The sequence below is a fragment of the Telmatherina bonti genome (assembly GCF_933228915.1).
Source record: "Telmatherina bonti genome assembly, chromosome: 24".
NCBI lineage: Eukaryota > Metazoa > Chordata > Actinopteri > Atheriniformes > Telmatherinidae > Telmatherina > Telmatherina bonti.
In genome coordinates this window covers 18,438,966-18,511,054 of record NC_136633.1, presented here as the reverse complement: position 1 = coordinate 18,511,054, position 72,089 = coordinate 18,438,966, and the positions used below count along the sequence as shown (strand labels likewise).

The window sequence follows — 72,089 nt, the reverse complement described above, 5'->3', positions numbered from 1 at the left end:
GGTTTTAGTGAGGACTCGAGCAGCTCATCAGACCAGTATTTGTGATGACACACTCCCTGATGTTACTGTAGGCACTTCACAGAGATGGCTTCCACCTCTCTGTTGCAGTCGGGCCACTGCGCAGGACTGTGAGCCTCAACAAAACACCTTTAGTTGGAAAAGATATACGTACAAACGTGACTGATGAGTGATTTATAATAACATATTTGAGGTAAATGACTATATTGCATGATGAGGGCAGGTGGGTCTGTTGCAGCTGCTGTTAAAAAAAAAAAGAGAGTAAAACTTGTCTTGACACATTTCCCAACAAACAGCAAAAAGTGAACATTTAGAAAATGTTCAGAGCAACTTACCAGACTGTTTGTCTGGAGAAACTGTAGGTCTGGTGGTCACAGCAGGTGATGGAGCTGCAGACACTGAAGGTGTCTGTCACACAGGAGGTAATGGATGCAGGGGAAACAGGCACAGAGACAGTTTGTGGAGTAACACAAACCAAGCTGGCGAAAGCACACAAAGTTACAGGAGTGATATGACTGTGTTCATTAAAAAAATAAATAAATACGCACATCCGTTTGTAATATTACATTCATTGATGAAGTCAGACACAACATACCAGCAGGTACATTTTACTACAGTAGTCATAGTGACCGTGTTCATAATAGCCACGTCCGTTTGTAACATGCTGTTCATTGATGAATTAAGCTGGCACAGTGTCCACCTGGGAAGTTTATTTTTTTCCACTCCGCCATGACTTTAACTACAGCTGATGGCGAGTTGAAAAGTTTGATAAATCCCCGAAAAAACCCTCGGTGGGCGGTTGAAGCAGGCAACAGCTTTTGTTCCTATGAGCGTAGATAAAATGAAGAAATAGCCATCGCTTGACACCGTCCCAAACAATATATTTAAACAGTGTCTAGAGAAACATAATTTAGCGACTTTAGCGAGATGCGATTGGTTGAGTGACTCAAATCTTGGCAAATTCTTTGGTTAGAGACTGAGAGCTGATTGGCTATCAGGGGACAGGAGTGTGAGGGGAGAAAGAGCCCAGCAGACGGCGTTGGAGGCGGCAGACCGGCGGTGGTGTGGCGATCAGCGCAGAGATCTGAACAATCACCGCTTGCTACGTCTCCCTGAAGGACGCATGTTGGTCTGACAGCTGCGTGTGAAGGTTGGTCGTAGCTGTCCTGATGAAAGAGGACTCCCATTATTTTATTTTGGTTTATTTTTACTCCCATTTATTACCCGCAGCGCGACCAGCCGAGGGACGGCGGAGGACCAGAGACAGCCGATACGGGAGGCGGCGGGGATGGAGGTTGAGACCCCCCAATGCTGTGATGGCGTGAGTTAAAGGAATGACGTCTCTTCTGTGGACTCGCAAGTTCTATAAGCTTCGCACGACTGGGAATAATCCCACTTTCACTTCCTCCTCGGCGGTTCGGAGGAGGGAAGCACGGACACCGCGAGGACCCCCTTCATGCCGTGACGTCATGCAGGGGTCCCCGCGGCAGCCGCGTGGAGTGTGGCCGCCACAGACCACTCCTCAAGACTTCCACCAGCAGGGACATTTGCGTTCACAGTAATTATTGGAGTTAATGCTGTTACATTAACAGTGTGGTGTTTGGCAAAGGTGGGAAGTTAGACAAGGATGTTCTGTTTATAATTCTTTTTATATGTTTATAATTGAATTTCCCTTTGGGGATTAATAAAGTATTTTTGAATTAATTTCATTTCATTTCATTTATTTAGCAGCTGTTGTGTAAATTGCCCTCGGTTTCATCATTTCTTCAGCTGTAATGTATTATAATAAAGGAAAATTGTCCTTTGATTTAAAACCACTGTAATAAAATATACATTATGTCTATCCAGCATTGATTGTCTCATTTTTGGTTTTACCTTAAATTATTCTTACTTATTCTTATTCTTACTTTAAAAAAGTATTGTGAGTGGTGGCTTGTGATGCATTTTGTGTTAAATATTGAATATTTCTTTGAAGGTTTATAAAGTAACATTTTTATTGGGACATAAGAAATCAATCTCATCACGTTTCATTACAAATTGTATTTTTATAACAGCAAGTTAATAATGGAAGATGAGAAAACTTCACTAAATGTACAAAAATTTCAGCATTTTAGTGAATTAAAGAACAAATTCACTTGGAAATAATGTAATCTTTTATGTTTTTATAAGGTAAAAATCACCTTGGACCAAAGTAAAAAAAAAAAATTAAAAAAAAAAGCTTTGTGGTCTCTGAAATTGATTTATTTCAATATAAATGTATAATTAAGGCATAAAACTAAATAAAAAGTTTGGAATATTAGATTAAAGTCTGAGACAAATTGATACATTAGCTGTGAGAAGTTCCAATGACGGTAAACGTGTGTGTATATGTGTGTTTTCAGCGTACTGCTCTGTCCTCGTGGCCTCGTCTTTCTTCATGTGTCGGAACATGAAGCATCACCATCTGTAGATTGCTTCATCTCTTTTTCCTCGTCTCTCAGGGGGATGCATCTCTGTCCGTGCACGTGCAGGCAGTTAGCTTCTTGTGCACGATCTGACCTGCGTCAGACAGAAATAAATTTTATCATAAAAGGTTCGGTGAAAAAAGCTGAAAACCTGATTGGTTGGACATGTTCTCCTCCCTCCCTGCCTCATCCATGGAAGTGGTGAAGTGAGTTCATAAGAACATGTAGCTTGGACTAATCGCATCTCAGCCGCGTTAGAATGACAATGGAGATAATTCTTTCCCTTTTCCTCTATCAGGTAGGCTGATGGATCACACTTACTTATCTTATACGTATACGTAGACTTATGCGTATCTTTCCTTACTGTACTGGGTTTTGCAGGGTCGTTCAGGTTCACCTCTGATCTGCTTCAAGCAGAAAGCAGTGTAGGGGTGAATCGAGTCTCAGGATTATGCTCATATTTTTCTAATGAGGTCTCGCAGGTCAGGGGTCACACCATCTCCACCTTCACACACAAACACAATCTTCATGTCAGCGTTTAGGATTTTAACTTGCGTTGTGACAGTTCTGGTAAAATGTGGCTGCAGATATGTTGGTCTGAACGGCAGTTTTTCCTGACCAAGCCAACATTGTTTTGTTACTGACTCACAGTATGACAAACATCATGGTGGTTGGTAAAAAGCAGCTCACCTATCTTCCTCCCACAAGGCCAGCAGAGACGTTGGGATGAATGCCGGTAGGCCTCTGCATGTAACAAATCTCTCTTTTGTAAATGGAGCACTCCATGTGAAGCCCTGATTCAGAAGGTGCAGGTCTGGATGGACTGAGGCTTTACTTTATGCCTGCTGCGTGCTGATTTCTGTTCACACTAAAAGTGTCACGCTGGGAGCATTTGTGTACAAGGCTGAAACTCTTTCCCACCTCAATACCAGCAAAAGACTCCACACTCCATGAGACTTTTAGGTTTTTACAGCAAAAGCCTGGAAGTTTCTTTATTAAAATATCTTACAGGTTACTTGGAAAGTGGTATAAATAGTTGAATGTTTTCCTGGTGAAAGAAAGGTAAGATAAATAGGTTTTTTAAGTTCTAAATGAACAAAACGCATTAAAACAAAATTGTAATCTGTGAGAAAAAGCTACAAGTCATTGTGTGCTGTTGCTACGGTGCTTTAGAAAAGCTGAAAGTTCATTTTTGATACAATTAAAGCATAAATTCCTCCCAGTATATACTGAAATACATGGCCCAGTAATCCCACTTCATGTCCCTATTTTCAGCCTATAATTTGTGGAAGCAGAAAATTACACATGCAGGCTTTCACAAGCTATGAAAACAGCCTTTTTCAAACATCATCATGTCTTATCACGTATCATTATGTCTCAGACTGAGGCTTTACTTGGATGGACAGAAAATTGCAGAAATAACAGCTTCCAAACAGCAGGGGTTGTTGCAAACATAGTGGTCTGGTCCAGACCATGGTCCGGACCACTGTAATGAGTGGGTCCTGCACTGTAATGCTGTACAACCGGCACGCAGCTCGGTGCAGACGGGAGAGAGTTCAGGTAGTTCATGCATTGACATGCATTAAATCGTTTGTGTCGCTGATATAGTTGAGACAGGTCCTTGCTGTGGTCCTTAGACTCATCACCACAGAGGTAGACAGATTTTGATTCAGTCAAATATTTCTGCTGCCCCAACTATCACAAATGGATTACTCAACTTTTTTAAAAAAGAATGACCATGTTTAATATGTTTTTAGATTTGCATCCATTAATTTCTGCTAGACTATACTCGTGTTTTCTGGAACTGACTGGATTTAATTTAGGCCCATTATTTATTTTATTTTGCTTTACTCATAGCAGTATGATCACCTGTTGTTGGATGGATACACTGACTGTTCTTATTTGGGAGTGATGAAATGAAAGTGTACAGGCACAACTGTACGTTATAAAGTGTTATCAGTGTTAGCTTCATACTATTTATTTCAGATGCCAGTATAAGAAAGGCTCATTTTATTTATTTACATTTAATAAAGAACAATAAAAAACACAGTTGGTAAAAGAATCTGAAAATGAAGTAGCAGAACATTAGATTTTGAATCATTGGTAGGTATGAAATTAATTTGTTAAAATTTGTTAAATTTTCACACATTTTCACACAACTATTCTTCCCATGCTTCTACTTTATGTAATAATAATACATGGAAGTACTTTATTAACATTTTTCCACTACATTTATTTTTTATTTTCCTACAATAGGAATAGGAAAACATTTAAAGGGGTGCTATTATGGTATTTGGAGTTTTCTGCGCTTTCTACAGTATTACAGTGTTGAATCCTCATCAGACATGTGAACGGCACTGTTTTTTTTTTTTTTATCACCTAAACGCATGTTTCAGTTTGAGTTTGAGTTCCAGCACGCTCTCCGTTCGGTTTCCATGGCAACGAAAAACGTGTAGTTTTAGAGAGTTTTTTCTACTTGGAAATCCTTGTGACGTCCCGGGGGATAAGGTTCGGTGATTGGTTACTTTCTACTGGTTAACAAGGGCATGTACAAATACATCAGGCAGGTGGAAAACGTCGGATAAAGTTATTTCCAACAACCGCTGGTGAGTTTACCAAAGAGAGACATCCTGCTGCATTCGTTGCTGTGGGTTGCTGTTTTCCACTTCGTTTTCAGGGTCTGATTCAGGTTCCAACATGTAGGGCTGTATGCTATGTGTTGACGTTGTATTTTGTATTTTTATTGAGTTCATATGAGCCTAATCCTTCTGTTTATGAGATGTTACAATGACGGCGAAAGCAGTTGCGGTGCGCGCTCCCGATGTAGTGCAGTGGTGGGAGGCGAGGCTTAATGCGGAAGAGTCTCAATCCACTCGTTTGGCGCCCCAAGCCAGCTGTAAGTCGAGGTGAATCTTGGTAATTCATGGTAGTGATAGCTAATCGGCTCTCAGTCTGTAACCAAGAATTAACCAAGAATTGAGCCGGTCAAACAATCGCATCTATTGGGTCTCCCGAAGTCCCACCCAGCAACAACCAAGAATTGACCAATCAGAGGCCTTCGTTCATTGTCGGTCCAAACAGCGGATTTAGAGGAAAGTTATCAGCGATTTCACTTTTCACTACATCGCTCTTTGTTTTAAAATTAATGCTCTTCGGAGGTAAGTACAAAAAAGTTGCCAATTTGTGTTTCTCTAGACACTGTTTAAATATGTTGTTTGGGACGGTATCAAGCGATGGCTATTTCATTCATTTTATCCACGCTCGTAGTAACAATGTTGTTTTCGGAGGTGGGGGGGGGGGGTTATCGAACTTTTCCACTTGCCATCAACCATAGTTGAATTCATGGCGAAGTGGTAAAATAAATATCCCGGCTGGGTACTGTTCCAGTTTAATTAATCAATGAACAGCATGTTACAAACAGACGTGGGTATTTTTTTCAATGAACACGGTCACTATGACTACTGTAACACTGAGCGCTTACGTAGAATAGTAAAATTTCCAGCTGGTATTTTGGTGTCTTACTTCAATAACGAATGTAAAATTATACATGGATGTGCTTATTAATTTATTTTTACACTTTCATTGTCGCTTCTGTAACTGACCTTAATCAATTTCTTGCACTTATTTTATAGATAATATAAGGACAAATTAATTAATTAAATTTCTTTAGACAGGGCAAATGTATGTGGCTAGTTAGGTATTTGTTTGTATTTATTTAAAGCTTGCATCAAGCTCTTTTTTTCTCTACTTTAACAAGTTGCCCTTTTAAAATATAGCAGGAATAATGCTTTCAATGTGAGTCACTGTGTATATAATGTATGAAAATATTTTCTGCTAATAATAATGATTTGCTCATGCTCTGCAACTGACATTGAAACTTTTTTTGTTTTTTTGTTTTTTTTTTTAAATTTATGTAATCAGATGGAACCTCGCTTTTTTAGACAGGCAGATGGAAGCCTGAAATTATTGGATTCCATTTAGGCAATGGAGTTTGACAAGGCTAACAAAGGCAAGCCATGGATGAGGCCCTTGTCCCCAGAAGCTGTTCTTGATAAAGCTCGGAGCGCCCTGCTGCAGCAGAAAGGAGATCCATGCAATATAAGACACTTGCTGGGTTTCTTTGAAAGTGGGTGCTGGAAAATGCTCTTGGGTATGCTGCTTACCTTGTAGTTTCCATGAGGAGAGATTCTGCAGAAGGAAGCAAAGATTCTAGAGAACATGCACACAATAAGCAATCTTTCAGGGAGTATGTGGAGCTCTTCTCTGCTGGCAAAATGATGGGAAGCAGACAGCCACAAAGCACAGTTCTCAGAGTTCTTCATCACAGCCTTCTCCTCCCCAACACTCCTCTGCTGCCTCCCTGTCCTCCCTGTTGGTGAAGAAATTGCCAAGTGAGCAAAATCTGACCAAGATGGTGAAAAGTCTGGTATCTCCCTTAAAAGTCAGACCATGTAAGGGGACATGTATTTGCACAGATTATGATTTATTATCAGACTTTCAGCAGGTAGTTTTCTCTTCATTCATACTTTTTCTTTCTTGTTTTTGTAGCTTTGACTCAGTCCCGCCTGCAACCGTCATTCACCATCAGTCACCCCACTGAATCAACTTTTCTGGCCCCAGGAACCTCATCTGCCTCGGTGGAGGAAACTCCATCCACCTCTGCTGTCCCAGGACCCTCCCCTGCCACTGCCAACCCTGTATCGGAGCCTAATGACTCCACTTTGCTGGCAGAGGCCATGAGATGGGAAGAGACCAAATGACAAAAATATTATTTTTCAGTCTTTGGTCAATGAAGATTTTTGTTTGTTTTCAGAAACAAAGAACATTTTTTTTTTTTTTTTTTTTTGTATGAACTTCTTTTTCAGAGGTTTTTCAAGTTCTGATTATTTTGTGTTTGGTTTTTAATGTATGTCTCATGTGTATTTTTTGTATTACAGCCGAGAGAGTCTGTCTTCCAGCTGGCTGAATAAAGACACTCCCTGAAATAGACCAGAAATGGATATCTAAGGCTCTGTTCAAGTGGACGGTACAGGGAAATCCTGAGCTGGACTTCAGCAGAGTTGACAAACTTTGGTGGTATCCTCCACATGTGCCATTGCAGGCCATACATGTCCCTCGGCTGGAAAACTACTTTGGCCATCCCCTATTCCTCTGGATGCCTCGGAAGCTGTGGCAAGTAAAGCTGATGTGTCCTCACTCAGAGTGCCACAAAGAGCCCCTCTATTCAGCTGGTCTGCATCAGAAGATCAGACAGGATGTGCGTTTAGGTACTATATATTTTGTGGCATCTGAATATCTCGCCTGTAACAGGTGCAAGAGGAAAGTCATCAGCTGGAGCCATGGCATTGTTTCACAGCTTGACATTAGCCACAGGATGTAATTTCCCTGCATTTTAACATCAAAACTCGCCTGTGATATGGAGGTTGTGGCTTTGATGCGTCAGAGGGACCTGGGAAACAGCAGCAGTCAGATCCGAAGGAAGCTACAGGAGCACCACAGTGAAACCTGGCTGCAGAAGACAGTGCAATATCTGACAGACTGCAAAGGTGTCAAGAGTGCCGCAGAGAAGGGTCTGATCTGTGCTGTGACATTTCCACCTCAACCTGCAATGCTTCCTGTCCCTAAATACAGGTGGCTGATGCAGGTGTATGCCCAGGATGTTCTTCAGAGGTTAAATGAAATCAAGGCATCCATGACATTACATCTTGGTCGCATTTTAAAGATGGATTCAATCAAAAAAGTTGCAGGGAGGAGTTTTGGGACTGCAACATGGGTCACCAACGTTGGAAATGAGCACGGACAGGTCATAATGTCAGTGCTCACTGCCAGTAAAGGGTTTGGCCTCGGGCCAATGATGGAAGGGCTGATTGGGAGGTACAGCACTGCAGGGGCGCCTCCTCCTGAGGTGCTGTACGTTGACAAAGACTGCTGTGGAAACAGCTTTTTCAAGAGGATGTTTGAAGAGTGGAAACACCTCAATATCCGCCTTGACATTTGGCACTTCATGAGGAGGTTTGCTGTGGGATGCACAACCGATTCACAGCAGCTGTATGCCACCTTTATGGGTCACCTCAGCCACAGTATTTTTATGTGGGATGAAGAGGACCTCACAGCCCTAAAAGTTGCCAAGAGTTGCCAGAGTTAGCAGCTAAAGGCCGGAACCCATCTGAGGATGATGAACTGCGGTGTATTAGCCAAAATGAGCTGGCTCTGCACGGCAAAAGGACCACTCGTGGACTTCAGGAGACACAAGCACTGATTGAAAGGCTTATCCAGTCCTTGGATGGGGACAATGGCTGAGACACTCTGGGAGTTCCACTGATTAACTCAGAGAGAATGAGTAAAATCATGAAATCTCAGAGAAAGCATGTAGCCTGCATACAGGATCCTCCAGTGATTCAGCTCTACGTGCAGACAGGAACTGTCCTGAAGGGTGGTCACCGTCTGCCCACTTATTGCTGTGCATGAAGTTCAACATCCCTGGAGTTATTTCATCTTTACCTTAATCGTTTCATTCCAGGTAAGCACTGCCATACACACACACACACACACACACACACACACACACACACACACACACACACACACACATATATATCTATATATATATATATATATATATATATATATATATATATATATATATATATATATATATATATATGTATATATAAATATATATATATATATATATATGTGTGTGTGTGTGTGTGTGTGTGTGTGTGTGTGTGAGAGAGAGAGAGAGAGAGATGAATTTGTGTGTGTCTGTTTTTATTTCAGACATCTTTTGACCATATTAAAAATGACAGGCCAGATCCTAAAGAACTACATTATATAAAAGTCTGCTGATGATTATAAGTAGAAATATACTGTGGGAACAACATTTATGAAAGAATAATTCTGTTCTCTGAATTATTTTACAGGTACTCTGGCAAGTGATGTACTTCCAGGCCTATCTCTTGGATGGGTTATCAAGATGGAATGAAGACCGGGCTGTGGCGGCATCGATGGATGAACAGTCAGGCTCATATGACCATCTGCTCCGTCATGCTGCAAACACACTGGCAGAGGAGATTCTGGGTGAGAAGATTCTGAACTATGTCGGGCCAAGAAAATACACAGGTTGGTGATTGCTATATAATTCTTTATTTTTTTATTTATTCAACTTATGCTTTAATGTGAATACTTACATTTTTTTGTGCTTTTTTTTTTTTTTAATTCATTTTAAGGAGAACTGATTGGTGTGGAGTATCTCTACATGCAAACTGGGAAAGTTTTTCAGGATTACAAGACAGCTATTGAAGAATCAGAGACGACTGAAGTGGAGGTGGATGAAGGTTTTACAGAACCTGAGGAATTTCAGGACATAACCTTGCCCACATTAGAGGCAGGCCAAACACTTAGTTCTGCCTGACAAGTACCTGCAGCTGTTCCTGGTTCCTCTGCAGCTTCTGCTCCACAAACTGTGCCTCCCATTTCCCCTGCATTCATTACCCCCCAATTACCTGTGTCACAAACACCTTCAGTGTCTGGAGCTCCATTGCTTGCTGTGACCACCAGCTCAAGTTGCTCCTGACAAACAGTCTGGTGAGTTGTTCTGAACATAGAATATTTTCTAAATTTTCACATTTTGCCGATATTGGTTTCCCATTTATGATAGATTTACCTCGACTAACAGGTGATGGCCTTGGCGTACAGGCTGATCTGACAGACTACGGAGAGGGTCGGTCTTGAGTAAATAAAGCGGTTTGTGGCGATAACTCGATCAATCCCAGCCCTTCTGGGCTCAGAAATAAAAATAAATTAGCCTGAAATGCACATAATAGTTCCACTTTAAGGTGAGCAAATCATCCCTGCACCTCCTGCTTATTGTCTTACATGATGGTTTGTAACATTTTTTTCAAAACAGGAGTTTAACAGAAATTGCAGTGGCAGGACTCGGTTTATTTGAAAAAAGAGTGGACTAAAAAAACTCATAAGGCACAAGAGCCCTAAAAAAAAACAAAAAAAAAAACAGCAGTTCTCCAGACTAATCCCGCGCATTTCCAAGTCAAGATAATTTGGGCTGGACGTGCTACTATCACGTCAACTTGCTGCCGATAGACATGCAGGCCTCTATAGGTTGTGTGTGTGTCTGTAGAAAAGGAAGGGGGGAGACGGGAGGGGGATCAACTCCCAACTGCAGAGGTTGTGAGCGGATTCGTCTCACTCAGAGGAAAAGCAAGGAGAGGGGCAGTCTGAACTCTTATTATCCACACACACACACACACTCCTGCTTCCAAATAAATTGATATTTCATTTATAAATTGAACCATATGTAATATATATTAATTGGGCTGCGTGAAAATGTTAAAAAAAAAAGAAAGAAAAAGAAGCCAAGAAAATGCATCAACGTTAATTTATTCACATCATCACGTGACATCAATATTAGCTGGGTGTTTGACTGATTGAAAGGTGATGTTAAGTCGAGTCAAAGGCGTGGTATAATGAACAAAAGACCAAAGAAACCATCAGGTGTGCAGTTCATAAAGAGAAGGAAAGAAGAAGAAGGTGTGCAGGTCTCCATGAGTGAGGTTTAATGTGCATGTAATGAAACAGTAGCCTGTACGCTATTTATTACCCTAATGCTAACATGTTGCTACTTCACCACAGAATCAAATCAAATCAAAGATACTTTATTCATCCCCGAGGGGAAATTCAAGGTTCAAGCCAGCTCGTCCAAGGTTTTACATGCAGACATTTAACATTTATGACAAGTTTACAGAACCGAACTGAAGCTCAGGCCCCGCAGGCAGTTTTACCGGCGCCGCCTTTACAGACGACTGTATTTGTTTTTAGCTTTGCTGCAGCAACTATTAAAGCTTAAGGCATGAAGTCCTGCAGTTATTTTCACCATTATATTAGTTTGTGTTTGTAACACAAGTACAAGTTCACATGTTAGTCTGGGAATTTAGTAAACAATAGTGTGTCCTGACTGGAGTTTTTAATGCTATACGTCTGCTAACTTATAATTAAAATAACTTATATAACATACATGTGATGTCAGTATACATTGACATGACATTCTGTAAGCTTTATGTGATGCTTTTTGAATGATTTGTAGTGTGTTATGATTAGTTAACAAATTATAGTTTGTGCATTATTATGTTTTATTTTAATTGGATAACGGATGCATGTTAAGTGTGATCTAATTTACATATTGTATAATAATTGTAAATTCGGGGGCACTTCTGAAATATTTTAGAGCAGGTCCCACTGGCCAGATATGTCCAATATGCCACAGGAGTGTCTCTCTGGATTGTCATCATCAGCATCAATCATACAATTGCACAACAGATATTATATGATGATTTAATGGATGATTTTGCATCAAATAAGGTCAGAAAAGTCCAGTTTTAGATTGCACTTTACACCTGCCCCTTCATGTGGTCAAACACTGCCTGATCATCCAAACGCATTTTAATGTGTTTGGATGATGGCATGATGGGTGGTTCGCCCGGGGTACAAAACTAGCCAGGACCGCCTCTGGATATTCCTTAATTATGATTGAAACAAGACAGATAACAGATGAATGTTTCTCAATGACAAAGCCCAGTCTAATGTTACAGACTGGGCTTATGAGACCCAAATTTAAGGAAAAATTTTTTTTAATGATAATCTATAGAGTATCAAACATTTTAAATTGTAGATTTATATTAGAGGTGAACCAAAGTTCTTCCTGTCATGTTGTAGTAGAATCCGTTGAGCATTATTTTCCCTGTCCTTTCTCAATCAGTTTCTGGGTTGATATAAGAGCTGGCTGTAACTAAAGACATAATATTCCATCCTTTAGGTTTTTGACATTGTGTCTAATTCATGGTTAACCGAACCCCAATTTCTCTAATGTTTACAACATTATTATTTCATTGGGAAAATGGAGAAATAACAAAGCTTCGTATGCTTGTATAAAATTCTGTTTTTTATACATTATTCATGCCTAAAAATTGATTTTCATCTACATCTTTTTAAGATACGCTCATAATACCCCCTCCCATACACACTCACACACACACACACACACACACACACACACACACAAACACCACAGACTTGAGACACCCAGCTAAAAAGGAACAATTTGAAGGTAAAGAAGGCATTCAGTAAAAGCAGCTTTATACCCTGGTCAATGAGAATTCTAATGCCAGCTGGCTGTTTTGTTCTCGCACAGCTAGTTAAAAGTTAAATCCCTGTTATATCACTCTGTTTCAGGTGTCCCCATGGCAACGTATGAATCAACTGATTCAGATCAGCGGGCTTTTGACAGGTGAATGAGAGAAATATAGCTTGACACTGGTTGTTTTGCATAAAAAGTACTGTGGTAACAATGATGGCACCACTAAGGAGGATTTTCAGAGACTAACTTTACCTCAGAAAGGTATTTTATACATGCACAACTAGGAACGGCAAGATTTTTTTTTTCTCTCTTAACAATGTCTTTACGGATCTTCCGGTGGGATTGTAATTTCTCTATAAGGCTGATGGTTGAACTTTATATCAGGAGTATGTTAATGTAAACATAGACTAAGAAAATATTGTGATTTTTCTTCTCTTTATTTCTCAGAGAAAAGACAGAAGAAGGGCAGATGTTAGAGGAAGTTTAGAATTTATAACGACCTGCCGGCTTTTGTGGGACTGGATCGGTTGGATTTACCCAGCCAATAAAAAAAGACTATATTACAAAAATGAAAAAAAAATTAGGGGAGAAAACACATTTGAGTCAAGGTGAGCATGAAAAACTGGGAAAATTAGCTGGAGCAGAAATTTTCTCATCTTCCTGTCTCGTCTCGTCTCGTCTTCGTGCCGCTTATCCGGGGTCGGGTCGCGGGGGCAACAGCCTAAGCAGGGAAGCCCAGACTTCCCTCTCCCCAGCCACATTTGCCAACTCTGCAGGGGGATCCCGAAGCGTTCCCAGGCCAGCCGAGAGATATAATCCCTCCAGCGTGTCCTGGGTCTTCCCCGGGGTCTCCTCCCAGAGGGACGTGCATGGAACACCTCACCAGGGAGGCGTCCAGGAGGCATCCTAACCAGATGCCCGAGCCACCTCAACTGGTTCCTCTCGATGCGAAGGAGCAGCGGCTCTACTTTGAGCCCCTCCTGGATGACCGAGCTCCACACCCTATCTTTAAGGGAGAGCCCGGCCACCCTGCGGAGGAAACTCATTTCAGCCGCCTGTATACGAGATCTCATTCTTTCGGTCAGGACCCACAGCTCATGACCATAGGTGAGGGTAGGAACGTAGATCGACTGGTAAATTGAGAGCTTCGCCTTCTGGCTCAGCTCCTTCTTCACCACGACAGACTGGCGCAGAGTCCGCATTACTGCAGACGCCGCACCGATCCGTCTGTTGATCTTGCACTCCATCCTTCCCTCACTCATGAACAAGACCCCAAGATATTTAAACTCCTCCACTTGAGGCAGAACCTCACTCCCGACCCGGAGAGGGCAATCCACCCTGTTCCGGCTGAGGAGCATGGTCTCAGATTTGGAGGTGCTGATTCCCATCCCAGTCGCTTCACAGTCGGCAGCGAATCGCTCAAGTGAGAGCTGGAGATCACGACCAGATGAAGCCAACAGGACCACGTCATCTGCAAAAAGCAGGGCTCCAATCCTGAGGCCACCGAGCCGGATCCCCTCAACACCTCGGCTGCGCCTAGAAATTCTGTCCCTATAAGTTTTGAACAGAATCGGTGATAAAGGGCAGCCTTGGCGGAGTCCAACCCTCACCGGAAATGAATCCGACTTACAACCGGCAAAGCGGACCAAGCTCTGACACCTGTCGTACAGGGACCGGACAGCTCGCACAAGGGGGTCCGGTACCCCATACTCCCGGAGTAACCCCCACAGGAGCCCCCGGGGGACACGGTCGAACGCCTTCTCCAGGTCCACAAAGTACATATAGAATGGTTGGGCAAACTCCCATGCCCCCTCCAGGACCCCAAAGAGGGTATAGAGCCTGTCCACTGTTCCGCGGCCAGAATGAAAACCACACTGCTCCTCCTCAATCCGAGATCCGACTATCCGGTGGACCCTCCTCTCCAGGACCCCTGAATAGACCTTACCAGGGAGGCTGAGGAGCGTGATTCCCCTGTAATTGGAACACACCCTCCGGTCCCCCTTTTTAAGTCTGCCAATCCAGCAGCACTGCCCCCAATGTCCACGCGATGTCGCAGAGGCGTGTCAGCCAGGACAGCCCCACAGCATCCAGAGCCTCCAAGCCGTCCGGAAGTCTTTCTCCATGGCCTCGCCGAACTCCTCCCATGCCCGAGTTTTTGCCTTGGTGACAGCCGAAGCCGCATGCCGCTTAGCTCGTCGGTACCCATCAGCTGCCTCCGGAGTCCCACAGGCCAAGAAGGCCCAATTAGACTCCTTCTTCAGCTTGACGGCATCCCTCACTGCTGGTGTCCACCAACGAGTCCATCAATGTGTATTTTGCAGACATGTGCAGAGCTTGTCTGAGTCTGAGTCAGGTGTGTTCCAGAAGGAACACTTGGAAAACCTGCAGGATACCGGTCCTCGAGGACTACGGTTGGGGATCTCTGCTCTATGCTGTTGTCTTCTGGGGAGTGAGCAGCACTGACTAGGATAGGAGGAGACCCAACTTGCTGTGTGAGAGGATGATATTGGCCACATTTACATCCATCATGGACAACACCTCTCACCCACTGCACAGACTGGGGAGGGCCAGAGTAGCTTCTCCAGAGGCAGACTGAGACATCCTCCATGTAGGATGGAGCCCTACAGCAGGTCCTTCATTCCCACTGCGGTCAGACTGTACAACTCATCTGTACAGTCGTAATACCTTTTCCATATTGCACCATGTAAATATGTATATAGCTTGTTGAGATTGTTTTATTTACACTTTTCTTTATACTTATAACTGAATTTATTATGAATTAACTTGAATTAATGTGTCTGTAAAGTGCCCTGACATGACATTGTTGTGAAGTAGTGCTATACAAATAAAGCTGAATAGAAGTGAATGATCACATCATCGCTCACCTCATGGCTCATTCCATAAGTGTGTGTTGTTACCTGCAGCCATCATGTAGACTGATGTTGCTGCATTTCATGCTTTCGTCCGATGGAGCCGCTTATTAAACGTTTGTTCATATGTACTTATCGAGTCTCTGACGACATGATACATAGGATTTCAGGAAGGTCGTATTGCAGGAAATGGGCCCCTGATAAGTTCTCCACTGATCTTCCCTAAAGCAGCCTTCTGGAGCTTTATGACCTGAAGAATGTGTTTGAGACTCTCCTGAGGGCACAGTGCTGTATATGAGTTTTCCCAGAGCTGCTGTTGCCCTGAAAAACTAGAAAAAGTCTTGCAGAAACTCTCACTTTAAATACTTTCTCACACTCTTAATCCAGATGGATGTCGGGTCAAGACTAAAAACATGACTCCTCATGAGACCTGTATGTAAAGGTAGTCTGGTCAAAGGGCAGGAGATGTGATTTTAGAAAAGATAAAAAAGCAAAAGCAGATGAAAACTAAGAATATTGACATGAACACATGATGTCGTCAATCTGTTTCTTGAGCAGAATGGGTTTAGATTAAATACAAAAATGCACGTATACGTGCAGCATTTGGGTTTCTTTTCTTTTTCAAAATATGCCAGGTGGAATCAAGAAGAAGCCTCTCCATGTTTCAGATAACACTGTGTGAACTTTGTTCTTTTAGAGATAATTTCCACAAGAGAAACTTGAGACTTTCACTCTCATGAAGACTGAGGATCGTCCACATTTGAGGATTGTCCACATTCAAATGGCCACATGTTTTTCAGATATTTTCAGATTTCCATATGTTGGACATTATTAGAAAAGCTTAAAAGTACACCTTCAGAGAGGGGAAATGATGCAACACATGTTCAGCTTGTTCCCCTTGCTGGAAACCACAACAGGTGTCAGACTAAGGATCAATAGGAGTTATAGGAATGAATGAACAAAGCTCCAAACTGAGCTGCATTAACTTTGACTTTTTAATGTGCAGCATCACAAAGGAAAGCATTTCAGCATGGCATTACATTAGGTAAAACAGATATGATGCTCCTTTCAGCAGAAGCTCCAAACCTTTTACCTTCAGAGTATGAGAAAGACACGTTAAAATGTTTCTTAAGAATCTCACGATGGACGACTTTGCTTTTACTCTAATTCTATTTGGCTGTGAAAGGGTTTGATGGTTACATAAAACATTGATACGTGAGAAGATCCATCTGCCATGGAGCTGATTCTGGAATAAAAACTTATTTCTTTCTGAGCATGTGTATGGATTTCTCATTTTTATGTCAGGAGATGTCTTTTCTTCCCCCTCTGTGCTGTTTCTGTATTTGCTTCCGTATTATTTCTACACTTCTTTTTCATCTATGTTTAATTTATGTTTTTCAGACTCTGTCAACCATCACATATAAGTTAGAAGTTGCTGCTACGGACTTGGCAGGAAAGAAGTTGGCGGGAACAGCAACAGCAACAGCTAGCGTTAGCATTCTGGACAAGAATGACCATGCTCCTGAATTCACATGTCGTGAGGTGAGAATCATCCCTTCTTTTTCCTCCATTTCAGCTTCCACTGGATGCCATGTCATTTTCTTAACTCCCATGCCTCTGTAGGCGTGATGTGCGGAGAGTGGATATGTTCTATTTTTGATAGGCTTTGTCCTTTAAGGCTAGTGGATTTATCTCTCCGCACGCATTGGTTAAACAGCGACAGACTGAGGATCGGCCTCATAAAGGGGGCAGACAAAGGGGAACCTTCTCAGCAGAAGCTCCTGCAGCTCTGACTGGAGCGTGACCTGCTTTTTGTGGGTTGACAGCAGTGTTTCCAGAATGCTGTTGAACCGCGAAGGGGGTGGGGGGGGATGCCAATTTCAATGTGTTCCCCTCGCTGCACAGCCACAGGCACAGAATCGGTGATAAAGGGCAGCCTGGGTGGAATCCAACCCTCACTGGAAATGAATCCAATTTACGGCCGGCAATGCGGACCAAGCTCTGACACCTGCCATACAGGGAACGGAGAAGGGGGACGGGAGGGTGTGTTCCAATTATAGGGGAATCACACTCCTAAGCTTCCCTAGTAATGTCTATTCAGGGGTCCCGGAGAAGAGGGTTCGTCGGAAAGTCAAATCTCGGATTGAGGAGGAGTAGTGTGGTTTTCGTCCTGTTCAGTGGACCAGCTCTGTACCCTCTTTGGGGTCCTGGAGGGGGCATGGGAGTTTTGGGGTCTTGTTCATGAGTGTGGGAAGGATGGAGCGCGAGATCAACAGACGGATCGGTGCGGCGTCTGGAGTAATGCGGACTCTGCGCCGGTCTGTCGTGGTGAAGAAGGAGCTGAGCCAGAAGGCGAAGCTCTCGATTTACCAGTCGATCTACGTTCCTACCCTCACCTATGGTCATGAGCTGTGGGTCCTGACCGAAAGAATGAGATCTCGTATACAGGCGGCTGAAATGAGTTTCCTCCGCAGGGTGGCCGGGCTCTCCCTTAAAGATAGGGTGTGGAGCTCGGTCATCCAGGAGGGGCTCAAAGTAGAGCCGCTGCTCGTCCGCATCAAGAGGGTCTAGTTGAGGTGGTTCGGGCATCTGGTCAAGATGCCTCCTGGACGCCTTCCTGGTGAGGTGTTCCAGGCTCGTCCCTCTGGAAGGAGACCCCGGGGAAGACCCAGGGCACAATGGAGGGATTATATCTCACAGCTGGCCTGGGAACACCTTGGGTTCCACCCCGCAGAGTTGTTAAATGTGGCTGGGGAGAGGGAAGTCTGGGCTTCCCTGCTTAGGCTGCCGCCCCCGCGACCCCACCCCGGACAAGTGGCAGTAAATGGATGGATGGATGGACTTATAACGATGCATGGTGACAGTAGCAGTCACAAATACAGTCAAATTATCAGTATTCAGTATATAAATGGCGGTAGCAAAATCTTATAGAGCTTCTTCTTACTCCTTCTACACTTACTCGATGATTTCAGATTTTTTATTTGTCTAGAAGCAGCATATTCAGTTTTTATTCTCTCCCTCTCTGTCTGTTGATCTCACTCTTCCTCCTTGTTTTTAACAGTTTAAGGCTAATATGACAGAGGGCAGAACAGGTGTTGTAGCTAACCTGACAGTTGAGGACCGAGACCACCCAGGCACAGGCGCATGGAGAGCCGTGTACTTTATAATGAGCGGAGATCCTACTCATAGCTTTGACATTCAAACCAACCAAGACAACACGGGATTGTTGTCAGTTATCAAGGTAAGTGATTGTAACACAAAAGCACAAAAGTTTCTGAATTCAAGTAAAGTGAATGAACTTATGTGACTTTACCATTCCAATCATCTTCCCAACTCAGCCGTTGGACTATGAGACCGCTACTCTCCATACGCTCGTCATCACAGTACAGAATGAGGAACCTCTGCTCTCTGACGTTGGCTATGGCTCCAATTCCACCACCACTGTCCATGTCAAAGTTAAGGATATCAATGAAAGTCCGGTGTTTTTCCCAGACCCACTGATTGTCAGCAAGATGGAAAACATACCTGTGGGAAGCTTGGTGGCATTTTTCACTGCTGAAGATCCAGATAAATTGGATGAACAGAGCATAAGGTAAGGATCTGTGGATAAAACCGATCGAAAAATAGACCATTCATTTCAGTTAGTTATTTTAAATGAGCCACACAATTGTGCTTCTCTGATGTTGAGAAAATTAGAAGATAAAGAAAATAAATTAAATATGTCAGAGAGAGCAGAGGTTTAGCATATAAACTTGTCCTGTATTTGTTTACACATGGTTCAGTCTTTTCAGGAACTCAGACTGAAGTACTTCCCCTCTCCTCTCTTGATTTCAAAGCTTTTAAAACATTTGGGAATCACAGACCATGCCATTTAATCATCATCTCTATATACTACTTATCTATATATATATATATATCTATATGTATATAGAAATATAGAAAATAATGTCATGGTTTTCATAAGACTTATATTTATAATTATTTATTATTACTTCTCAGTCAATTTCATCTTATTTCCCAGGCAGCAGTTTTTCTCCTTCTGTAATGGGAGGGTATGAATACATATGAGGACAACTGTATTTGTGTCTAACAAGGATTATTTTCCACTGAAGTTAGCGTCAGCTGGACAGGATGTGCTGTCAGCCTGAGGAAAGCTCATCTAAACCGCCTCCTCCTCATGTTTGTCATTTAGACACAAAGGTAAATGACAATAAATCAAAGTTAAATTACTGGCACCATTTTCTGCCATTTAAAAAATATTTTTCTGTCTTTTTGTGGAAGAATGGGATAAGTAATTAGATGAACTTTGCGTATGTAGTTGCCAGGCAACGAAGGACCGGAGCAGTATGGGTAATTCTCGTACACTAGATAGGCCGTCTCATTTTAATGACTTTAAGCGCACTTCGGTGTGTGCAGACAACGCAGAACACTTTGTAGCCTACGCAGTCTGCGCACTTGGAAGTGTGCAGACCCTGAATTGAGAAACATCCAATACATAAAGGAACTAGGCAAACTACAAAATAAAACAGGAAACTAGAACTCAGAAACAAAACAAGAATCCAAGAACAAAAACACAGAACACAGAACATGACAGTGATGATGCAGAACTGCAACCAGAACCACCTCCTCTCAAAAACCCACACTGTTCTGAACGCGCGGAGCTCAACACGCCCTGATGACGTAACGAGGTCTTGTTTGGTGTGGTGACTTTTGTCCTGCTGAATCAACCTATTGAAGCAAAGCTCGTAACACTTATGTCACATGCTCAATGCTTGCTGGAGCAGACGGCCTCAAGCGTAACATCCTTCATTCAGGTTACCACAAAGTTTTAATCTGGATGCTTTGAAAGCACATTCAATTTTTCTAAAAGTTGTTAGATTTTTAGAATTTACTAAAGTTTTGTACTGTATGTAAACAATATGGAGTATTCAGATATGCTGATATGTTTCTGAGTCGGCCACTTGAAACATGCAAGTAAAATAAAGGAAAGATTCTGGTTTGGTTGGTTTGATCTCAGTTATTTAAAGTCCTTATTTAAAACTCTTTTTGCAGATATTCTGTTGACCATGACCCAGCAGGCTGGTTAATTGTGAACCCAAAAAAAGGAATTGTCAACACCTCATCCCCACTGGACCGAGAGTCTCCTTTTGTCCATGACAATAAGTACACAGCTCTTATCATCGCCAAAGATAACGGTGAGTTCCCCATGAGAAATTAAACTGATAGATGAATATCAATTTTCTGCTGCTTCATGAAGTGATTTTACACAGAAATACTTTTTTCTTTGAAGGCTTCTGGCTTATTTTCTAAACTGGAGTTTGCCTGAGAAACATCCATCTAGTACACCTAACTGTGACAAAGTTGTGTTTGAAGTACACCTGTAAATCTAAACATGAGCTCTTCAACAGTATTCCACTTGTTTTAGGGCTTAATCTACTGTAAGGTGTGGCAGTGCAGTTTCAGGGTTTTATCACAGATTTCTTTTTATTTGCATCTTTCTTTGTGATAAGCCACTATACCAAGTTGTTGCTGCAAACATTAAAAAGCAGAAAGAAAAGCCTTCAGAATCACTCCCAGAGGAAACCGGGTCTGTTTGCTGTCCTCACCTGGCAACATCCCATCATCATCATCATCATCATCATCATCCATGGGGACCATAAGCTGCACCAGGTCTGTTGGACCACATGGCGGCTGGTTGGCAGTGTCAGAGGAGATGATGCTCGGAGACTTGTCAAGCTCCAGAGCGCCTCTCTTGTTCCCCTTTACCTGTGTCTCATCTCTGTCTCTGTCCCCCACCCTGTCAGTCCATCTGTCCTCTGGAGATTCTGACAGATCCATTTGAGGGGTGCCATTAGCAGGCAGCAGAATAGCACTGCTGTGCTGGTGAATCCAGCAGCCTTGGAAAGATGAGTGAAGACATGGAAGACAGTCTGCATCTTCCTCTGCAACATCCGGTGTCTGAAACTGACGTCACAATGCAGGAATGAACCTTGAACTCAGCACTGCCTACAAGTGGATTAAAAGACTGAACAACCATGGTAACGTAAAAGACACATGAAGTCCGAGGGCAGCAAGGCAAGTTTATTTGTATAGCACCTTTCATGTAGAAGACAATTCAAAGTGCAATCCAGCAACATATGACAACGCTTGAAAAAGAAAACTCTTAAGGTCCATTTGTGCTTCCTTACGTACCTAAATGATGGAGGCTTAGGAGAAGGTGGGACGCGGGGGAAGGGTCAGTGGAAGAGGTAAAATGAGATGAACAAAAGATAAGGACACGATGGGTATGTAACAAAGAATAGATACAGACAGGAAAGGTGAATTAGATTGGGGGAGGACATAAAGGGAAGGTAAGAATATATAATTTTATGTAGTATTTTATATTAATACATCATACTGAACTTGAGTCTTGACATCACTTCATCCTCCGGTTAGTTTTTACAAGTTGAATAGGAGTAAAGAAAAATATTTAACAATGATTCCCAACCTACTTTCTGGGAAGATCCCATTCATGCAGCAACCACAAAGGCATGGACCCCCACCCCACGCTGTGCTGAAACCATGATTGGCTTTATGCTTCCTGCCTCCAGTAATGCATTCTGGCTGAGTCTTTTCCTGTCCTCTGACAAAACCAAAGTAAAGATCAGTATCAACGTCCAGCCTCCTCCACGGTCCGATCCTGAAGAAAGTGCCAGGATCTCTGCTCCGCTGTCTGCTGCTGTCTCTGCTGCTGCCGCCTCAGGTGATCACAAGGAAGTCCATCAGCCGATTCACGTCTCCACCACTGCTGCTCCTCACCATCCAGGCCTGACGACCTCACGGAGGAGAAATGGACTCAACGTACATTCCATGCACACGGAAAGTTCCTCACACGCGACCCCAACGGGGCGAAATGATTCCTTTCCTTTAAAGGAGGGATAGCGAGCGTAGATACAATGCGCCGGAGGTCCGCTGCGATCCGACCGGGGGAAATCCGCCACCAGTGAGGGAAGATCCACCTGACAAGCAAGCCTGTGTCCAGCTGCTCCTCCCAGGACAGCAGCAACAGCCACAAGCCGAACAGCATTCACCTCAATGCAGCCTCCGGCAGCAGGTGTCAAGCGTCCTATTTATGAGTGGGAGATCAATGCAACGATTTCCAGGTGTGTCCATTTGCAGTCAAATATCTGTTCTCATTTAGATCCTGGTAACTCAGTCTAATATCACACAACACACTGAACAAATTACATTTAAATCACGACATGGCACACAAAAATGTAGAATTACTTGATCATATGAAAATCTAAGAACATTGTTCTGCATCCTGTGACGTATCCTGCTACGTTGCCAAATCAGTAACATTCAGCTTTTAAGCAAGAAGTCGTTATCTTAAATACTGTACAGAGTAACGGCATTCTTATGCAACAGTATATGGTGAAAATACAATAATGCCTCTGGAATGTAGGTGTTTCTTTTTCAATATATATACATAGATGGAGCAGCTCTTTGGCGGAGTCTGGTGCAGCTGAAATCAGCCAAAACTGGCAACTCTGACAGGGTCAGTGAGGGCCATTGTGACAGCAAAGTTTCTGCAAGCAGCCTGCAGCTCTTGCTTGTGGAAAGAACTGCACCGTTGAGGATCATTAGGACTTGTTTAGATAGCATTTTCAGTAAGCCAGTGGCTGCTTCACGAGCTGCAAATCAAGAGTCAGTGAGCCACATGCGATGAAGAACACTGTCGTAGGGGGTCTCAGCCCCGTGTCTGGGTTCACCAGATAAATCGTGGGCGTACTCCAGGAGCTGCGTGCTGATTGGTTGATGCCCCGCGTCAAGCGGCTAAAGTTCAGATTTTCTATCTCTGGCGTTTGACGTGCGTTCCGCGCTCAACGCGGGTAAACCTTAAAAGGCTATGGCAAGCCGATAGTATGAAAAATCGAACGTAAATTAAAATTTCCACAAGATAGCAGAATTATGCAAGTATGTTCTGCTGAAAGAAACCACATCACTAACTGCTGAAGACAAAGCAGAAATAATTGTGTTTACTGCTTGCAGTTATGTCTGCCGTACTTGTCTGATGTTTTAAACTTGTCCTTTACTTTCCACCTACAAACAATATGTAGTATTTTTGCAGCTTTCATGTTTTAATGGACCACACGCAGAGTTGTCCATCTTCTGCACACAATGACTGTAGAGTCAAGCAAATTGTCCAACACTTCTGCTGGTTTCCAGAGTAAATGTTGCATCTCATTCTTGATTGATTTAACCTGCAGAACCGCAGTCATTCTGCTAAACCACCAGCAGCAAGTGTATGCATAGAAGCAGATGCATACTACACTGGTGCAAATGATAAAGCTATGGTACATTTCTGTAGCAGAGCCATGGCTAGAAACAGAGAAATCATTAACAGTCAGTGTGTTCTAGCAGGACAACAATGGTGCACATTTTCAGATGTATGACAAATATAAACAGATTTTTTTGTCATACTTGTGTTTGGTTACTAGTTTTATTATAATATGTTTGGCCAGAATTTGCCTGATCTGATTTTTTGTAGTTCATTTTATCACCTAGGAATTCATTTAATTTTTGGCTTGAGATTGAGTTTCTTTCCTGGGTTTGAACTTCCCATCTCCCGAGACAATGCTGTTTTCCCCCACTTAGGTATTAGACCAGCGAAGGACACTGGTGGCATGACCTCAGCACAGTTTAAGTGTTGTATATGGCTTCACAAAGGTTTACTATTGCTATGCTGTCTCTCTTTATAACTAGAAAGGTTTGCTGCTAATACAAAACAATGTGGATGAATATGTTAATACTGAATAGTTGAAGGAAAATGCACAAAGCTGAAAACCGTAGAAAATATTCTAAATACTTAACAACAAGCAGAAATTGTCATTTTTTGTAAATAATATGAAAATATTTTGTAGAGGAGGTTGATGCAATCAGCAGATGCTTATTCAAAGATGTTCTTAGTGGACTTTAGCTTGTGCCCCTCATTGCTACAATCTCCCAGTATGACCATTAGGCCATAGCACAGGGGTCCCCAACTGGCAGACCAGGGTCCGGGTCCAGACCCCGAGCCCCTTTTACCTTCATGTAGGATCTACATATAGATATTATGTTAATTTCTTTTCTTTCTTTTTTTATTTAAACCGAGTGTTTTTGTTTAATGGGGGCGCGAAGACATAGGGGGTCCTTACACCGGCAGAGCTCAGACCAGTCACAACAGTGTGTTGTGTTTGGTTTTACCACGAGAAATTGTCTAAAATTAGAAAAGTGGACTTTGAAAGTCGCATCTTTCGAGATGAGTGGACTGAAGCTTACGCTTTCATTGTGCCAGCAGCAAGTTCTACAAGGCCAGTGTGTATTATTTGTATGGAGTCTGTTGCTCTTGTTACAAGCGGCAACATCAAGCGGCACTACGAGACAAAACACAAAACCTTTGATGCAAATTACCCACCAGGATCAGCAGTGAGGGTACAGAAAATACAAGAAGTGAAAGGACAGTACGAGTGTTCAACACGAGTAATTACACGGACCCTAACAGCACATCAACGGGCATACGAGTGTTCACTACGAGTGCAATGGATTTTGGGCAAGCACAAAAAGCCTTTTAGTGACTCTTAAATGGTCAAAGAGTGTATGGAGGCGATGGCAGAAACGCTATTGGAGGGAAAAGAGGGACAGCAGCTTAAACAAAAAGTCCGCCAAATTCCCCTGTCATCCACAACAAGAAGAAGAAGAGCCGAGCTGCTATCCGCAGATGTGCAGTCCCATCTCCACAGCGCCATACAAAGTGCCCTCTGCATCGCATTAGCTGCTGATGAATCAACTGAGGTGAGTGACAATGCACAACTTTTGGTATATGGCAGATTCTATCATGAAAAGAGTAAAACATTTGTAGAGGATATTTTAGGCATCACTGCTATGAAAACACATACAAGAGGAGAGGACATATATTTAGCTATAAAGGAAATGCTGACACAGACGGGAATAAATCTAGAAAAAGTTGTGTCCATCACTACTGACGGGGCACCGACCATGATGGGACGACAAAAAGGTGCAGTTACTCGACTGAAGCAGGACAATCCAGAACTCTTGTCATATCACTGCATTATCCACATGTCTGTCCTCTGCTCATCACTTTCAGAGCACTATGGAAATGTGATGAACACCATCACCAAACTAGTTAACCTCTTTAGGGCTTCATCATCTCACCAGCATCGTCTGCTGGGGGAATTCTTAGCAGAAGTAGACGCACCTGCCAATGACCTACTACTGCACTCCAATGTCAGATGGTTGAGTAAAGGAAAAGTACTGGAACGTTTTTGGAAGATAAGGAATGAAATTAAAGCTTTCCTGGCAGAACAAAAAAGTCCAAAGGCTCGTGTCTTTCTGGACTTTTTGGAGGACAAAAGTAACTTGGACACACTTGCCTTTCTGGTTGACATCACAGGACACTTTAATGACCTGAATCTGAAACTTCAAGGAAAAGATAATTCAGTGTGTGACTTGGTGGCTGCTGTTCGGACTTTTCAGAAGAAACTGGTCATTCTGAAGATGGATCTTGAGGAGGACTGTGCACATTTTCCCTCATTGGAGGAGATTAAAGGGATCAATGTCATTGCTCATTCTGACTTTATCCAAAACTTGGCTGAAAACTTTAAGGCTCGTTTTGATGGCTTTATTTTGGGAGACCATCTCTTGATCATTGTATGCCTGAGAATGGCTTTGATGCCATTCATACGCAGATTTAAGAGGTTAGCTGCCAGTGCTCATGCCAATTTTTCACACTGAGATGTGTATATTTTCCAATTTACCTTGCCTTTATGTACATAACACTTTTGCACTTAATCAAGGTTATTACTTGAATGTTGAATTGTTATTGTTAAGGATTGTAAAACAGTTTACATTTACAAACAAGGGTTCATTTATTAACATTTTTGAGGTACATTAATGTTACCTGTTGCACTTTAAGTGAAATACAGCACAATATTAAAGTTTGTGCAAGGGAACACATATTGCACTTCAAGGCTGTTAAAAGTAAGTTTATGTGCAATCATTGTTTTATACTTCAATGTTGTTTTGTACAATTAAATATATTTGCACTACATGAATGAAATAACTTCTTGAGAGAATAAGCTACAAAAATGTTTTATTGCCAATTTAGAAGTTTAATAAAAGGGCATAAAAGTGAATTATTGCATGTTAAGACCCTGGCTCACCAGGCTGATGGAGTTACTTGACCTCTTGCCAAGTTAGTTGGGGACCCCTGCTGTAAACTCTATTTTTACCTTGTAAAGGTGGAAGAGGCTGATCACCCTTTTACACATCTTGTCTTTTAGTGTTGAGCCATGATATGATGCCATGTGTGTGTGTTTTTTTTTTGTTTTTTTTTAAACTCAGTCAGTTTTTTCAGAACCATGAATACCTGTGATTCATGCACCTGCAGTGCAGCAGTGGTTTGATATTGTTTGGGTTAAATAAGTTTGGCTGTGCAGTTGGGCTCTTACTAAGTTGGGCTCCTTGATTTCAGCTGAAAGCATTTGAACTTGTCTACATGAACACATTTAAAGCTTAATTTACTCCAGTGTAAAGCACACCATGTTTTACTGCAGCCACTCTGTATGACTGCTGCTCTGGCATCTGTCCATATGATCAGCAGTTCTACAGCAGAGCAGCACATTTTAACAAGCGTCTGTCTCCTGACCTAACATGTTTCCTTTGCTTGTTGTGTTTGCAGGGACCCCTCCAGCCACAGGCACCGGTACACTGATCATTCAGCTGGAAGACTACAATGACAACGCCCCCTACGTGATGCCGTCGGTAGCACGAGTGTGTGAGGATGATGTGAATGGAGTTGTAGTTGGTGGTTGGGACAAGGACATCCCTCCCAACGCTGCTCCATTTAAGATAGAACTTGGAAAGCAGCCCGGCCTGGATGAAACATGGAAAGTTATCAGAGCTAATGGTGAGTATTTGATCTAAACTTACTAATGTTCAGCATAATGATGGAGTTCTAAAAGGATTTATGAAGATTCCACATTTTGACAAGAAACGCACCATCATTGATTCTTTAAGTCATAATAATTCATTGACATCACTGGAAATGATACTGTAGCGTTCTCCATATAAATTTTTCTGTAACAAATGAATGAAGAAATGACACTAATTGGCCTTTACATCCTAAATGCAAACAAGCATAAGGCAAATGCATAACCTGAAGAGTGAAGCAGTTACATCGTTGAATATAGTTTCTGTTCAGCACATCTCTTCATTTCACTTGTTGTTAATCAGTGAAAGCACTAACATGTAGCAAAAACATACTTCCTCTGTTAAAATGGGCATGATGTCACCTGTCACATTGGTTTTGTGGTGAGAGGAACAGCAGCAGATTGGAGACATCGATATAATCTGATCGACATGGCTGTAACAGGCTGCATGCGCTCCCGCAGCCGTTTAAGGTTTTAACGTTGAAGTTTCTGGCAGACAGTCACTTCATGGTACAACACCGGTTTGTGTTTGTGCTTGAGGTGGTGTAGCAATTTGGTGGTTTTCCGCGCCTTTGTTTGCACTGTTTGTTTGCAAACCTTGCAAATTACAAATTTTCACTCCGTGTCAAACTTTCTGAACCCAAACCAGTTCCAGACATTGGAGATGACGGCGCCCCGTTGAGGAATAAGTTCATCTCGCTGACCCGTGTGTCCGCTTCTTCTTCCACCATGTTTGGCAATACTCCACACGTGATGGGTTGTGAGCATCATGTCCACACATACGTCATCAGTTGGGCTTGCAAGACTTTTGCGAACACGTAATCAATGGGAATTTATTGTTTTTATTGTGGGATAATTGTCACCAGTCATATTAAAAGAACTTGGCTGAGTTAAGGTTAAACTGATAAGTTTTGTTTGATGGTTGTTGTTCAGTTCTTATGGCTTAAGATCAAAGCCATAAGATCAAACAATCTTTATTTTTAAAGTGTCTTTCATACAATGAAAATGGGGCATAAAGTGCTATACATTAAAAACAAAACAGGATAAAAGAGACGTCGTCCCACTGCCATACCTATGTCGGGACGGTAAAACTCTGGAAAAATAAAAAAGATACTAAGACTTAATAAAAAGTTAAGTGAATAAATAAAAAAAAACATTAAACATAAAAAAGGATATGGTAAGAAGCAATAAAAACAATAAAATTAAATTACAAAATAAATTATTAATATTATTATCAATAATAATAATAATCATAATAAAATCATATATAAGCGTTAACAATAATACTTAAAAATAAAAGAATAAAAAAAGTTTTGACTTAAAAATAATTAATCAAAAGTTTTACTAAAAAGGTCATTTTTAAGCTGCCTCTTAAAGCTATCAGCACTCCCAGAGGCCCTGAGGTCCTCGGGAAGGCTAATCCACAGGTGAGGACCAACACTAAAAGATTCTTCTACATACATCCCAGTCCTTGCCCTTGGGACAATGTAGAGATTTCAACACTGGTGTAATGTGAGCTTTTTTTCTGGTCTTCGTAAGTAGGCGAGCAGTTGAGTAAAAGCTGCAGTGGGTTTATTGTCTTTTTAGGAAGACAAGAAATAAGAACATTGCAATAAGCTATTCTACATGTTATAAAAACGTGGATCAGTGTCTCTGCCTTGGCCTGAGATAGAAACTGTCATACTCTCGAAATGTTCTGAGGGAAAGAACCCCGTCCTAGTTATGTTTTTAACGTGTGATATGTAATTGAGATTATAATCAAAGATAATTCCAAGGTTCTTTACTTCTTTAGAGTAATTAAGAGTATGATTTAAGTTTTAAAACCAGTTCCTCTCTGTGTGCTTTAGGACTGATGACTAAAACTTCAGTTTTGTCCTAGTTGAGCTGAAGGAAGTTTTCTGTCATCCATGTCCTGATATCTAAAATACAATCAACAAGGTCAAGCTGTGTATCATCGGCATAACTATGGAAATGAATGCCGTGTCTCCTGACGACATCCCCAAGGGCAGCATGTAGAGATAAAAAAAAACTGGCCTAAAACTGAGCCTTGAGGAACGCCATACATCATCTTGTATTTCCTAGAAGCTGACCCATCAATGCTTATGAAACTTCTGTGTCTGTCAGATGAGACCTAAACCAGTTTAAAAGAGTTAGTGTGGAGTTGGGATAGGTTATTAGTATAGAGTTTGATATAATTTGTTTGTATTTTTCACATTAGACAGTTAATGGTGCTGCTTTTGTTTGTAAATATCGAGCTTGGAAGGCCTGTTTTTCTGTTTTCCTTTTCTGGCTGTTTTGAGTTAATTTGGCATTTTGTTGTTTTAAGCAGCATTGCAACCTCAGGTCCTTTATCTATTTATTTATTTTTTATTTTTTCCATCTCATTGCCTGATGCGACAGCAAATGTATACTTATCTATATTATCCATCATTCAGCATCTTGCCACAGTTCTTTCTTTTGTTCAGCTCATTTACCGTAGCAGAGTTGGGTTGTAACAAAGCTCCTGTTCTCATGAATGCATTCAAGTAAATACTGCAACTCATGAACGCGACACATCGAGAGAGGGAGGGACAGATGGTTCTCAATCACCTCTGCTGGAGGAGACAGATCTGACCAGCAGAGAAGAAGTCCCCTTCCAGTGACATAGACTGGTATTACCCTCATCTTGGATGTGTGTTTCCTTTGTAAACACTGTTTTCTGTTTTCTTCTTCTCACTTTTAGTTCTGCAAATTTAGGTAAACAGAAGCTTTATTTACAAAAGTCTCCACAGACATGTGTAAAGTACTAGAAATCACTAGAAATAAAACTCGATGAATGAAGTAACTTGAACAGACGTTGAAGTGTTCTTGAATTGCCCCACTTAAGTAGAAGTACTAAAGTATTCAACATCTTTGTACTTAAGTATTACAAGTAGTTTATTTTAACATTTTTACTCAAGTACTGAAAGTAAAAGTAGTTCATTGTGTTGTGTAGTTATTTAAGACATTAAACTTTGTATATCATATTTTTTATGATTTCAAACTTTCAAAAATCCTTTTGCTGGAGCAGTAGTGCATGAGCAGGAACATCCATGAAAAAAACACATCAAGGGTGTTCATTTCCCTCCATAGCTTTTTTCCCCTTCTTCAACCAATAAGTATACTTTAAATGTTTTATTTTTTATTTATTTATTTTCTTTATGTAAAGCCATCTCTCTTCATCCATGACTTATGGCAACTAAAGGCAAGTCGGCCACTTATAAGCTAATTCTTCTGTGAAAATGAAAGAAATCAGTTTTGTTGGTTCCCCTGCAGCAGATGTGTCCCTTTGGATCCGAGATCCCTCTTCGGAAGACTCACTGACACACACACACTTTTTTACGACTGTGTCCCTTTCTTATGAAGCACAGGAGACACATTATGTTGCTGCTAACTTGCTGCATGACGCTCCTTCACTCCCGCTCAGCAAAGCTGCCAGAGCTCCTTTTGCTAGAGGAAAGAGGTCCCTCTCTTTATTCTTTTAACTGACATGAAACTGAAACTTGTGTACAGAGATTGTCTATAGCGACACACATCGCACTCTAACAAGTATATTGGATTTAAACAAATTACCATTGTGTTTGTTTTTTCTTCTTTTTATGCTGTAACGAGGAACGAAGCAAGACAATAAAAATGTATCGGAGTAAAAGTATAGTGATCCAAAATATATAGTGGAGTAAAAGTAGAAGTAGGAGAGAAAAAGTAATACTTCAATAAAGTAGAGAATACCACATTTTACTACTTACGTACAGTAGCGAAGTAGTTCTACTTCGTTACTTTACATCTATGAGTCTCCTTGTCGTTCTCCCGTCCTGCGTTTTCAGAAAGCAGAAAGTCGACCTACAGTTATTACTATTCATAAAGCCAGTTAATCTCTTTTCTCTTTCTCTCTTCCCTTTAGCCACACACTCCCGAATCATGCTTCTGCACAGTCTGAAGAAAGGCAACTACCAGCTGCCGCTGATCATCACTGACTCGGGGTTCCCCCCTTTGTCCAACAGCACAGAGCTCAAAGTTGAGGTGTGCAGCTGTGATAGTCACAGGAAGCCCTGCAGTGGAGCCCCTTCCCACCACATCAACTTTCTCACCCAGCTTGTAATTCTCCTGATCTATGTCCGTAAGTTCCATCACACGAAAGCTTGTTACATACTCCATGAGAAGGGAGAACATTTTTCTGCCTCTTGAGTCCCCGAGTAGAAAATTATAACATTTTGTTCCCCGCCAACATGGTTGAAGGAAGTTCTCATCACATCACAGAACACAGATCTGTCATCAAAATGTTCATGACAACATGAAATAGCTGCAGCACAAGTTTTAATGGTGCTGAAAGCCAGATTCCTCTCCAACTGCATCTGGAGGAACGAGAGGACGGAGTTGCCATGGTCGGCCTGACAGCCAGTGGAGACTAAGGTCCCCCCACCCCTCATCCCTTCTTGGGAAGTAGCCAGAATAAAAACCCAGACTTTCCTGTCTGTGCAGAACTCTTTAGATAACATCTTTCAGCAGAAGCTCCTGCAGCTCTGACTGAGTGTAACCTGCTGTTTGTGGGATGACAGCACTAGTTCCAGAACCCGGTTGAACCGCAGGGGGGTAGATGGAAATTGTAGCGTGTACCCCTTGCTGATCAGTCTGTCCATCCATCTGTCCAGAGAGCACAGCCGCTGCCACTCCAAGTGACACTCTGAGAGTGGGCATGCTTGTGTTGTTTGTGCTGATATTGCAGGAGCAACAAGTCAGGACAGAGCCCCTACCACTGTCGTTGGAGCTGCAGTGTCCTCAGGAGCAACCCACGGGGGGGGGGGCTTGCTTGGCCTAAAAGGACTGGGTACTTGTCACCCGAGAATGTTTCATGTACCAACTCACAGCTAGGCATTGCCAGGGAGACGTTACGTTGAGGTCAGCGATGTCAGTCTGGATGTGTCATAGTTTATGATGTGGCGAGTTCGGCTGACAGAGAGCATCTGAGCTCGAACTCATGGAAAAGTGAGAGAAGGAGACGTTGCTCCTGGGCCGGAGTACAGATTTTATGTCACCAGCTGTGACAGTCTGCTTAAAATGACCTGGACCAGACAGTGCATGTGATGGGAACAACTCTGTGTGTGTCACAGGAATGTAGTGCTTTGATAACGTTGGACAGCGGCACACGGTAACTGATAGGTTATCAGTGGCCAGTCCACTGAGTGTGGGATATGGATGTGAAGCAGCTGCGGTAAAATCGGCCAATCTAGCTGCATGACAAACATCAGGAAATATGTTCTTAAGGGGAGGGGTTGGTGATTTATTTTCAAAACATTGTGAACAACATTCCCCGTATCACATCCCCCTAAGCAGTCATTGCTTCTTGGCCTCTGTGGCACTCTTCCTGGTGGGTTAGACCAGGAACAGGCAACCTGCCGGTTCTTAGGTGCCCGCCGCTGCAGATGAGACCTGGAAAAGGTGGATCCTGATGGTTGGGCTGGAGGAGATGGGTGGGATGCACTCACTGTTGCAACCGCTGTTGAATAACTGCTTATATCGGCGGCCGCACCAGTGGAGATGTGCGGCTGGTGTGTGAGTTGGTTTGAGGACGTTCCACATGTTTCCTGAACCTCTCTGCTACTTCAGAGGTCTTCTGCAGGTGTGCCACAAGAGACTGGAAGTGAGGACCAAACAACCCATGTGACCTGAAGAAACCTTCCAGAAGCTCCTTCCTCACCTCCTCACAAACGGAGGATGATAGGTGCAGCCAAATGTTTCTGTGGAACATGTGCTGCAATGCGAGCAGTGGCAACTGCTGTGGCTGTGCACAGTTTCAGGATGGTGCTGGCTGCGTTAGCATTATGTCCTCTGCATGGTTGGAAAGGTGGTTGGGTTCTTCCGCCATGTTAGTGATGCCATAGGCCAGCAGCACGAGGTTGTTCGCTGCGGCTAAAGCCTGGTAAGCACACTGGTGGGAGCAGTACGAGAAGCAGGGCTTTAGTTGATTTTTGGGCATTAGAGGGCGGGGCCTTGTTCCAGACCCCAGATGGAGTTTGTCCAGGGGAACACGAAGTGGCAACATTATTACAATGAAACCAGGAAAATATACAAAAATTTAAAAAGGCTTTATCTAGGGGCCACTGGCCCTATGCTGGACATAGAGGAGCCACAGGAGATCCTCAAGGATAGTCCAAAAACAAAAACAAACTCAACAACAAATTAAACCATAGACCAAAGCGTACACCGGCTTAATAATGATCACAAAATGGTTCACTAGTCACAATATTTCCAAACCACAAACACCCAATCAGCAAAATCTCAGTCACTGGCAGTGAATGAGTGGTAAGCTCTGACACAGAGACCCAACCAAAGACAGCTGCCCCAAATGAAGAATGATGGCAGCCTTTATTCTGGTGCTAAGCACAGGTTGAACCAATCACAGGTAAGTGGGAGTGTGGGCAACCAATCAGCACATAACTCTGAGGGCAGCACCAGGGAGAAAAACAGGTGTAGCGAATCCCCCAGGTGATGATAAGATGAGTTTTGATGAGATGACATGGGCCGTAACAAGCTCCTATACCAAAAACCACTGAAAGACTCTGCTGTGAGGGAGGGATTGGAGGGAAACCACACTCAGAAAACCCCTCCACCTTGGTAATCAGGGCATAGGTAGAGACTGGTGCCCTCAGCTTCTTGGGCTTCCTGCTGATCCGGACTGGTAGGTCCTGCTAGCCGAGAATTGGGGCCATATAGGGTCATAGTGGTCAGCATTCTCAGCAGTGAACCTGCCCACCATGTCATCTGGGGGGGCAGAGCTTGCATGACCATTCTTGAAGGTGGCTGCATTCTCGAAGATGGCTCAAAGCTCTCATAGTAACTGACCAATAGTAGGGAAGTTGGTCAAATCAGAGATGTTTGACTCCCACCCAGTATCCAATAGGTCAAGGCCCATCTCCAGTGGATACTCAGTAACAGTGAACTCATCGTTGGCTGTGATAGTGAAAACACTGCTGCTTCTCCCCCAGGGGGAGTATCTCGCAGAAGTGACGGGCACCCTGAGGAGTCAGAGCTAACACAGGGTGGTGAGGACTGAGACAATCCTTGCACTTGCAGTGAAGGTCAGAGCAAAAAATGTAGCTGGTTTGGTATACCAAAAACTAGCGGATACCGCCAGTGGAAGTCATTTTCATTGCTTGATCTTGGACTTGATGCTTCAGTGGTGAAGAAAATTGTAGGGCCGATTGTAGGGCTCAACCCAATTTATATTCTAGACCAAGACAGGGCCCATGCAGTAGGTGGGTATGGACTAAAGTTTTCAGTGCTACACCCATGAGCATGGAGAGATAAACCCACTAGAGATAGCCTTAAAGGGTGAAGCCTATATGAAATAGAACTTAACCATCTGATCCGGTCTCTTTGTTTTATCAGTGTGTCATCATGAGATGGTTGAAGTCCTAAAGCCAGGTTTATACCAGCTGGCAATATGCACTGCTGATTCTTCACCTGTCATACGCACTTCTGATCAGGAAGTTTTAAATAATTCTCCCACATCTCTCTACATGCACCGATTGGATTCTCTCCCTCCTATGTTGCTACTGCCCCTTACAAACTTATATATAAACAAATTACACATTTCTTAGCACAGCCCTCAGACTTAAGCAAACTTATAAGCAAACTTATAAGGCGCTAAATGAATTAGTTACCTTATTTCCCAGGACTACATGGGTATGTTTTTGCAGCAGCTTCTCCCTTCGAGGTCCATAACCTTAGACTTGAGCTTAGCATAATCTGTGGCCATTTTGGTCAGGATAGCTAGCACATCAGGCCAGTCATTTTCAGTTGATTTTGCAAAGGCTCCAGTTGTGTAATGCATTTGTGGTGATCCGCAATAACATTCTGAAAATTATGTAGTATTGCTTTAGGTTTTGTGGATGATTCTGTTATCTCAGTTGGAAGTGCTGTTTTATGCTTTGCCAGCTTGGTTCTTTTGCAATGTTCCAAAGCCAGTGGTTTAAGGATCTTCCCTTTTCCATTCTTTCTTCTTTGGATTAGACAACATGGTGTAGAGCACTAACTCACTTTAAGTCCAAGATAAAACTGTGGAAACAGGCAGGTTGTAGTAAATAACAACCACGTAGAAGGGATTCTATTCTGTTCTATTCTACAGTCATTTAGCACACCCTTTATCCAAAGCAACTTACATATGAGTGAGAACAACACAAGCATGAACTCAAACAGTAGAGGACGTCGTAGGAAGGTGCTGGTGGACTATCCAGTTGGATGCAGGTCCTTCCATGAAGTGCTACAGGCTTTTTTTTTGTAGTTTTTTTGTGGGGTTTTTTGTGGTTTTCTTTTTGTTTACTCCTTTCATACCCCACAATACCACCTATGTTATAATACAAAGAATTAATATCATAAAGTTTGTTGCAAAGAACTGGGCTGAGTTTTCCAACTTTCCAATAAATACAGCTATACTAAGTGTTGAAGTGCTTCTTGAAGAGCTAAGTCTTCAGCTTTAAAAGAAGCAAAGCTTTAAATTTGATGCGTGCTGCAACCGGAAGCCAGTGAAGAGCGATTAGCAGCAGAGTGACATGAGCTTGTTTGGGTTGGTTGAAAACCAGCCGCCCTGCGGTGTTCTGGATCATCTGCAGAGGTTTAACAGAGCATGCAGGCAAACCTGGCAGTAGGGAATTGCAGTAATCAATCCGTGAGATGACCAGAGCCTGAACCAACAGCTGAGTCGCTTTCATCCACACCGAGATATCAACAAGGCAAGCTGATATTCTCATTGAGATGGTTGTGTCATCCGGAGGAAAGGAGAGGAAAAGCTGAGTGTCATCAGCATAACAGTGATAGGAGAAGCCCAAGTGAGGAGGTGTAAAGTGAGGAGGCATATAGTGAGAAGGGAAGAGGGCCAAGCACCAACCCTTGAGGCACCCCTGTTTTCAACTCATGTGAGCTGGACACTTCTCACCAGGATACTCTGAAGGATCTTCCTGAGAGGTAGGACGCAAACCAGGGGAGGACAGATCCAGAGATGCCGAGCTCAGAGAGTGTGGAGAGGAGAATCTGATTGTTCCCTGTGTCAAAAGCAGCAGATACGTCCAGAAGTATCAGGACTGAGGTTTGACCAGTTGATCTGGCAAGCCGGAGGGAATCGGTAACAGACAGGAGAGCAGTTTCAGTGGAATGACCTTGCCTAAAGCCAGACTGATATGGATCAAAAAGGTTTTCATCATGGAGGAACTGCGAGATTTGACTGAAGACTGCACACTTTAGTAGTTTAGATAAGAACGGCACCAGTGAGACCGGCCGGTAGTTTTCAACCGAGGCCGAGTCGAGTGTGGGTATATTCAGCCGCGGGGTGACCCGAGCTTGCTTGAAGACAGAGGGAAAGACCCCAGATTCAAGAAAGGAGTTGATAATATGAGTTACTGCAGTTTTGATCACAGGAGAAATGCTCTGCAGGATGTCAGTAGGGGCCGGATCAAGTGCACAGGTAGTGTATAGCAAGTGTGAATTTAAATATGCATTACTGTTATAATTTCCAATTTATATATAAGTTGCAATAGGCTAGTAAATATTAATCAGAAGACTAGATACAGCTACTAGAGGGCAAAGGTAAGTGACACAAGACAATTAGGTTGCTTTAGAAGTAATATATTTTGAAAGTAGTTGCAACAAAACAACTAAAACCATTAACCACAACCCCCCCCAAAAAAATAATACAATATTTACAATGAGAAATATCAAATGAAATCCTCAACCATTTCACAGAAAAGGAATCAAAATAAATCAAACATAATTTCCAAAGTCCATAGTCCTGAGTTCTTTTTCCTGTTCGGGGGATATTCAACAGTTCGTTTGCACCGGTGGAATGTCCATAGAGTTATTCAAATTTAGAATGATGGGAAACGCGTGATTAACTGTTGAAAGATTGAGAAGTGGACTGGTGAAACGGGTGGAGAATAGGTGGGAGAGAGACAGGCTACTTTAGCCTCCTACCCAACCAGTGAAAGGGACTCAGGGTCTTCAAGCTCCTGGATAATAGCTCGCCATCACATCACCCATTAAAGGGCACCTGGCCTGCATTGGAGAACAGGACCAATTAAATATCTGATAATTCATATTGTTAACAATAAATCCTGTGTACACATTCATATCAGAGTTTCAAATAAATGTTCAATATCTGTACATTTGAAAATGCTCAGGTTTTAAACTACAACCAAACCCATAAATAAAACAGTACAAGCAGCAAAAAGCAAGATGGCTAATGCTATAGCTAATGCTAAATGCTAAAGCCAGTATTTAACCCACCAGGCTAACATGAACAACAGGATAAAGGCCTGGTCCACAATCACATGTTAGCATTAGCATGCTAATTTTAGCTAATGGTGGCTAACACCACAAACAAATTACATAGGCTCAGACAAAGCTCAGACTCACCAATTCCAAAGATCATAGATGCCCAAATGACAGGCACAGTCCCCCAGTCCTTAGATCAAGTTGGCCTCTACAAAGTTACAATGATGCATAGTTGACTTTATACAAGATTTACTAAATAGATTGTATGTCTGTTTGAAACCAACCTTCAAAGCAGCTGTCCTCAACTCCTCTCCCACACTATTGAGCTGAGAGGAAGTGAGGCAGCATAAGTATGGAACCCTGATTGGCTGGAGAGACCAGGTGAACTGTCATGTGACCAGTGCATTCAAGGACTGAGTGGAAGAGTGGGAATTCTGAATCTCTCATGGAGAAAACATGTTAGATGTTACATTTTTCCCTTTGGTTACAAGTGGGTTTAGAGTTTTGTAGAAGCTTTAGGACTTCAGTCTCATTCAGAGTGCGGAAGGAGCAAAATGAAGCACCACTAGCTGGATGTGGTGGACTGAGCTGGTCAGGCTCAGAGAACTGATTACTGATGGTAGCAACCTTTTCAGTAAAAAAGGATGCAAACATTTCTGCGGTCACCATGGGTGGTGGCTGAGCAGGTGGTGGAGAGAGGAGAGAGTTAAATGCAATGAATAGCTGTCTTGCGTTAGGAGCATTGCGGATCTTTTTCTGATAGAAGTCTATCTTGGCAGCCTTTAGGCTGGATGTGAAGAGTGACAGCTGAAGTCGGTACTCTGACAAGTCAGTGAGTTCATTAGATTTGCGCCACTTTCTTTGTGCTACCCTGAGACCTGCTCTGTGATGTCTTAGAACCTCAGTGAGCCATGGACTGGGTGGATTGTTTCTGGCTGGTTTAGACAGCAGAGGACAGAGTTTGTCGAGAGAGGAGGCAAGAGCGGAGCAGAGTGTTTCTGTAGCCTCATTAACAGACGGTAAGGAGAAGTCTGACTCAGAGGGTAGGGTAGAGTTAACCTCATCAGACAGTTGTGTGGGGCTTAGAGATCTCAAGTGTCTGTGGTAGGAAACCATCCTTGGAGCCTCGAGCACCATGAGAGAGAAGGGCTTAGAATTTGACCAGGAAGTGGTCTGAAAGGCGCAGCGGAGTGACCGACAGATCAACTGTGGAGCAGTTTCTGGTCAGTACCAAGTCAAGAGCATTGCCAGCCTTGTGTGCTGGAGGAGGCTGGACTAGCCTGAGATGAGTTGACAAGGTTCATAAAGTCCTGGGCCTGAGTTTTCCCAGTGTGAATATTTAAGTCTCCCATGACAATTAGTGGAGTGCCATTATCAGGTATGTCAGAGAGTAGCATGTCCATCTCAGAGATAAAGTCATTCATATTGCCTCCTGGAGGGCTATATATGACCAGAATGTATGTATTGGTGGGTGTTGAAACCTTTATTGCGTGATATTCTATTGCGGAGTAGGAAGCCATGGGACAGAGGGAGGTTAAGTTCCATTTTTTAGGAAGTGGGATGCCCGTTCCACCTCCTCGTCTGGCAGAGTGAGGTGTATGAGTGAAATCTGCGTTAAGGCAGAGGGCAGCTGGAGTAGCTGTGTTTTCTGGATGGATCCAGGTCTCAGTCAGGGCTAGGACCTGAATGTCTGAGAATGACATCAGTGAACTGATGAATTCTGTTTTGTTAACTGCGGACTGACAGTTCCAAAGACCGAAGGAGACAGAGGATGTGGATAGGGTGCAAGATATTGGTTGTGAGAGGTTTAGAGGATTGCGTTGTCTGTGGGACACACGCCTTGGTTTGTACCCATATCGGACGGGGATGGGTTGGTAACACATGGTAATGTGAGCTTAGCTGTGGCTGCTTGTGCCTTTGCTCAGTGGACTCGCGCAGTTAGACTCGGAGGTCTTTACCCTTTAGTGGTCTGAACCCCACGTGGGCTGACGCTTCGCTGATGCGACAGCGCGCCTGGGCTGCTTAAGTACCTTAGGCTGACACAGCTGAGGTCCACTCAGCTTAATTTCACAGCCGGCTGAAACCGCCTCTTTCTGCTTGCCCTCAGCAGTTGAACAGGGAGTGTGACCCGCGTCACGGACTCAGCTGTTGTTAATCTCAGAGAAACGTGGTAATGACAGAGCGCTGCACCAAACAAAGACCCGAAACCAAGACAGAAACTACAGCAGTAACTCTCCTAGCTGACTGAACCACTACGCTTAAAATCAGTGCTTGTTCTGCCAAAGTTAGCCCGAAACAACAGGAGCAGGCCTGGCTCAAGAGGACAGCCAGGAGGCCGGGTCGATGGGGCCAAGCATGGTTCAGGAACCCACTTCTTGGACGCAGTAGCAGCCGGGGCACGTGGAGGAGAAGCAGCCTCCTTGGACACAGGGGACGGAGGAGGAGCGACCTCCCCGTCGGGATTAGGGTCCGGTGGAGGAGGAGCAACCTCCTTGGGCACTGGGGCAGCTGAGGCTGGTGGAGGAGGAGAGACCTCCCCATTGGGTACTGGGGTTGGAGGAAGAGGAGCGTCTGGTTCCTGGATCCCCTTGGGAACAAGAGTGGGAGGAGGAGCGTCCTTTTCCGGGACCCCCTCGGGAACAAGGGTCAGAGGAGGAGCGTCCTTTTCGCGGACTCCCTCAGGATCGGGGATTAGCAGCACCGGTTGTGATCTCTGTGCTGGTGTGGGAGCCTAAAGCGCCGGACGGGATCTGGGCGCTGGCTTGGGAGCCTGCAGCGCCGGATTGGATCTGGGTGCTGGTGATGACGCCCGAGACATGGGCCGAGAATCTAGCGGCAACACCGTAGATGTAGGCCGGACACGTAGGGCGCAGAGCTGGCGGCGACACCTGAGAAGTAGGGCGCAGAGCTGGCGGCGACACCTGAGAAGTAGGCCGCAGAGCTGGCGGTGACACCAGAGAAGTAGGCCGCAGAGCTGGCGGCGACACCTGAGAAGTAGGCCACAGTGCTGGCGGTGACACCAGAGAAGGAGGCCGCAGAGCTGGCGGCGACACAGGAGACATAGGCCACAGAGCTGGCGGCGACACAGGAGACACTCGTGATATCTCTTTGGAACAGGAAGCGAAACTGGGGAACCAGAGGGTTGAATCCTGACACCTGGAACAAGGATGACAGATTGATGCTAGAAAAAGCTGGGGTAGGGAATCCCCATACAGTCAATATAGTTCTTGGTAGCCACATGAACTCGGCCATCTCTTCTGGGTCCATGCCGGTCTGGAGAAGTCCCTTCTTTATGTCCTGCTGGCTCTGAGTTGGCTGGTTCATAATGTCACAATTAGTGGTGGAGGTGTTGACCCAAATGCAAGGACAGGAGGCAGGAATCCAGAATGAGGATGTTTTCATTCCCAAGAACAAACTGAGAGCAGCACTAACATGGGGAAGCAATGAAAATGAACCAGCAAACAGAATTGAAACCAAGGGCTATAAATACTGGGACACCTAACAAGACAAGATGTAGTTAGGGCTGGGCGATATATCAAATATACTCGATATATCGTGGCTAGTCCCCTGTGCAAATATAGAAAATGCCTATATTCGTCATATTCGAGTATCCGGTTGTCACGCAGTTGTGTTTAGCTGTGGGCGGGGTTTCCTCCCTCCTCCTCGACTCTGCACCACTTTGCACAGAGAGTTAAAGCAAGCGCACCTAGTTACGTACATAACGTGAGCTACGTGCTACGTCATGAGAGGCAGCGTGTAGCCACTGTTGCCAACTTGGTGACTTTCTCGCTAAATCTGGCGACTTCTTGTGAAAAGCGACAAGCGACAAATCTAGTGACTTTCACTGGAGTTATTAGAAACTTTCCTGGTGTTTTGGCGACTGACTTTAAAGCACATATTGTAAAGTTATTGTCAGAACGAGAGTCTCTCCCCGTCCTAAAGCACTCAGTCGCTCCGGCTGCAGCTGCAGCCAGTCAGAGGAGCAGAGAGGACACCTGCACGACTCCACCTACAGTCACAATGAACAGCCAAATCCGCCACTGATCCCGCTCTGGATTACAGAGTAAATTGCAAAGTTTTTCACGTCACGCAAAAATAGTTAATTCTATTTGATTACATTCACAGCCTCTGTCACTTACTCACCTCATCCAATGTGTGTGTGACACAAGCATATTTATCTAGCTCGCCATGTCTCTAGAAAGTACAGAAGGCTGTGGGAATCAAACCCTGAATTAAAAACTGTCTGAAGCCGTTTATTGGAGACGATACGAGGACATTCAACCTATATTATAAGACTGATTTCTATGCTAAACTCTGCGATTAAAAAAAATACACAACAACTCAAAAACGTATCCATAAAGCAGAGCCTTATAATAGTTCATCATTTGAAAAGTCCCCGCCTAGAGCACCTATTTTCATACGTTGCATTTATTACATCATGTAAAGTCAATTTATTTTGTTTTAAAATGACATGTTTCTGCCACTGCTTTAACTGTTCAATAAATACGGTTTTGATCAGATTGCTTCGTTACAATTTCATCCTTTTGGCATAAATGTTTAAAATCAGCATATCTTAATGCAGTATGAACAATTATGTTTTAATGGAGATACAAAATCATCTTACTGATGTGATTGTATGCACCAAAGCATTCATTCAAGGCTAAGGTAAATATCGTATATCGTGACATGGCATAAAAATGTCGGGATATTACTAAAAGGTCATATCGCCCAGCCCTAGGTGTAGTGAGTGAACTAAACGAGACCAGGTGAACTTGATGAACAGGAAATCAATACAGGAAACAGTACACAAAATTGGGTTAAACAGAGAACACTACAAAATAAGGCAGGAAAACAAAACTGAGAAAAACACATGACATGTCACATCATGGCAATAACAAGCTGTTCTTTAACAAGATAAAGAATGAAGAAGAAGAAGATGAATGGAGCCCTAAATTTTTCTGGTTCCTGTATCTTCTGTCTAAACAGTCCTCTTCACCATCCTCTTCACCTTTAGCCATAATGTGACCAAAACCACAGCCAACACATGACAAGTTCATGATGCCATGACAGTTTACTTTGAGCTGCTTGCAGGTTTATGTTTAGAGTGCCTCAAGTGAATCAGGTGTGTTGGAGAAGGGACACATTGAAAACCTCCAGGACCGCAACTTTCTTAGGACCAAATGGAGTAGCCATGCTCTACATAATATCCCTCCTTTTCTCTTTCTCTTCTTTGTTGTTTCCTCTTTTCCCCTCATCTGTCCTCCTGTCTGTCCTCTGCTCTTCCACCAGGCCTGTAGATCCTGCTGAGACCTCCCATCATCCTCTTTGCAACAGTGAAAAGCATCGACTTCTCCTTCCCACATGACCCAGGCTTAGGAGAGGAGAAGAAGAAGCAAGATGTCTTCTCCCCACCATTAATCCAACAAGCAAATACACACACTGCCCATGGTACCACTGCTGTGTAGCACCATTCTGTTGTCTAGTTATTTCTTATCCAAATGATTTCTCACTTCTCCTCACTTTTCCTTTTCTCTGCTTCTCTCATCACATCTTTTTTCTTGACTCTTTGACCTTACTCTATCTTTACACTCCTTCCCATTATTTCAGCCACTCTTAATCAGGAGACTTTCACACTACTGTCATCCTGTTGAAACAATTTGATCATTAAAAAGTCATTTATTCTGTCAAAAACAATATGGATTCAGAGAACAACATATCATTATTATAAAGCCTGAGGAGGTCAATTCTGCTTTGGACAATGATGATTTTTAGACCTCCAGGTTTACACAGAGTCAGAAAGCTAAACCCTGTTATGGTTTAGAAAAAGTGAGAAAATCTGCTGAAATTTCTCTCTTCTAGCTTATGACATCATGCATTGTAAATCTGACCCAAAACATTATTCTGAAAATGTCTGTATACAGATGTGCATGTCAGTGGCTGCCACACTGGGGAGCGTGCAGTAGCTGCATCTGTACTCATCACAATGTTCTAGTTCACTAATTTACATCATTTGCACCTCCTGGAAGCCATTACTTCATCATAGACAAATATTTCTTTGCTTTGACAAGAGCATATAAGTGTACCTCAATGGCAGGGGTCCCCAACTAAATTGGCTAGAGCTCAAGTAACTCCATCAGCCTGGTGAGCCAGGGTCCTAACATGCAAAAACATCCAGACGATAATTCACTTTTCTGCCCTTTCATTAAACTTCTAAATTTGCAATAAAACATTTTTTAGCTTATTCTCTCAAGAAGTTCTTTCATTCATGTAGTGCAAATATATTTAAATGTACAAAACAACATTGAAGTATAAAGAAATGATTTACTTTTAACTGCTTTGAAGTGCAATATGTACATTAATGTACCACAAAAATGTGTTCACAGTTGAACCCTTTTTTGTAAATGTAAACTATTTGTTTTACAATCCTTAACAATAACAATTCAACATTTTTGTAATAATCTTGATTAAGTGCAAAAGCGTTATGTACATAAAGGCAAGGTAAACTGGAAAATACACACATCTCAATGTGAAAAATTTGCATGAGCACTGGCAGCTAACCTCTTAAATCTGCGTATGAATGGCATCAAAGCCATTCTCAGGCATACATGCACACGCTCATATGTAAGCTGTGAGCGGTACTTATACTTAATGATGTTAACAGTTGAGAAGGCTGATTCACATCTGTAGGTAGAACCAAACATTGTTAATGTGTACAATGCCACTTTGGAGAGTGAATGAAACTTCTTCTTTGGGACAGTCTGGAGCCAAAACATAACAGGATCAGAGGATTCACATTGCTCTCTCAACACTACATCAGCCTGCAAATCTAAAAGCTCCATTTGGAGGGACTGTGGATTTGCCCATTTGTATACATGTGCTGCCTCTTTTGAAAAACTGCCAACATTCTTCACTAAAAAGGGATTTTTAACAAAGATCAAGGGCTGGTTTCCCATATTAAAGCCATCAAAACGAGCCTTAAAGTTTTCAGCCAAGTTTTGGATAAAGTCAGAATGAGCAATGACATTGATCCCTTTAATCTCCTTCAATGAGGGAAAATGTGCACAGTCCTCCTCAAGATCCATCTTCAAAATGACCAGTTTCTTCTGAAAAGTCCGAACAGCAGCCACCAAGTCACACACTGAATTATCTTTTCCTTGAAGTTTCAGATTCAGGTCATTAAAGTGTCCTGTGATGTCAACCAGAAAGGCAAGTGTCTTGTATGTGTTTTCATAGCAGTGATGCCTAAAATATCCACTACAAATGTTTTACTCTTTTCATGATAGAATCTGACATATACCAAAAGTTGTGCATTGTCACTCACCTCAGTTGATTCATCAGCAGCTAATGCGATGCAGAGGGCACTTTGTATGGCGCTGTGGAGATGGGACTGCACATCTGCGGATAGCAGCTCGGCTCTTCTTCTTCTTGTTGTGGATGACAGGGGAATTTGGCGGACTTTTTGTTTAAGCTGCTGTCCCTCTTTTCCCTCCAATAGCGTTTCTGCCATCGCCTCCATACACTCTTTGACCATTTAAGAGTCACTAAAAGGCTTTTTGTGCTTGCCCAAAATCCATTGCACTCGTAGTGAACACTCGTATGCCCGTTGATGTGCTGTTAGGGTCCGTGTAATTACTCGTGTTGAACACTCGTACTGTCCTTTCACTTCTTGTATTTTCTGTACCCTCACTGCTGATCCTGGTGGGTAATTTGCATCAAAGGTTTTGTGTTTTGTCTCGTAGTGCCGCTTGATGTTGCCGCTTGTAACAAGAACAACAGACTCCATACAAATAATACACACTGGCCTTGTAGAACTTGCTGCTGGCACAATGAAAGCGTAAGCTTCAGTCCACTCATCTCGAAAGATGCGACTTTCAAAGTCCACTTTTCTAATTTTAGACAATTTCTCGTGGTAAAACCAAACACAACACACTGTTGTGACTGGTCTGAGCTCTGCCGGTGTAAGGACCCCCTATGTCTTCGCGCGCCCATTAAACAAAAACACTCGGTTTAAATAAAAAAAGAAAGAAAAGAAATTAACATAATATCTATATGTAGATCCTACATGAAGGTAAAAGGGGCTCGGGGTCTGGACCCGGACCCTGGTCTGCCAGTTGGGGACCCCTGTGCTATGGCCTAATGGTCATACTGGGAGATTGTAGCAATGAGGGGCACAAGCTAAAGTCCACTAAGAACATCTTTGAATAAGCATCTGCTGATTGCATCAACCTCCTCTACAAAATATTTTCATATTATTTACAAAAAATGACAATTTCTGCTTGTTGTTAAGTATTTAGAATATTTTCTACGGTTTTCAGCTTTGTGCATTTTCCTTCAACTATTCAGTATTAACATATTCATCCACATTGTTTTGTATTAGCAGCAAACCTTTCTAGTTATAAAGAGAGACAGCATAGCAATAGTAAACCTTTGTGAAGCCATATACAACACTTAAACTGTGCTGAGGTCATGCCACCAGTGTCCTTCACTGGTCTAATACCTAAGTGGGGGAAAACAGCATTGTCTCGGGAGATGGGAAGTTCAAACCCAGGAAAGAAACTCAATCTCAAGCCAAAAAGTAAATGAATTCCTAGGTGATAAAATGAACTACAAAAAATCAGATCAGGCAAATTCTGGCCAAACATATTATAATAAAACTAGTAACCAAACACAAGTATGACAAAAAAATCTGTTTATATTTGTCATACATCTGAAAATGTGCACCATTGTTGTCCTGCTAGAACACACTGACTGTTAATGATTTCTCTGTTTCTAGCCATGGCTCTGCTACAGAAATGTACCATAGCTTTATCATTTGCACCAGTGTAGTATGCATCTGCTTCTATGCATACACTTGCTGCTGGTGGTTTAGCAGAATGACTGCGGTTCTGCAGGTTAAATCCATCAAGAATGAGATGCAACATTTACTCTGGAAACCAGCAGAAGTGTTGGACAATTTGCTTGACTCTACAGTCATTGTGTGCAGAAGATGGACAACTCTGCGTGTGGTCCATTAAAACATGAAAGCTGCAAAAATACTACATATTGTTTGTAGGTGGAAAGTAAAGGACAAGTTTAAAACATCAGACAAGTACGGCAGACATAACTGCAAGCAGTAAACACAATTATTTCTGCTTTGTCTTCAGCAGTTAGTGACGTGGTTTCTTTCAGCAGAACATACTTGCATAATTCTGCCATCTTGTGGAAATGTCATGCTTCTGCCTGTACACACAATGATCCTTCAGACCTTCAGATACTGACAGTGGTCTGTAACGTAGTAAAAACATGTGCAGTTTCAGTAAAGTTCACATTCTACTATCAATCTATTGAACACATTGATTCTACTATTCAGAAACTCTGATGTCGTTTTTTCAAGCTGCTTCTGCTTTTGTTGTATTTGTTGTCATAAAGTGCAAAACTGTGTATCTTTATAGTATTGCTGTCAAAAGGAAGAAGAATTACTGTTACCTAAATATTTTATCCATCACTGTGGTATTTAATATTAATTAACTTGTGTGTGTTGTACGTTCTGTGGTCAATAAATGTAAACAAAAACAGTAAATTTAACAATGACTAAAGCAGTTTCATGTGAATTGAGGTATTGTTTCTAGTGCAGATGACGTGTTCACTAAGATCTTATCTAGTTGATGACTGTATTTGTGTTTAGGTTTGAGTTTTATCTCCTATCTGGTCTTTGTTCTTTTCTTGTAACAAGTCACAAGAAGTTGTGCAGGAAGAAAACAAAGGTTGTGGTTTTGGTAGATAGTTCAGCTTTTTTTTTTTATTGAGCTTATTATTAAAATCAGCACACTAACTTTTAATGTATCTGTTTTTAAGCTGGAATTTTTGCTATTTGTGGCTGCCTTTTACTACTTTTTAATGCTCTTTTGCAACATCTGTAATTCTATTAAAGTTTATGTAAAGCACTTTTCTATTTTTTTCTATTAATGATGGTATTATGTGAAAGAGGCTATGCCTGCATTTACTTCAGTGTTTTGCTGAAACCACAAAGCGGTGTCTGCTGAACATGGGACATGAGACCAGACTTACTTAAAGATTGTGTGCACTTCGAGCAAGTACAGCATCCATTATAGCTCACACATTGGATAAACATAAATCATTTTAGCAGAATAGTCTGCCTCCTCACCTTTTAGCTTGTGCGTCCTATAAAAATGAAAAAAACCTATATGCATGAAAGTAATAGTACCAATTCTAATATGCAAAAATTTACTTCAGTTTGGATTACCAGTTGTCTCAAGTTTTAATAAGTAATGAACAAACAAAATGATCCAAATGCTTAAAACAAAACCTTCACCCCTGTAGCCTTCTGTAAACGATATGCAAATTCAATAATCAATGATAGTTATAGAAAATCTCATTTAGAAAATCAAATCTGCAATTTCTTAGCTTTATGAAACAAAAATTCCCAAAAAAATACTTGTGTTTTTCTTTTGAAATACACACAAAACTTGTTCATCAAACATTACAACTTAAAATGCTGGACCAGCAAAGCAAAAGTACAGGGCTTCAATATGTCACTTTCTCCCTGTTTGTTTTATTTGATACACTGTATAAACCATAGACATCATATATACGTAGACACTGCATTGTATCACGCTGCCTATACGAGCTTGGATGGGTCTCCCATGCGCCTCCAATACATTTATTTGTAAGGTGTCGGCCCAACAACGACAATAATTTAACTAATTTTTCCCTGAAGTGTCTCACAGTTTGGTTTGTTACAAGGAGCAGGGATATTGTTATGATACAGATCACTGTAAAACATTCAAAACAACGTGCTTTTATGCTAAAATATTTTTTTTAAATGCTATTTAACTAGGACATAAGGTAGCGGAAACATAAAAAAAAAATGTATAAAGGAATTTGATACTAACATATTTGAATGTTTATTGATGCATTTGGATTTATCTATTTTTATCTAATCAAATAAATAATTATTAAATCTTGTGATATGTAATTCTACACGATCTGTGTTCAATATTTCGCCGGTGATTGCAACAATATGCTGAACAAAATACAGGAATAGTTGCTGGCTTTCTCTCGACTACGTCTGACTCTTTCTTTTATTTGTACATTTATTATCAGACTTTGTATTTAAGTTGTACAAAGTCTGAAAATAAAGTATTGTATCAAAACTCTGCAATTCATAAGTTACCCAGAAAAACACTCAAAGAGCTCAAACCTCTGCTAAGGCCTTTAAAAAGTTCCCAGATTTCATGAAAATCTGGCTTAAACTTTTTAAGGTATCTTGAACACAAATACACAAACAAATACAGCTGGTAAAAACATAACCTCCTTGCGGGAGGTAATTATGCTACCATGTCAAACTCTCTTTGTTAATCAATAATATATTTTTCCATAAATACCTCATAGGAGTAAAATTTATCATTTGCATTTAGTAGATTATTCCCTGTGTTAACATTATTTATAAAAGTGTTAGAAAAGTGTTTTGTTTGTGTGTAAGATATTTGCAATGTTCCACAGAAAACAGTTATGTAGGAAAACTATGTTGATTCTGTAGCAAGACTTGAAGAGACCCTACCAATACAGCGGTGACGCTAGTTCACTCTCCAGTGCACAATGAGCCGTCTATGTGTATATGATGTCAATGGTATTAACCCATTGTCTAACCCATTGTTGTTCATCAGCCTAACCCATGAACAACATGGGTTAGGCTCGAACCCCGAAGAGTTTTGTCAGCACCCAGACTGATTTCAACAGGGATAAAGAGGAGAGCAACAATAAAAAATACAAATGCACAGCTACTTTGACAGATGACAATAATACTTACCACTCAATGAAAACTTACCATTCATACAGTTCACCTGTTGAAGACATCCCCAGCTAGAGTCATCATTTCAACAGGATCTCGATCTGAGTAGTGAGGGATGTGAAGAGTCTGATGCAGAAAGTTTAATGGATGTGACTGTGGATGGTGACAATGAAGATGGTTTTGAGTTGAGTGGTGAGCGAGCATCAATGATGAGGATCAGAGCATCAGTGATGTTGAAGATGAAGCAGAAAATATCTCACCAGAAAGGAAAAGTGGTAGCACTTTACATTACAGATCGGTAATTATATGGTAATTATGTGGTAATTTCATAGAAACAAAGAAGAAATTACTTGGTAATTACAGATAATACGCAGCAATTACTACTAGAAATAACCAGGTAATATCCCAGTAACAACACAGGATAGACTAAATATAATAGTGTGGCATTTCATGGAAACGGAGAAGAAATTACTCAGTAATTACAGGAAAAACCCCATAATTATTAGTGGAAATATCCAGGTAATATCCTAGTAGTAATACTGGAAACGTCATGGTGACAAGAGACTTGAGTTGATGTTAAATTGGTAATAAGGTGCCAGTTACCCAAAGCAATAGGAGGGTAACATATTTCACAAGAATGTGAAACTATGTGGTATTGTATTAATATTGTGTATTTACTTAGTAGCTGCCCGGAAATGTCATCAAATATCTATATATGCTTAAAGAAAATAATAATTTTGAAATAATAGCATTATTACCAAATTATAAGAGGTTGGTTTCTATGTAATAACCACAAACCAAGGCTGTAAAAATATGTATTTATTGTTTCCATTTTATTTCATAGTAACAGTACATTACAGCAGCGACAAAAACCAGGAAACAACATCAGTAGTTTCAAAGTAATAACCACAAATCAGTGCTGTAAAGTAAAGCATGACTTGTTTCCAAGTTATTACATGGTAATGTTACATTACAGCAGACATCCTTATTTAAAAACAATAACCGGGAAACATCAGTAGTTTCTACGTAATAACCATGAATCAGTGCTGTAAAGTAAAGCATGACTTGTTTCCATGTTATTACATGGTAATGTTACATTACAGCAAGCATCCTCATTTAAAAACCATCCATCAGTTCAGAAAATCCTGCGTTACAAGTATAAATCCATACAGCACGAGTATGACCTTTGGCATATTGTGAAAAATGTCAAAAAACGCCTGCTGAAGTGCTACAGTGAGGAGCTGTTTGAGTGGATCAGAATGATTACAAATCATCTCTGGTTTTGTACCACGACATATGAGGGAAATGTGACTAAGTTGAAAGAGTGGACCTCAGTCCTGCATCACATCACCAATGTGCATCACTGGGTGTCTAGAGAGACATTGACCACCTCACCTCACCTGAAAAACCACCTCATGAGAGGGTAAAAAATCTTTAGTGATGATTGAGACCTTATTTCTAAATGTAGGTGTTTCCATTAGCATTTTCTTTTTTTTATATTGCAATATTGCGCAATTCCAGGTGTTAGTTAGCCCATTAGCCCGCTAGCTTTGTTAGCATCTGCAGCAATGGTTAAATGTGTCACTCAGTGCTGTGAGCTGAAATGTGCGAGCTTTGTAAACTGTTTTCAGTTCAGTTAAGTTGGAGTGACTTTGATAGACTTTTAGAGGGGCAAACTTATTAAGACTGTTCAAATGTTTCACAAAGGCCGGTGAAATGTCCCTTGTGTTGTTTCTGTGAGGCAAGAAGAATCCTAGGTCCAGAGCCAAACCCACGAGTTGGTCTTCATCCACAGAGGTCTTTTCTCATTCTTCGCTCATCACCAACTCAACGCCCTGATGATCCACCTGACTGCTCAAAAAGTTAAGTTAGCAACTACTACATGTGCTCTGTTTACATTTAGACCATAACTGCTTATGCAGTGGCCCTTTTGGTGATTATTGTAATTTTTTTAGTTGTTTGAAATAAGTGATTTATTTATTTATATTTTAAATTGTGTTTCTGAAGGCCATAGATTTTATTTATTCAAATCTTGTATATTTTCTTTTTATGTGTTTAATTACATTTTACTATGATTTTCATATGTACATTATGCTGGAGTTAATGATAATCATATTCATTGCAATGATGCTCCTATTAATTTATTTTTCTACCCACTTAGTCCATTTCTGGGTCTTGGGAAAGCTGGAGCCTATCCCAGCAATTAGCAGGCAAGAGGCAGGGTACACCCTACACAGGTCTTCAGTCTATTGTAAGGCCAACATAGAAAGACAGACCCAGAGACAAACAACCATTTACACTCACATTCACTCCTAGGGACAATTTAGAGTTATCAATTAACTTAACTTACATGTCCTTGGATGGTAGGAAGAAGCTGGAGTATGTGCAGAGCGCCCATGCAAACATGGGTATAACATACAATGTTTCATTCTTTGGAAAATGTATGCATAAAGTTGAGACATCAACTTTTATTTAAATACATACACTTTTCAAACCATCAGTCATTATGGAAAATGTGAAAGACATAAACACAAACCAAGTGGCCAGGGCTCTTCCAACTGTGTTGTATAACCTGTAAATTGCAAATACCCCAGAGTTAGGTGGGACTGGTGCTATACCTGGATAAGGGTTGTCCGTTTTTAATGTAATCTTAATGACAGCAAGGCTGTTGTTCAGGAAGTTGCCAGTTATGTAATCCTTGTTTTTGTTCTTGTTGCTATTGCAGTTTGTTGGAGGGCAACTTGTTGCACCTCGGATAAGAAGATGCTGAGGGTTGGAGAACTGTTTGAAGTTCAAATTTGCCACAGAATGATGAAGGACTGCTGCTCAATACAAAGATATTTTAGACTGCAAGTACCAGTAAGCGTGACCATTGGCGGCCAAACCCCACAGTGAGATAACTATGCAGATACATTAACAAGCATATCATCAGACTTTCTTGTTCACCCAGTCACAAGAATACAAGTTCAAGTTTTTGGAAATCCTGAATATTACATAGAAACTACTGATGTTGTTTCCTGGTTATTGTTTTTAAAAGGGCCGACACCTTACAAATAAATGTATTGGAGGCGCATGGGAGACCCATCCAAGCTCGTATAGGCAGCGTGATACAATGCAGTGTCTACGTATATATGATGTCTATGGTTTATACAGTGTATCAAATAAAACAAACAGGGAGAAAGTGACATATTGAAGCCCTGTACTTTTGCTTTGCTGGTCCAGCATTTTAAGTTGTAATGTTTGATGAACAAGTTTTGTGTGTATTTCAAAAGAAAAACACAAGTATTTTTTTGGGAATTTTTGTTTCATAAAGCTAAGAAATTGCAGATTTGATTTTCTAAATGAGATTTTCTATAACTATCATTGATTATTGAATTTGCATATCGTTTACAGAAGGCTACAGGGGTGAAGGTTTTGTTTTAAGCATTTGGATCATTTTGTTTGTTCATTACTTATTAAAACTTGAGACAACTGGTAATCCAAACTGAAGTAAATTTTTGCATATTAGAATTGGTACTATTACTTTCATGCATATAGGTTTTTTTCATTTTTATAGGACGCACAAGCTAAAAGGTGAGGAGGCAGACTATTCTGCTAAAATGATTTATGTTTATCCAATGTGTGAGCTATAATGGATGCTGTACTTGCTCGAAGTGCACACAATCTTTAAGTAAGTCTGGTCTCATGTCCCATGTTCAGCAGACACCGCTTTGTGGTTTCAGCAAAACACTGAAGTAAATGCAGGCATAGCCTCTTTCACATAATACCATCATTAATAGAAAAAAATAGAAAAGTGCTTTACATAAACTTTAATAGAATTACAGATGTTGCAAAAGAGCATTAAAAAGTAGTAAAAGGCAGCCACAAATAGCAAAAATTCCAGCTTAAAAACAGATACATTAAAAGTTAGTGTGCTGATTTTAATAATAAGCTCAATAAAAAAAAAAAGCTGAACTATCTACCAAAACCACAACCTTTGTTTTCTTCCTGCACAACTTCTTGTGACTTGTTACAAGAAAAGAACAAAGACCAGATAGGAGATAAAACTCAAACCTAAACACAAATACAGTCATCAACTAGATAAGATCTTAGTGAACACGTCATCTGCACTAGAAACAATACCTCAATTCACATGAAACTGCTTTAGTCATTGTTAAATTTACTGTTTTTGTTTACATTTATTGACCACAGAACGTACAACACACACAAGTTAATTAATATTAAATACCACAGTGATGGATAAAATATTTAGGTAACAGTAATTCTTCTTCCTTTTGACAGCAATACTATAAAGATACACAATTTTGCACTTTATGACAACAAATACAACAAAAGCAGAAGCAGCTTGAAAAAACGACATCAGAGTTTCTGAATAGTAGAATCAATGTGTTCAATAGATTGATAGTAGAATGTGAACTTTACTGAAACTGCACATGTTTTTACTACTTTACAGACCACTGTCAGTATCTGAAGGTCTGAAGGATCATTGTGTGTACAGGCAGAAGCATGACATTTCCACAAGATGGCAGAATTATGCAAGTATGTTCTGCTGAAAGAAACCACGTCACTAACTGCTGAAGACAAAGCAGAAATAATTGTGTTTACTGCTTGCAGTTATGTCTGCCGTACTTGTCTGATGTTTTAAACTTGTCCTTTACTTTCCACCTACAAACAATATGTAGTATTTTTGCAGCTTTCATGTTTTAATGGACCACACGCAGAGTTGTCCATCTTCTGCACACAATGACTGTAGAGTCAAGCAAATTGTCCAACACTTCTGCTGGTTTCCAGAGTAAATGTTGCATCTCATTCTTGATGGATTTAACCTGCAGAACCGCAGTCATTCTGCTAAACCACCAGCAGCAAGTGTATGCATAGAAGCAGATGCATACTACACTGGTGCAAATGATAAAGCTATGGTACATTTCTGTAGCAGAGCCATGGCTAGAAACAGAGAAATCATTAACAGTCAGTGTGTTCTAGCAGGACAACAATGGATAACTCGGATTTTACTTTCATATTTGGTTTGAGATTGAGTTTTTTTCCTGGGTTTGAACTTCCCATGTCCTGAGACAATGCTGTTTCCCCCCACTTAGGTATTAGACCAGTGAAGGACACTGGTGGCATGACCTCAGCACAGTTTAAGTGTTGTATATGGCTTCACAAAGGTTTATTGAGAGGTTGTTTCTCTTTATTACTAGAAACGTTTGCCGCTATTGCATAACAATGCAGATGAATATGTTAATACTGAATAAATACTAAAGTGCACAAAGCTGAAAACCATAGAAAATATTCTAAATACTTAACAACAAGCAGAAATCGTCTTTTTTTTTTTGTGTAAACAATATGAGAATATTTTATAAAGGAGGTTGGTGCAATCAGCAGATACTTATTGAAGATTTTCTTAGTGGACTTTAACTTGTGTTTGGGTCAGATTTACAATGTGTGATGTCATATGCTAGAAGGGAGAAATTTCAGCCGATTTTCTCATTTTTTCTAAACCATAACAGGGTTTAGCTTTCTGACTCTGTGTAAACCTGGAGGTCTAAAAAATCATTATTGTCCAAAGCAGAATTGACCTCCTCAGGCTTTATAATGATATGATGTTCTCTGAATCCGTATTGTTTTAGACAGAATAAATGAGTTTTTAATGATCAAATTGTTTCAACAGGATGACAGTAGTGTGAAAGTCTCCTGATTAACAGTGGATGAAACATGGGAAGGAGAGTAAAGATAGAGAGTAAGGTGAAATAGTCAAGAAAAAAGATGTGACAAGAGTAGCAAAGAAACAGAAAAGTGAGAAATAATTTAGATAAGAAGAAATAACTAGACAATAGAGTGGTGCTACACAGCAGTGGTACCATGGGCAGTGTGTGTATTTGCTTGTTGGATTGGTGGTGGTGAGAACACATCTTGCTTCTTCTTCTCCTCTCCTAAGCCTGGGTCATGTGAAAAGGATAAGTCGATGTTTTTCACTGTTGCAAAGAGGATGATGGGAGGTCTCAGCAGGATCTACAGGCCTGGTGGAAGAGCAGAGGACAGACAGGAGGACAGATGAGGGGAAAAGAGGAAATAACAAATGATTGAAGAGAAAGAGAAAAGGAGGGATATTATGTAGAGCATTGCTACTCCATTTGGTCCTACGAGAGCCGCGGTCCTGGAGGTTTTCAATGTGTCCCTGCTCCAACACACCTGATTCACTGGAGACACTCTAAACATAAACCTACAAGCAGCTGACAATGGTGGTGTCACAGGGTGGTTTGAGTCTTTCTTTTATTGTTTTTATTTGTGGCATGTTTATTTATTTGACTGTTTTTATGCTATTGCATGTTTGGTTTTATCCTTATTTTTATGCATGGTTATTTGACCCTGCCTCCCAGTGTTGAGATTGACTGCAGGTGTGTGGACATTGACAGAGGGCTCAGAAACCCAGTGACTGTTGAGCGGCTCGTAAATCAACGAATGGGCAGCTGACAGGGGAGGATTTTGTTTTCCCCACTGGCTTATTGGTGGAGATACGAGGTTGAGACAGCGGTGTCTTGGAGTACAGCTGGGGTGGCGTAAGCTGACAGCGAATGGAGTGGTTCGGAATTCAGATGAAGTGGCGTGACCTGACAGTGAACAAGGCGGTTTAGAGCCCAGTCGGACCAGTGTGATCTGGCATCAAACGAGGCGGTGAATCGGGTGCAAAGGAAGCAGGTGGCACGTCGGAACAGGAAGTGGTGACGGCGGTAACGAAACACTTTACGTCGCGGATGGCCAGGGGAGACGACCCTGCCCAGTTATGTAAGTGAGCGACTTCCCTGTAACATATCACCGGATAGAGTGGAATACTACTGTCACGTTTTTACGTGCAGGACCGCGAGATAAAGGTTTTCCCACGTAGTCGGGCCTGGCCGTCAGCAGAGGAAAAGCCACCCTCGATTGCAGTGACATCAGTCAGCCAAGACTGGTTTTAACCTGTAACAGGAACTTGGGAGTTTTATGGACATTTCTCTTGGTTTTATCCTTTTTTCTGACTTTTATTGATTGTGTCATCAACCCCAAATTATAAAAAAATTAAATCGGGTTGAATTTACTGGTTCATCTCCCTGGTGTTGTACTGGTGTTCTCTACTCAGTCCATCTTTTAGCTTGGCGATATTTTAAGTAGTGTGGCTCAGCCTGGTCACAGTGGCACTGCAGCAACCGGCTTGTCTGAACTGCCAGACAAAACAGCTTTTACAAGAGGAAACAGGAGCTGCTTTGTCTTTATTTAGCTTAAGAATGGCTGGAAACTGGTAGAGCATCTGAGACAAAGAATCTCTACTGAATGGATGAATGGTAAGCTGTACTAGCCACAAAGGCCAGGGATGTTCATATTCTGAGTTTCCAGAACATGTAGTTGATATGTCTTGAATGTAGGATGTTCACGTAAAATAATGTGATGGTGATGCCTTCATCTCAAAAAATTTACTGAAACTAAATCTCGCAACAGTGGTGGGCAAACCACAATGTAAACTGTCAAGGCATCATGAACTTGTCATGTGTTAGCTGTGGTTTTGGTCTTATTATGGCTAAAGCTGAAGAGGATGATGAGGAGGACTGGGAAGATAGAAGATAGAGGAACAAGGAAATTTAGGGCCCCATTCATGCTTCTTCATCTTGTTAAAGAACAGCTTGTTATGAAATAAGGTCTTAAACACTGAAAAGCCGTACATCTGCATTTAAAGTTCAGACTGGGTCAAATTAAGTCCACCTGTTCCAGTTCCAGTTCCAGTCCTGTACCATAAAAAAGCCAAATATTCCCAACATTATGTGTGTATGATGGATTCAGAGTCAAATCCACCATATTGATCTCCTGGGACACAGTGGCACTGTGTTCCCTTCCTGTGATGACAGCATGATGAACACAAAGACAATAACAGTATATTATTAACCATAAAAGATCAACACAATTATACATAATATTACCAAAGAAAATAAGAAGAAATCAAAACATTATGGAATGTAAAGTACAATGGAAAAGTAAAAGTGATGAGGATTAAAACTTCAAATGCTGATTTTATCTAATTGGCCACTGCAGGGCTTTGGTCAGAAAGCACGTGAGTCATCAATGGAGTTTATGAGGTTTGCTGTTCAACGATGTAGATACAGCAATGCCTTCCGTTTACCAAGCAGCTTCTGAAATATATAACAAAACAAACCAAATTTACTGGTTGTATATTGGGATAATTAAACAGTCTTCTGATGAAACTTTTCAGTATAAATAAAATATCAGTATCAAGCGAATAATAATAATCAGTGCTGTGACAGAATCATGATATGCACATGTAGACTTAAAAAGACAAGTTGAAATCAGACCAACTCAGTTAGTTCAACAGTGCTAATTCCCGATCATGCTAACAAACAAAAACGGACATTTTAAAGGGAGTAATCACATACAGGAGTGAGTCAACATTTGCAGAAAGGTCATTTACATCTACACTATCATTCAGCACGACTATAAACATGATTCACATCGTCAGTGATGGCTGTGATGTCGCGAACATACCGAAGGCAAAACGTGAAGGAAAGGAAGAGGAACTACATGAACCGCCTTCAAAATAAAACACTTACTTCAAAATAAAAGCATGGATATCGGAACATTAATAGAAACTTGAAGAATTCACAACAGCCGCCCCCACATTCACTTGTGAATGTATAAGACCAGGGATTCTTCAAGTGTCTTTGATGTCATCCAGAAGTTTGGGAAGCTCGATGAGTCGTGCAACTTGTCTTGTGTATATTTTGTCTTTGATCTCAACTGCTGCTGTTCTGATACATCCATCCGGTCCTGCGACGGCTTAACGACTCTCCCAACAGGTCACTGAGCTCTTGGCAGCGAAAGGTCAATGATTAGCACAACAGCATCCTCTGTGATGTTCCCTGATGGCCTCTGCCACTTCTGCCGTATCTGGAGATCAGACAAGCAGTTCCTCGCAAAGTGAAGCCAAAACTGGTCCACTAACATTTAACAGTGTCTTGCAGTGTGCCCATACCGACTGGTGCGTGAACCACTTGAGCAGAGCCACATCCCGCCGCCCCATCAGGAGGATGTTTGGAGTGATGGGGTCCAGGTTGGCTACTTCAGCTGACACGTATCCCAGGGCTTAGAGTTCAAGATGTACAGGACATCTGTCGTGTACAGGACATCTTCCGAAACTGACTGACTGCCCACAGCAACTTGGAGGCCAGATTTGATACAGCGTTTCTCTCTCTCTCCCATGCGCCACCAAAATGTGGAGCGTTTGGTGGGTTGAACTTAAAGTCAATCTGGTACTCTGTCAGTTGTTGTTTTAGTTGGGGTCCCATGGCTGCAAAGGCCTCCCTTAGCTCTAGTTCAGCCCCACGGAAGTTGGTACCACAGTCTGACAGCATCTCCTGTGGTCGACTTCGTCTGGAAATGAAACGGCAAAGGGCAGGGAGGAAGGCATCTACATCCATTTAGTTCAGAAGCTCGATGTGCACTGCTCATGTAGTCAGACACTTGAAGATCACACACCAGCATTTTTTCTGTCCTCCTACCTATCTTCTATTGGTAGGGCCCAAAACAGTACCAGTTGAATAGAATGCTGGACAGAGGAGTTGGAGGCGTTGCGGAGGTAAATCTGCCCTCTGTGGTACTGTTGGCTGGGCTCTCCACCACTGACAAGTGAAGCAGTTGAGTTGGTGGTATCTGATGGCCTGTCATCCACGCATTACCCAATACTGTCCCCGCAACTCACCAGAGACCCGTTCTGTCCCTGGGTGCAGCAAATGTTCATCCATGTCCTGAATGAGGAGTTTAACCACTAGGGTTCCATGGATCAAGCACAATAGGGTGGATCTCTCCAACACTTGGGTTCTGTAATCTATGCAGTCTTCCCCCCACCCGAATTAGGCATGGCGCCAGGCTGAGTAGAGGGCTGTGATTTGGCATGGGTTTCTGTGCATTAAGGGCAGCAATTTCCTCTGGGAAGCTATGCGCTTGACAGCCTCTCAGCAGCAAGAGCTCTGCTTCTCGATTGCTGATAAGCTGGTTGTGTGCTAGATCCGTTGCTTCCGCTACAAAAGCTTGCCGCGTTGCTTCCACCAGGTCCTTCCATGAGCAATGCTTGGTAGCATCAGGGATGTTATTGTTGTCCACCGCTGTGAAGCAGCAGACGGTAATGCCCTTCAATTCAGAGGAGCACACTATTGAGGTTGGCTCAGGTTTCTTTGGCCAGTGTTCTGAACGCTGTTTAAGGAGTGCAGGCCCTTGACTCCAGCGACTGGGTCTTGCTAACTCCAACAATGATTTTCTCCTTGTTATGTCATCTGCTGGATTGTTTGGGCTGTCAATGTATCGCCAAGCCTGTCGATCGGTTAGCTCTTGAATCTCCGATACATGAGTTCCAACAAACACTTTGTAGCGACAGGAATCTGAAGCCATTCCAAGACTGTGGTGGAGTCAGACCAATGTACTGTTTGTCAGATGGGGAGCATCATTTCAGTCTCAGAGTTCCAGGCGGGTAAAGGACTGTTGTCGTTTAGGAGCGACCCTGAACGTAGCCATCACAAAAGAGGTGTGGATGGTATTTTCCGTATCAACCGTAAGATAGGCTACTGCTCCGTATGCTTGCTCTGAAGCATCACAAAAGATATGGAGATCGCACTTTGCCTCTGTGTAGTTGGCTGAAGATGGCAAATAACACTGGGGAATAGACACACTTTAAAGATATTCCAGCCCACTCACCCAGGTTTGCCCGGCTTCGCGAAGGGCAAGAGGTAGGTCAGAATCATCCCAGCCCCTCTGCTTGGACCAAAGCTGCTGTATTTACACCTTTGCTCGAGTTGTGAATGGCACCATTAACCCTAGTGGATCATATTGGCTAGCTAACACCTGATAGGCTGTCCTCATCATTTATGTTAAGTACTCGATTATCCGATACTGATAACCAAGCATATCTGAAGTGCAGCTCCATCGCAGGCCTAAGGTGAGTTTGGATGGGTCTGTACAGGTCTGGCTCAATCATGTCTGTAGTCGAAAATCTAGCATCCGTAGGGAGATGTTCTACCACCGTTGGTTAATTACTGGCCCACTGCCTGAGATCAAATCCTCCTTCTGCTAGTAGGGTGTGCAGTTCATCAACCCTCTGCCTGGCTGAAGATACGTCAAGAAAGCTTTCAAGACAATTGTCAATGTAGAAGCTCTGTTGTACTGACTGCAGTATTTCTTGATGGGTGCCTTAGTAGCTACGAGCATGCTGCTGCAGAGCAAAGATAGTGCAGCATGGACTGCTGGTTGTGCCAAATGGTAGCACCTGCCATTCGTACACATCTGGCGGGTCTTCACAGCGCATGTCCCTCCAGATGAACCGAAGAAGTAAAATACATTCTGCTTAACCCTTTTCTCACCAGTGATAGCCTTGAAGGTTGAAGTCTATACAAAATAGAAGATTTACATACCGTAACCCCAGAATCCATGAGTATAGGCGCAGCCCTTTAGGCACTGGGCCTCACTGGTTCCTAAACCAAGTGAAGAATAGCTTGTACTTGGAAGCCGATTGTAGGGCTCTGTCCAATTTATACTCGAGGTTGAGACATGGCCCACCCAGTAGATGGGCACGGACTAAAGTTTTTAGTGCTATGCGCATGCACACAGAGGGATAACTTCACTAGCGGTAGCCTAAAGGACTCCACCTATACTCATATAATGTAGAGTTACAGTACTAAACCAACAACATATTTTGACAATATGGTTGAAAGTACAGAATGTCAGCTACGTATCGCTCAAGAGAAAGGTGGAGTCCTCTTCCCTCTCAGAGACACACATTCACCAAAACTCATAATTCTTTGCCACGTAGTTATCAGGAAAAAGAAAATGAACATGTGTAGCACGCATAAAAAGGGGAAGAGGGGCTGTGTCCCCCTTAAGCTTCCCCTATAAGGACACCCCTGGTCAGAGCACCTCAGCAGGCCAAGCAACACAGGATAATTAGACAGGTTAAAAAGGTTTATTGTCTCCTGCGTATTACAAAACGTAGTCCGTAGCTGCCACCTGCAGTGGTTCTGGGCTTTAATCACAGACTGGTAAAAACACAAAACGCTAATAACAGAAAGTGAAACACTAAAACCACATGCAATAAAACCAGTAAAATACAACCCAATCTAAAACTATACCCGACCACCAGGCAGGTGGAGCAACTCTGTACGACAGGAGACCACTAAAAGGGAACAGATAAAAATAGTTAAAAATGCAAAAATCACTAAAAACAAATGTGCAATAAAACAGACCTCCCAAGAGCAGCCAGGGTGAGTGGCTCTTATTTAATGGTCTTATCAAGGACCCAAAGTAAATGTCAGTATTACAATTACCAATGAAACTTTATACGTTACCACTCTTTGTCACTTCCACCCTGCTTGCTCTCAGGTCCCCCTTCCAAGTAAGCAGGACTGTCTTTTATAGTGTCACTGGTCCTGATCACCAATTGGCTGCAGTTGTGACCAGGCTCAGCAGAGAGGCAGAGCAGCTCAGCCCAGGTGCCTACACATGTTCTATTTAAATCAATAGAACAAGAAAAGAAAAGGAGGAAAGAGAGCTAAACGACAGAAAAAAACATGACTGAGATTGTCGGATGTCTTGCAGTTGATTTATTCTACAGTCAAACACAAACTGACAGACCTAAGATGAAATAATTAAGACTTCCTCATCTTTTAGGCCTGAAGTCAAACATTCCCTTTCACTTTTCCTTTCACCTATCAAAGCTTGTCTCATTCCTCTTTGTCTCCCTCTTTTCAGTTACTACCACCACTCTACTCCACTGCACAAAGCCTCCGACAGACATCAAGCATGACCAGGGACTGAGTTTTAAAGAATAGAAGCAAGATCAAGAAGACATTTTTCTGTGACTGTGTTGGGTAAAGCTTGTTCTATCCTCCATAAGAAGTGAGAACTTTGTTCTTGCTCTCAAGACTGCAAGAACAAGAAAATAAACTCAGGTCTGGTCCATCCATCATCCACAAGAAGCTCCGTCTGCAATGAGCGATATCTGCATTTATGTGCAAGGAACCCGGTTATCTCACATTTAACAAGAAATTTAATCCACGGCAGGGAGGGGTTTGCATGCGGCTGCATCTGTGCCTTTAAATGCTGCATGTTGTAAAAATATTTGTACTTTCCTACCACCTTGATCAGCTGTTTTATCAGAACAATCCATTTTACCCGCATGAGCAAAAACGCGAAAGCGGCAACTGTTCGCTTCATGTTTTTGTGTGTTCACCACGCCCACCTCAAATGTCCGACCAATCACACGATACTTCTTGGAGCCCCACAAGAAAAAAGTTCTGCAAGCCTCATGTGACGAGAAACTGTCTTCAACCACGTCCGCGGGGAACAAAATGTTGTCCTTTTCTACTTAGGGCCTCGAGAGGCAGAAAAATGTTCTCCCTTCTCATGGAGTATGTACAAGCTTTCGTGTGATGGAACTTACGGACATAGATCATCAGGAGAATTACAAGCTGGGTGAGAAAGTTGATGTGGTGGGAAGGGGCTCCACTGCAGGGCTTCCTGTGACTATCACAGCTGCACACCTCAACTTTTAGCTCTGTGCTGTTGGACAAAGGGGGGAACCCCGAGTCAGTGATGATCAGTGGCAGCTGGTAGTTGCCTTTCTTCAGACTGTGCAGAAGCATGATTTGGGAGTGTGTGTCTAAAGGGATGAGAGAAAGAGAAAAGAGATTAACTGGTTGCATGAATAGTAATAACTGTAGGCTGACTCACTGCTTTCTGAAAACCCAGGACTGGAAAATAACGTGGAGACTTTTGCAAAGAAAGCTTCTGTTTAACCTGAACTATGCAGAACTAAAGGTGAGAAGAAGAAAACAGAAAACAGTGTTTACAAAGAAAACACACATCCATGATGTGGGTAATACAAGTCCATGTCACTGGAAGGTGACTTTTTCTCTGCTGGTCAGATCCGTCTCCTCCAGCAGAGGTGATTGAGAACCATCTGTCTCTCCCTCTCTCGATGTGTCATGTGCATGAGTTGCAGTATTTACTTAAACACATAAGAACAGGAGCTTTGTTACCCAACTCTGCTACAGGAAATGAGCCGAACAAAAAAAAGAACTGTGGCCAATGCTGAATGATGGCTACATGGATAAATATAGATTTATTGTCGATCCGGAGATGAGGTATAAAAATGGTAAAAAAAAAAAAAAAAAAAAAAGATAAAGGAGCTGGGGTTGCAATGTTCCTTAAAATAACAAAATGCCTTGTTAACTCAAAACAGCCAGAAAAGGAAAACAGAAAAATAGGCCTTCCAAGCTCGATATTTACAAACAAAAGCAGCACCATCAACTGTCTAATGTGAAAAATACAAACAAATAAGATTTAATTCTATACGAATAACCTGCTTCAACTTCACACTAACTGTTTGAAACTGGTTTAGGTCTTATCTGACGGACACAGAAGTTTTATAAGCATTGATGGATCAGCTTCCAGGAAATACAAGATGATGTACGGCGTTCCCCAAGGCTCAATTTTAGGCCCAATCTCTACATGCTGCCCTTGGGGATGTCGTCAGGAGACACAGCATTCACTTCCATAGTTGTGCCGATACTACACAGCTTTACATTGCTGTGTCTCCTGATGACACTCACCGTATTGATGAGCTTGTTGATTGTATTTTAGATATCAGGACATGGATGACAGAAAACTTCCTTCAGCTCAACTAGGACAAAACTGAAGTTTTAGTCATCGGTCCTAAAGCACACAGAGAGGAACACGATTTAAAACTTAAATCATACTCTTTTAATCACTCTGAAGAAGTAAAGAACCTCAGAATTATCTTTGATTATATATCTTTGATTATATCTTTGATTATTCACACATTAAAAACATAAGGACAAGGTTCTTCCCCTTCAGAAACATTACAAGAGTATGACAGTTTCTATCTCAGGCCAATGCAGAGACACTGATCCACGTTTTTATCACATGTAGAAGATCTGATCACGATGCTCTTCCTTCTGGTCTTCCTAAAGACTGCAGCTTTTACTCAACTGCTTGCCTACTGACGAAGACCAGAAAGAGAGCTCATATTACACCAGTGTTAAAATCTCTACATTGGCTTCCTGTGTTCTTTCAAATTATTTTAAAATACTCATTTTAGTTTTTAAAGCTCCAAAAGGTCTTACGGTGTGTTCATACCAAACATGCTTTGACCATCCAAAACGCTCAAAACGCTGAACGCTCGACGCTGGTCACTAAACTGCCACTTTTGTGTCGCCCAAAATGCTCCTGCCGTGTTTGCCGCTTGTCTGGAGCGAGTGGCAAACGCGGCTGAAAAGAGAGGGGGAAAGGCGGAGCTTCCCTTCCGGTCAGTTTGAATGATGGCGGTGCAGTGGAGAGATGGCATGGGTTTATTTAATAAATAAGGCTAGAGAACGGCATCGTAGAGCAGTGATAGTCACTGTTAATGCAAGAGCCGCACTCAGCAGAGAGACGCCACCCCAAACAAAGCGTTGCCAGGCTACGTGTCCTGCTACATTGCCAAATCAGTAACATTCAGCTTTTTAGCAAGGAATGGTTATCCTAAATATTGCATCGAGTAACCGCATTCTTATGCAACAGTATATGGTGAAAATACAGTTACGCCTTCGGAATGTGGGTGTTTCTTTTTCAATATATATGGAGCTATCGACGGAGCAGCTCTTTGGCGGAATTCGGTGCAGCTGAAATCAGCCAAAACTGGCAACTCTTAACATGGTCTGGCCGTTACGACAGCAAAGTTTCTGCAAGCAGCCTGCAGCTCTTGTTTGCACCGTTGAGGATCATTATGGCTTGTTGAGATAGCATTTTCAGAAAGCCAGTGGCTGCTTCACGAGCCGCAAGTGAGTGTCTGAGTTCAATCATCAATCAATCAATCATTTTCTAAACCACTTTATCCAGTTTAGGGTCACAGGGAAGCTGGAGCCTATCCCAGCTGGCTTAGGGCAAAAGGCAGGGTATGCCCTGGACAGCTCATCAGTCCATCATAGGGTCACACAGAGACAAACAACCACTCATGCTCACTCCTATGGGCAATTTAGAGTTACCAATTAACCTATCATGCATGTCTTTGGACAGTGGGAGTAAGTCAGAGTACCCAGAAAGAATGCATGCATACTTGGGGAGAACATGCAAACTCCACACAGAAAGGCCACTGACCAAACTTTGCCCCAGCCAAGGATTGAACCAGTGACCTTCTGTGAGGCCACAGTACTAACCACTATGCCACCATGCAGCCCAGAATATTTGGGTTCACCACAGAAATCTGGCCACTGTTTATCTGACACTTCGTATGATAATTGAGCTTATTTGTGTTCATATTAAACCATGCTAACTCCGCGCTTGTGCAGCTAAGTAGCCACCGAGCTCACGTTTACCTGTGACCAAGTGAATTGGCCATGTGTGTATGTTATTTGTATGTAATTCTGCCCATGTTCACGGGGCAGTTGTATCCCATGTATACAAAGTTATTTCTCTGCTAAATCCATTCTAATTACCTTTAAGTAATGTTTTATCAGCGTTTGTACGAAGCTAATGCTAACGCGCTACCGGAAGTAGTCTGCGTGGACTTTCACAATAAGAGCATGCAACCGGAAGTGCCGTAAAGTTACTAGTCGGAGAGCATTGTCTGCTATGTTTATTTGGTTTAATTTTGGTGTTAGTTTATTTATTGATGCGATTAGAGGCTTACAACTCCAACCTGTTATTATTTACCTTATTGCTTTTTGTTGAAATATGTCTATGTTTATTTGCACTAATGCTGGTTGCATTTATTCTATTTTGTGTAGGAAACCATACATACTCTAACCCATTGTCGTGGAATTTATCCGATGAGAAATAAATCTATAAATCAACTGTTTTCTGTTCAATTTATTGACCATGTACAGATGTTGCGGGCGAGAGGTCTCGAGAGCTCTGCCCCTGCTCAGAGTGCCACAGTTTTCTTTAAGCATGCACAAACAACCTTTGCCTGGCAGCACTAGTCAAAACAACTGCTAGCTTGGAGATAACAACAGTCAAAGCTGAAACAGGCCTTGAACAGAACACTTAGTTTTATGCATGCATCTACTAAAGCAAGCTTACTGAACTACTCTAACTGCAGAATATATATCTTGTACTACTTAAAAGAAACTTAATAAATGAGTAACATATTAAAACTACACTATACGCATAAATTTCACGACACCCATACATACCACCCTTCCTGAAATAAGGAGAAGAGGAAAAGATCTGATCAGCCTCCAGCCTATTTATTCATGTTTTACTCTGATTGGCTTTAAGAAGTGCTCTGGCCAGTTTGAACCTGGTGATAATTCCAGAACAAGCACCTTACAGTCCCTTCAGAACAATAATGGTCCTTCAAGCCGGATCGCTGGGTTCACACTGAAGATGGATCAATATTCAGAGTATGAAGTTAGTGGTGCACGTCCCAGACGATATATTCGACCTCCTGCCCGCTATGCAGATTATGATGTGGACCAGATGTGGATCAGAACAACATTAGCGCTTTTACTGATTAACAAGTGAAACAAAGAGATGTGCTGAACAGAAACTATATTCACGCATGTTGCTGCTTCACTCTTCAGGTTATGCATTTGCCTTATGCTTGTTTGCATTTAGGATGTAAAGGCCAATTAGTGTCATTTATTCATTCATTTGTTAGAGAAAGATTTATATGGAGAACGCTACAGTATCATTTCCAGTGATGTCAATGAATTATTACTTAAAGAGTCAATGATGGTGCATTTCTTGTCAATAAAATGTGGAATCTTCATAAATCCTTTTAGAACTCCATCATTATGCTAAACATTAGTAAGTTTAGATCAAATACTCACCATTAACTCTGGTAACTTTCCATGTTTCATCCAGGCCGGGCTGCTTTCCAAGTTCTATCTTAAATGGAGCAGCGTTGGGAGGGATGTCCTTGTCCCAACCACCAACTACAACTCCATTCACATCATCCTCACACACTCGTGCTACCGACGGCATCACGTAGGGGGCGTTGTCATTGTAGTCTTCCAGCTGAATGATCAGTGTACCGGTGCCTGTGGCTGGAGGGGTCCCTGCAAACACAACAAGCAAAGGAAACATGTTAGGTCAGGAGACAGACGCTGGTTAAAATGTGCTGCTCTGCTGTAGAACTGCTGATCATATGGACAGATGCCAGAGCAGCAGTCATACAGAGTGGCTGCAGTAAAACATGGTGTGCTTTACACTGGAGTAAATTAAGCTTTCAATGTGTTCATGTAGACAAGTTCAAATGCTTTCAGCTAAAATCAAGGAGCCCAACTTAGTAAGAGCCCAACTACACAGCCAAACTTATTTAACCCAAACAATACCAAACCACTGCTGCACTGCAGGTGCATGAATCACAGGTATTCGTGGTTCTGAAAAAACTGACTTGGAAGTTTTTTAGAGTTTCTTAAAAAACAAAAACACACACACGGCATCATATGATGGCTCAAGAAGCAAAGACAAGATGTGTAAAAGGGTGATCAGCCTCTTCCACCTTTACAAGATAAAACTAGAGTTTACAGGATGTAGCAAAGGTGTGGGTTCTCACCATTCATTTTTTTAAATTAATGTTTGTCCATACTTTGGACATTTGCTGTTTATTTGCTGACAAATAAAGGACCTACTTTTCCAAAAGTGAATGCTTTAAAGCGGACGTTTCCAACCTGGGGTCCCTGGACCCAAAAGCGGGGCCCCCAAGAACACAGGGGCCCTGCAAGGCTTTGACTTTACAAAGCCTGTGTGAGTGTTAAAATTGTGTCATACAGACTAGATTTTAGGTGTTTCCACTCAAGGTTTTATCATTTAGTTTTCTTCATGTGGAAGCAGTGCTTTGGGAGCCCAAACACTCTAACTTTGTAGACCAGGTCCTAAAGTGCCCAAATGGGGGCCATCAAAACCTGTTGTTCACAAGATTTTAAAGCGTGAACCCTTTGTAAAAAACAAAATGCTACTCAGTAATGTAAATACAGTAGGGCAGTATCGGTATTTTGGTAAGCTTGATGTTCCTGAATCATTTCATCAATGAAACATATCCGAGCTCAGCTGATTTATCTCTACCAGGCAAGGAAAAAGAAGATGAAGAATACATGCAGATTGATAGTAATATGCATGCCTCAATGCTTACAGCCTTGGTACCCATGATTAAAAACAAGGGAGAAAGGAAAAAGACAGAAGATTAGATAAAAACTAAATCTTGATGTGTACACATGATGCCCCCCTTCATGTTTCTGCCTGCCCCCTCATGTATCCATTCCTAGAGCCGGCCCTGTAATGACGCTGTAAAAAGCAAAGTAAGGCTTGACATTGATACTGATCTTTACTTTGGTTTTTCAGAGGACAGGAAAAGACTCAGCCAGAATGCATCACTGGAGGCAGGCAGCATAAAGCCAATCATGGTTTCAGCACAGCGTGGGGTGGAGGTCCATGCCTTTGTGGTTGCTGCATGAATGGGATCTACCCAGAAAGTAGGTTGGGAATCATTGTTGTAGAAAATAATATTTTTCTTTACTTCTATTCAACTTGTAAAAACTAACTGGAGGATGAAGTGATGTCAAGACTCTCGAGTTCAGTATGACGTATTAATAAAAAATACTATTAAAAAAATGATATCTTACCTTCCCTTTATGTTCCCTCCTCAATATTACTCATCCACCTTTCCTGTCTCTATCTATTCTTTTACATACCCATCTTATTCTTGTTATCTTCTCTTGTTCATCTCATTTTTCCTCTTCCACTGACCCTTCCCCCACGTCCCACCTTCTCCCAAAGCCTCCATCATTAAGGTCCATTTGTGCTTCCTTACGTACCTAAAGAGTTTTGTCTTTTTCAAATGTTGTCATATGTTGCTGGATTGCACTTTAAAATTGTCTTCTACACGAAAGGTGCTATACAAATAAACTTGCCTTGCTGCCCTCAGACTTCATGTGTCTTTTACGTTACCATGGTTGTTAAGTCTTTTAATCCACTTGTAGGCAGTGCTGAGTTCACGGTTCATTCCTGCATTGTGACGCCAGTTTCAGACACCGGATGTTGGTGGTAAGTGTTGCAGAGGAAGAAGACGCAGACAGACAGACTGTCTTCCATGTCTTCACTCCTCTTTCACCACTCATCTTTCCAAGGCTGCTGGATTCACCAGCACAGCAGTGCTATTCTGCTGCCTGCTAATGGCACCCCTCAAATGGATCTGTCAGAATCTCCAGAGGACAGATGGATTGACAGGGTGGGGGACAGAGACAGAGATGAGACACAGGTAAAGCGGAAAAGAGAGACGCTCTGGAGCTTGAAAAGTCTCCGAGCATCATCTCCTCTGACACTGCCAACCAGCCGCCATGTGGTCCAACAGACCTGGTGCAGCTTATGGTCCCCATGGATGATGATGATGATGATGATGATGATGATGATGATGGGATGTTGCCAGGTGAGGACAGCAAACAGACCCGGTTTCCTCTGGGAGTGATTCTGAAGGCTTTTCTTTCTGCTTTTTAATGTTTGCAGCAACAACTTGGTATAGTGGCTTATCACAAAGAAAGATGCAAATAAAAAGAAATCTGTGATAAAACCCTGAAACTGCACTGCCACACCTTACAGTAGATTAAGCCCTAAAACAAGTGGAATACTGTTGAAGAGCTCATGTTTAGATTTACAGGTGTACTTCAAACACAACTTTGTCACAGTTAGGTGTACTAGATGGATGTTTCTCAGGCAAACTCCAGTTTAGAAAATAAGCCAGAAGCCTTCAAAGAAAAAAGTATTTCTGTGTAAAATCACTTCATGAAGCAGCAGAAAATTGATATTCATCTATCAGTTTAATAATTTCTCATGGGGAACTCACCGTTATCTTTGGCGATGATAAGAGCTGTGTACTTATTGTCATGGACAAAAGGAGACTCTCGGTCCAGTGGGGATGAGGTGTTGACAATTCCTTTTTTTGGGTCCACAATTAACCAGCCTGCTGGGTCATGGTCAACAGAATATCTGCAAAAAGAGTTTTAAATAAGGACTTTAAATAACTGAGATCAAACCAACCAAACCAGAATCTTTCCTTTTTTATTTTACTTGCATGTTTCAAGTGGCCGACTCAGACAGAAACATATCAGCATATCTGAATACTCCATATTGTTTACATACCATACAAAACTTTAGTAAATTTACAACAACCTTTAGAAAAATTGAATGTGCTTTCAAAGCATCCAGATTAAAACTTTGTGGTAACCTGAATGAAGGATGTTACGCTTGAGGCCGTCTGCTCCAGCAAGCATTGAGCATGTGACATAAGTGTTACGAGCTTTGCTTCAATAGGTTGATTCAGCAGGACAAAAGTCACCACACCAAACAAGACCTCATTACGTCATCAGGGCGTGTTGAGCTCCGCGCGTTCAGAGCAGTGTGGGTTTTTGAAAGGAGGAGGTTCTGGTTGCAGTTCTGCATCATCACTGTCATGTTCTGTGTTCTGTGTTTTTGGTCTTGGCTACTTGTTTTGTTTCTGAGTTTTAGGGTTTTTCTCAATTCAGGTTCTGCACACTTCGAAGTGCGGATTTGTCGGCTGCATTTGTCATTGTGGCGTGCCAAGTGCTGTCCCAATTCAAAGGCTCCTTCAAATCCACCCTTCAAATCCGCCCTTTGTTTTGCTCCAGATTAGCTTAAAACGAAGGATACAAGAGATGTATCCTCAGTGCCCTCTCTTATCCCAGAATTCATTGCATTCCTGATAGGAAAGAATGAGCAGCAGAGTGCCGGTGTAGGTACCACACCAGCCAGACTGTTTATTTTTTTATTTTTATATATAAACACACACATATTTGTGTCCAATAACCACAAATGAATTTCATTCCAGTCGTCCTCAGATGTCTTCGTCCCCTTTTCATTCAAGAAAAGGCTGAATTTATTACAGTCACTCAGATAACTGGGGACTGAAATAAGGAACAATAGTTAAAGTGTGCTAAATTATAATTCAGTGATATAAGACACTGTTTTGTCATTTAATTGATTTCAAGAAAAAAAAAAAAAAAAAACACACACAACTGGATCTTGGACAAATTAGAGCATTTTTTTGATGACCAGTGGAACAAAATACCTGTCCACAGGTGCAGAAGTCTGACTGGGGGGAACAGAAAACACCTGACTGGAGTGGAAAATCAAGGGATTTTTTTTTATAGAAAAAAAATTTAGTTTATGACTGATGTAACATATGTTATTTTGTCATATTGGTTTTCTTTTTAAAAAATATTTCTATTGAAATAGAATTATTAAATAATGTCATGGTTTTAATAATTTTTTTTAAATTTATTATTATTTATTATTACTTTTGTCAATTTCATCTTATTTTCCAGGCAGCAGTTTTTCTCCGTTTGCAATGGGAGGGTATGAATACATATGAGGACGACTGTGTATGTGTCCAACCAGGATTATTTTCCACTGAAGTTAACATCAGCTGGACAGGATGTGCAGTTGTTACACGTTTTAAAGATGACACTGGTCAATCCTTGGTGTAATACATTTAAATTTTTATTCCTGTTCACA

The 72,089-nt window shown here is 41.9% G+C and overlaps 1 protein-coding gene across 1 annotated transcript; it reads left to right on the top strand.

Moving 5' to 3' along the window:
- Positions 1-17,368: 17,368 nt before the first annotated feature.
- Positions 17,369-32,288, top strand: LOC306774116 (cadherin-13-like; the record flags this gene model as incomplete). Its single annotated transcript, XM_079264099.1, has 9 exons — positions 17,369-17,528; positions 17,587-17,638; positions 17,960-18,050; positions 18,547-18,726; positions 18,824-19,077; positions 20,538-20,680; positions 27,205-27,432; positions 31,374-31,589; positions 32,122-32,288. 9 exons carry the CDS (start codon positions 17,369-17,371, stop codon positions 32,286-32,288), a joined length of 1,491 nt encoding a protein of 496 aa, XP_079120225.1.
- Between the last annotated feature and the right edge of the window lie 39,801 nt (positions 32,289-72,089).